Below are 63,145 nucleotides of genomic sequence, written 5' to 3' on the forward strand. Positions count from 1 at the left end.
CGTCGGTGTCATTTATTTTTAATGAAGCACAAGTGTATTTCAACTCAGTAAATATCCACTGATCTTCTACTGTATAACAGAACGAGGAGAATCTTAGATTGGGTGTTTCAGTATCAATCCGCAGCCGAGTAAATAACTTCGCACCATTGATGGTCACATATCTAGAATAACATTATATCAGAATCAGAATCAGAGAGACTTTATTTATCGCCAAGGGGCAATTAACAAACAACCGAGCAGCATACGTTGAAGATAAGGACAATGAGAACAGGCAATAGGAGTGAAATAATAAATACACAGAATATACAGTATATACAGTTCTAAAATTACACAGTTTTAAAATTAAAGTGGCTGAAGGTGAATAAATAACTGCAAGTGACTAAAAGTGAATAAAGTGTCAGTATTGTGGTAAGAGTTTAGTTTATGTTTCTGGTGTGGGAAATGGTCTTATCAGCTGGAGTTGAAAAGCTGAGTGGCTTTGGAGACAAAGGTGGGTCTCCTCCTCTCAGTCCTGCAGGAAATGCAAGGGACGCGTTGCCCAGAGGGGAGCCATTGAAATGCGGGGTGAAGAATGTGAGCGGGGTCGCTGATGATTTTGGCTGCCTGTCTAAGGGCCTGTTGGCTGAAAACCTGTGCCAGAATTCTGACAGGCAGGCCAATGATTTTGGCACACGCTGCTGCAGTGTGCTGCAGTCTGTTCCTGTTCCTGAATGTTAAACTTAATTGTTACACCTGGTACACAGTTTTTAACTCTCAGGGATGCCGAAGGTTCGTTTGACTTTGGGACCTGAATGAGTTATCCTCTCTGTAAAACAAATGATGTTAATATCAATTAAAAAGTGGTGTCAGATCGACAGTACTGATTTTCTTGGACTAAAGTCTGTAGCAAAGAAACTTTGCTGCTTTCACTTTCACCTCCAGAAGCGTCCTCCTTTTCAGACCCTGTGTTTTTCCAGAGAGAACAGAAAGTATCTGCAGAATCTTTTTCTTCTCAAAACAAACTCATGATTCAAACTTTAAGAATCAAAAGAATGTCTCACTGCCTGAAGGCAGATTCTGAATGTTAAAAATGTTGATAAGCTTGTTTTTCAATCTATACACCTAAAAACCACAAACCAGGCGAGACATTTGGGTGTAGTGATGGATGCAGACCTAAACTTAGAAACATATTAAGACAATAACAAAGTCAGCTCACTATCACCTCAAGAATATATCAAGGATAAAAGATCTGATGTCTCAACAGGACCTGGAAAAACTAGTCCATGCATTCATCTTTAGTAGGCTTGATTACTGTAACAGCATCTTTACAGGTCTACCTAAAAAATCAGTCAGACAACTACAGCTCATTCAGAACTCTGCTGCTCGAGTCCTCACTAAGACCAAAAAAGTGGACCACATCAGTCCAGCTCTGAGGTCTTTACACTGGCTGCCTGTCCGTCAGAGGATAGACTTTAAAGTCCTGATGCTGGTCTATAAAGCTCTGAATGGTTTAGGACCAAAATACATCAATGACCTCCTGACCCAGTATGAACCTTCCAGATCCCTCAGGTCACCTGGATCCGGCCTTTTATCAGTTCCCAGAGTCAGAACCAGACACGGGAAAGATGCATTCAGCTTTTATGCTTTTTTTTTTCAGGAAGCTAAAGCTGGATCTTATATTTACAGAATACATTTTAACTCACGAATTTATTAAGAAGATTTAAAATTTCAAGTGTGGAGACCAAGCGGTGAACCGGACTCACAGATTTAAATATTCTTGCTTATTTTAGTGGACCACAGCCTCTCTAGGTGAGCTGTTTTCTCAGGAATCTGTCTGAGTGACATCAGAAAAGTTTTCTTTGTTTTTTAATTATTTTCTTTTCACTGCCTTGAATCATCCACAGATCCACACTTATCACACGTCCTTTATTCAAATGTCAGTGTATGGCATGAATTCCATTCCCATTTATTTCTTCCCCTCTGTTCTGTGATTGTTATGTGCATGGTTTTGTGTATTAACAGTTCTACTTTTAAAAACTCCAACTCTCTCTCTCTCTCTCTCTCTCTCTCTCTCTCTCTCTCTCTCTCAAGAGAGCAACATTCACTCAAGTCTGTCGGGTGGAAAGTTTCTAGTCTTCATTCACTGATTATTAAATCTTCCAATGACAAATTCCACTGTGTGTGTCTCAGATGGATTAACAGAAGAAAACATGACGACTGTCAGCCTGGGGTGTGTATTTACAGGAAATCTAAGGAGGAACAAAGAAACATTCATCTCTCTGACAGGCAGTAATAATGTCTTTGTTTCACTGTCATACAGTTCAACACCTTATGGGTGAGTTTGTTTCTCACACGCACCTGAAGATGAAGGCACACAGAGTAATCACTGCAGCACCCTGCTGTCTCTAAAGCTGTACATATGTGTGATAAATGATGTCACTAAAGGCAAAAGCAACTGCTTCTGTGTCACTCTTACACAAAGGTACAGCAGACGCTCCACTTCAGTTTAAAATGTCTTTTAAACTGAAGCTCTTTTATTCGATAATACTAAATAATTCTAAATGGATCTGAATAAAGATATTATAAATGCAAAGAAGAAAATATGAAAATGCATGTGATAGGTTTGTAGCTTGAACCCATCCGCTGGAACGTTAAAGGCAATATAATTACACTGCAAAGCAAGACACAAGTAGGCAAGCTTCTTCATGTTTCTCGTGCACGGGAGAGAACCGGACAGGCACCGTTCCTTCGCTTGACCCCAGTTGCTCTCGTCCGTTCTCCCGTACCACTGTTCTTTTATTGAGGTTACATGAATATGCATAAGTTCATTAACATATGACGTCTACATACACACAAAGAGTACCTTGCCTGTGTGTGTGTGTGTGTGTGTGTGTGTGTGGACTGCTGATCAAAGGGTCAAACATCCTTGGTCAGGAAGAGGGTAGCCTCCCCCTCACCCTAGATGGTTCATCCTAGATAACACGGTGAGGAAGTCCTGCAGTTCATCTAAACAAAGAGCACTTAGACTAGAACAGACGCAACTACGTTAATCCTACCATAAAACAATAAGACACGATATGACCTCTCATGCTCCCAAAGTGCTGTCTAATACACACAAAGTTTGCAGACTATCAAGGATCAAAACCTCTACCAATCTACAACTAATTACAAAACTCTAAGCATATATAAGTAAATATTTCTAAGCATAAATGACAATCAACAATACAAATCTAACAGCATGTATGATCAAATGTAAACATGTATTTCATCACATGGTTTGTGTGAAGTCAGTGCAAGCCAGATTTTGGCTGGTGTGATGGAGAGAGCTCTTCTTATGAGGAAAACCAGAGTATTAGTTTTAACATTTAATAACTTATTTTTCATCATTTTTATTTTTCATCCATATATGTTGAGTTAACATATATTAAGATAAATATGCATGTCTGTGTTTGCTTTTTAAAAAAGATCACTTTTGGGTTTTGTTTTTTTTTTCGCTTTTTAATATTTCAAATGAAAGCTTCAGCTGTGAGGAGTGAGGACACCTCAGCGGAGGAACAAATAGTTCCCATATCAAATATTGCTTAGAATAGATCAGTTTGTCTGTTTTACTTTCTTCTATTTTCATTGTTGGTAATGAAAATAAAGATTCTAATAAGTGATGTTATACACTGATTTTCTAATATTCTGATCAATAAAGTGAAACATGTTGAACAGATGTTTCCGTATCAATCTGCAGTCGAGCATAAATAACCCACGCAGTTGCTCGTCCCCGTGATTTTATTAAGATTTTGACTATTTTCTTTATAAACTTTACAATAATGCTGGACTGTTCTGAAGGAAAGGCGAATCTACTGTTGTGGAAAAATTCTAGTTTATCCTCACATTTAGATTTATGTGTTCAGAATTTCACTGTAGGATTTGGTATAACCTTTGTTTGCTTAGATTAGATGCTTAGATGTGTGAATGTGTCAGTATGACCTTGTAAAGAACTGATTTTCTAGGCCTAACAATGTTTTATTATGTTATCTGCTAACTGTTAGGGCTTAGAAGGATGAAAGTCCCAAGATGACCGGTGCCAGGAGCTTCCTGGGAAAAGATAGTGAGACGTCCCAAGGGCAGAGCTGGTATGACTGTGAACTGTAACGTTTGATGCGTGTGATTGGCTCTCCTGCACGCAGTAATAAATAGCTTGACCACAGCTCCATCCATGTTGCAGACTTTATTTACAAATTTCCACAACATTAATCTGGGTGACATCCAAGTTGGTGTGGCTGCAGTCTCTCTCTAATTTGTTATTTCACCTGTATTCCAGTTTCTTTTCAGTTATCTAGTTATTCGGTCAGGCCTAGTTTGCAGTTTAGTTCATGGTGTATCAGTTTCCCCTTGTGTCATGTCTAGTTTCCTTGTTTCCTGTTTTATTTTGTTAGAGGTCTTGTGTTCTGTGTTTAGTTGTACTCTCCCCTGTCCTGTCATTAGGTTCATGTATGTCAGCTGTTTGCCCTCGTGTGTGTCCTCTTCCCCTAATCACCTCCTGTGTATTTAAGTGCTGTTTTCAGTGTGTCATTGTCAGGTCGTCTGTTTTCCTTGCCATAGTCACGGTCACTGTCATAGGTTTCTGTTTAGTTATTGCTCTTGTGCTGCCCTCGTTCTTGTTTGTTTTATTGGTGTTCATCAGCCACGATAAAAGGCTTGCTTTTTGTTTAAGTTCACTCCCGTCTCCTCACTTGTGTTTGCACCTGGGTCCACCACACACTCCTCCGCACGGTCTGTCTCCACAAACTGTGACACACTTATATATTGCCTATTTAAAAGAGTTTATTTTTGCATGCAGAGAGCAAAGTAAACTGGAGCTTGATGGCAAATTTTGTGGAATTTGTGGACTAAAATGATTGGATGAAAAAATATTTCCATTATTTAGCTTATGACGTTAGCTAATTGATTTAAGAACTGCTTAAGAGGTCAAGAGAAAAACCAACACTTGTGAACACTTGCCTACATGTTTACTGAGCAGTAACACTTCTGTTTAGATTATTTTGAAGAATGGGGTTGGGGGGGAGGGGGAATTGACAATTTTGCTATTACTGAATTCTTGCACTGTTTCTTCTCTGACTCTAGATTAGCAGTGTTGAGAGGGCTTTCTATGTATCTGAGAAGTTGCACTTTGTTTTTTAACCTCTCTACTTTGGGTACATTATGTCAGACCACAAAAACATCACAGCTGAATCTGGACAGAACATCACTCTGAAATGCTGAGCTTCAAACACCTCCGTACTAAATTTAAAGTGAATAGGATCTGACCTGATGCCTGATGAATACATTTTTTTAAGACGTGACAGGCACATTGACCATCACGACCAGCATGATACCTAAATCTAAATATCACAACCCAATATTACACCTCACTTACTTACATTTATGGCTCATCAAGATGACCTCTGCTGTAGAAGAGGTGTGTGTCCAACTTCATGGTGGAGGGGTTTGTGAGCTCAGACGATCCTGGGAGCTGAGTTGTCTGGAGCGTTCAGCTCCTGATTAGGGTCTCCCATGACAAACAGGTCCCAGGTGATGAGCCAGACTAAGAGCAATTCATGTGCACTGCAGCACTGATCAGTATGTAAATACTTCATTTGTTGCTTTTTTGATCAGATCAGCAAACTTGGTTGTTTGTAAGAACAAGTTTCACTGATATGGAGTTTTTTTTTATGTTTTACATAAATACTTAGGACTGCTAGTTTCCTATTGGGATTTTCTCATTTAAACCTTGGTGACTTAAAAGTTTAGCAGCAAGACACTTGTTTCCTTTTTTCCATTAAACATTTCTTTCTGTCATCTGTGTTTATCAGAGCGATATGTGACTAATTATTTATTCAATAACCAGGAAGTACACAAATACAAGATTAGATACTTTATTTATCAAAGATACATAATTACACATTGATACAATGAAGAAGGTGTCTATAAAAATTACACACATGGTGTAAGAAAAACATTATAACATACAAATAAGTGTTTTGATATGATAATCTGACATACTTTAAAAGCATAAATGGTAAATGGCCTGCATTTGTATAGCGCTTTACTCAGTCCCTAAGGACCCCAAAGTGCTTTACACTACATTCAGTCATTCATCCATAGGCAATGGTAAGCTACGTTGTAGCCACAGCTGCCTTGGGGCGCACTGACAGAGGCGAGGCTGCCGGACACTGGCGCCTCCACCAGTAGGCAAACACGGGGTTAGTATCTTGCCCAAGGATATTTGGCATGCAGCCAGGAGGCAGCCTGGGATCAAACCACCGACCTGCTGATTAGTGGCTGACCTGCTCTGCCACCTGAGCTACAGCCATAAGAATAAAAGTTTCAAAAAGTCATGTTCTTTGATGATCACATTACATGCATCACATTTTTAAAGCATAACGTAGGGAGCAAAGTGTTCACAAAGACAGTTTTAGAGGACTTACACACGATTACTTTTTCCACAGTGCTCGTATGCCTCTTGCAAAACTGTACTTTTCACCATCAACTCACGATTATCTAAGACCAGCCATGAAATGTCCGTTGCTTCTTCACAATCATTTGTACCCGCTGCTGCCGTCAGATCCAGATGCAGTCTTCTGTACTGGGGGGTAAAATGGCTCTTTTGGTGGTTCATAAAAAATATCTCAAAAAGCGATGTTAGTGAGGGGACCATAAACACTGGGTTGCAGAGCAGTTGGTAAGGACTTGTATATTTCTGGAGAGTCTGCAAAAAGCTGTCTTCCTCGTGCTCCTGATTGGATATGTGGAGCCTGGCTCTAATATCTCACTGGTGGCAGCTAAAGGTAGGCACGCCGTGGAGGCGGAGTTGGTCTTGGGCGCGATCTTTCAAACGAGCCTCACGGCATTTCAGGCAAACTCAGGCCAGAAACAACATCCGGTCACTCGCGGTCAAAATCCACGCAGAGCTGGTGTTTCGCAGGGATCAGGTTAACACATCTGGCTTAAATCAGAGTCTAAAAATATAAAGAAAAACAAAAAGAGTTTTAAAATACGCAAACTAGTAAAATATCAAAGGAGCATAACATAACAATAACAAGATAATCTGAGATGCCTGATGAGGCCATCATAGGTGATGTAGACATGTAATGTATAAACCTTGACGGGAGTTAAAATCAAGCTTTTATATACATTTTTTAAAAAAGTGTATTGTAGGTGTTACAAACCATTGTGGGTTTTTTTTTAAACAACTCACAAAGGTATAGTAATCATCCACAACTATTTTCATTTGCGGATGATAAAGGATTCAGAAAGTTTATTCATGTAGGTCCATATGACAGAGAATATGCATGTTCTTTTTGTTTTCACATTATAATTTACATTTAATTGTGTTGTGGTTTGCAGTGTTTTGTGTTCTTTCACTTTAAATTTGTTTAAAAGGAAAAAGCTGAAAATTTAAATAGTTAAAAGTTGAAATGTGAATAGTTGGTTTTTGAATTATATGATTTATTTATTACATTTTATGTGGAGTGAATAAATAAAAGTATATTTACGGTGGCCCCTACAGACAAAGACGTACAAACTCTGAAGCACATAAAAACTCAAAACGTTTACAAAACACAACAGAAGTGTTGTACGTGTTTTGTCTCTAGGGGCCATATATTTATATATAAACATATATAAATAAAACCATTTTTTTTCTTTTTAGTCAGTTTCGGAATTATAAATCCCTGGAGGCGCACATCCAATTCACAAACGGTTGGGTACAAGATTTGGCCGTTTTTAAGCCTCCACATTGTGAGTAGCTTGTCGTTCAGACATAGGTAAGTCAGATTAAGATTATACATTCAAAAATGAACTGTGTGTCACTTAAAGTCTAACATTATGCCCCATGTGCCCAGTCTGGATGTGTTTCATCCATTTCATAGGTTGATTTGCCTGCAATAATGCTAAATAATAAACTACTCCATAAACAGAATGTAGTTCTGCAGAATCACACTTTAGGATGTTTGTTCTATTTTTCTATGACCTCAGCATTGAAAATAAAACTAAAATCCTATAAAGAGCAATATGAATTTGTTTAGAACTTACCGTAACAAAAAAGTCGGGAGCACACCAACAGAAATTTGCGGATGGTAGAGAACTCTGTATCAGTTCGTCTCACCTCTGCTATCCAGGCCTGACATCTTCATTTGTTAATATCAGATACATGAGATCCCTGACATTGCTTTCAGGAGGGGAAACGATAAAAAGAGAGCCCATTCTCCAGCTTATTCCCTTCCCAATCATGCAATCTAACATTACAACCAACAACAAAGCAAATACCAACCATGGCTGCTATTATCCGTGTGTTTTTGCCCTTTGTTTGGCCTCGACCTAAAATCCTGGCCACGACGTCACACTCCAAAGCCCTACTGATGTGGTGAACAGCACTAGAGGTTAACCCATAGAACAAGTCACCATCAAGTGCAGAATTTACCAAGGAGATGCTCTGTTCCTACTGCTGTTCTGCATAGGCCTGAACCCCCTCAGTGAGATCATTGACAACACTGGCTACGGATATCGACTACAGAATGGAACAGTTGTCAGCCACCTCCTGTACATGGATGACATCAAGCTGTATGCTAAGAGTGAACAAGACATCGATTCACTGATGAATCTCTCAACTTCTTGTGTTTAACTGAGACGTGCCAACAAAACATGGATATACAGCAATGACATCGGAATATCATTCAGACTGGAGAAGTGTAGTTGGAAGATAACAAAGAGAGGGAAGGTAGTCAGAACTGAGGGGATCGAACTACCAGAAAGCAACATTGCAGATACAGAGTATCTGGGATCCCACAGGTGAATGGGAATCAGCTGGAAAAAAAAATAAGATCCAGGCTATCAACACCTACGCCCTGCCCATGATCAGGTACCCTGCTGTGTTTACTAGGAGGAGTTCTCCTGGGGCAAACCCAGGACTTCCTGAAGAGATTCATCTTTCAGCTGGCTTGCAGACATCTTGAGGTGCCTCTGAATAAGAAAGAATAAGAAAGAGCTGGCAAGTGTACGAGAAGTCTGGAGCAACTACAAGAAAAGGGTCAAACTAATAACACATCGCAGAAAAAGAAACTAACCTGATCACACTTTTAACATTCAGAGAACTCATTCAGGCATTAAACGTTTTGTTGATTGATTGATGAGCTGTCTGGGATCTTTAAATAGACAAACTAAAGGAAAAGAAAAGGGTCAATCTGACAAAACATCACTGAAAAACAAACCAATCTAATCACATTTTTAACAATGAAGAAAAAGCTTCATGGCTGTATCCTGACTCCTGAAACACATCACACTGAGACACATGTTTATGCTCACTGTGTGTGACTGCAACTGTGTGATGTGACCACTGCCGAGGCTACAATGGCAGCTTAACACTTCTTTGTCTCTGTGGTGAAAACTGCACTGCTGACCAAGTGGTTAAGTTCACAGATACACCACCCAATCTCATGACACTTTCATACTGAAAGAGAAACTGAATAAATGTGAAACTAAATGTTTCTTATGTAATATGAAAACTAGGCTGATACTGTTTATTCAGCTTTATCTCAGAGGGGAACTCTGGTTTTTTACAGAACCCCATCTACAGAAACAAAGACACTGACATGCAGCAAAGTCAAGCAGAGTGACACAGTTACATGAGCCATTCCCATTTTAGCTACAGAAACTTAGTACACGACACTGTAGAGGTGACAACAAATAAGTACAGTATAACAAAAGAAGAGGAGGGGATAGCAGGTCCAAGTGCTTAACATTTAACACACAACAACAAAACAACTGTGTGATATGTCCTAATTCGAATGCTGCAGATGTTAACTGCCAATCAGATATGGATCATACCATCAAAACTCAGTGTCTTCCATCTCAACTCCTCACAATCAGCTGGTTTAATTTGTAGAGTATCTTTAGCAAATTTAATTAAGTCATACAAAACTCCACCTTCATTCTATAAATACTTTCAGATTCACAGGTCTGAACAGAGTCTGTACTGAAACACAGTTACAGCTGAGTTATGTGTCAGTTTACATCTACATTTACATTACATTTACAGTTTACAATATATCAAAACCTGATATAATGCAGAAAACATTGTTCAGCACATTCAGTTTATTTTGTTAGCATGTTAATAGCAGATTGACTTGCTCATCTTTACTTCACTATTATTTGAAGTTGCTTGTACTCAAAAGAATTCGATTTTCATAACAGGCTGTTCAGGACATGGGTTAGTTTTCCACTATCTTGTAGATAGGAAGAGAAAACAGTCCATATACATGTGAATGATTTATTGATAATAAACAAAAAAAAATGCACAAAGAAGTGCTTACAGAAAATGTATAAACTATAAATTATAGTATATATAGGCATTTTGGTGAGAGTACCCATTTCTGCTCATTTATAACACAGACTTACTGTTTAACTATATTTGTATTGCCACCACCAAAGGCCCATTATTATCCACAGTGCTCATTTCTGTCTGTCCTCAGAACATCAGTTTATCCTGTGGTTCATTCTTCTATAGCATATGTAAAAGATAAACAAGCCAACAACAAAAACAGCTGCAATATAAACCCCCTGACCAATTATCACTCCATCAGAAACAGCCTCTCTGCGTCTTCTTGTTTGACCTGCAGGTGAGAAACAGGTGAGAGTTATCAGTTGGGAAAATCTAATGTGATGTGGATGTACAGAAAACTCTTAGAAATTATCCACCAAAATGTAAAACCATAAAGGAAACATAAAGCACATAAATTAGTTTCAGGTTTAGATAAGCTGCACATGCAGGTACACACTTTGATACATCTGTATGAGTTTCTTCCTCTCATTTTAAGCCACTGTGAAACTTAAATGCTTCTTTATCTAATTAGATAATTTTCTTTTTTATCTAACAGCTCTATGATACAGCAGATGGGTAGTGTAATTCATTTTTTTTTTTAAACATGGCTTCTTGCTAAGAAATTGTTTGTCTTATTAAAAATTAATCATCACTGAGCACCATGCTGCTTCCTGAGTGTGTTTAATACAAAGAAACATATCACAGAGACACAAAAACGTTTCCTAGTACTTCCTTGAAATTCTCTTTACCCCTCAAATTTTATCCTCATCTCTCTGGTTAAAACGATTTTGAATAAGATATTAAAATATTGAAATTATCTTATTTTGCATGATACCGGATTTTAGATTTTAGAGTGAATATAGAGAACATAGAGTGACGTTTAGTCTAGAACCTGCTTAATTTTGTTCATGATTGAGATGCTTTTGGAAAGTTTGTTTTGTACATCTCTAATATTTGGTTTCCAAGATCTCAGATGTTGTTCCTGGGATCTGCCCGAGCCACTCGCCTAGCTTGGGAGTCACTGCATGTAGTGCTCCGATTACTCAATACACTAAACAAGGGATTATGGGATTATGCATAAAGGATTATGCCATAAAACTGTAGTTTGCTTAGTAGTATTAGTATTAGTAGTAGAGTAATTAACAGTATGAAATTCTTTTTCAAATCCATAAATATTCCAGCTGCATATTGTTTTAGGTCCAGTGTATTTGTTATTGCTTCCGTTGTTTCAATCGTTGCCAGCAAAGTTAATGCAAAAAGTTAGCTGTAATGAATTACTGCCCATCTCTGTGCAGAAATCAGCAATTGACAAATGTCTGAGTGCAGAGGAACTTCCTGACACAATTAGAGTTGCTTTACTGTCCACAGAGTTAGATTAAAATAGAGATTGTATTGTGAGCTGAAGATGAAACCAGCTTGCCCAGAAATTTCTGTTATGTTAAGTTATTACTGTAATGTTTGTTAAGGTTTAAACTTCTGCAGATTTAGCAGATAACAGATCTGCATGTATGGGGAAATGAAGCAAATGAAGCTGAAGGAGAGGACAAACCCGGGCTATCGGACTGTCATGTTTCAACTGAGTTCTACTTAGTGCTCTTTAAACAGTTTCATCTCAGGGTTAACAAAATCACAGTTTTCTCTCAGTCTGCTCTCTGTATCAGGACTCAGATAAGTTCCAATTCAGGCTTAACTCTTAAACTGTTGTCACACAGCCTACCAAAACACACTTTTTAATAATGATTACAAAACAGAATTCTTGATGAGGTATTATTTCATAAATCAGAAAAATCCTGTTGCACTTAAAACACGTTCAGTCTCACCTGCAGAGACACAGAGGAGGTAAGCAAAAAGTAAAGTCCAGCAGAGAGATGCAGATGTTACAGAGGACATTTCCACTTTAAAAGTGTGAGAAATATCCATAAGATGGTTGTTTTTTCAAGAGTAAAAATCCTCAGTATCTAAATGTGAATGTGTGTTTTCAGCAGCTTGTTCTGACCTGTGGTTTCTCTTTGACCAAAGAATCACAAACAAAAGCATGACAACAAACAAGGTGGAGCCATGAAAACAAATATTTCAAACACTCAGTTTTTCAAAGGTGACTAATGACACCCACACCTCAAAGAAATGTCTGTGTGTCTATTCGTGTTGTTCAGTGAGTTATAATTGCATTGATTCTCCATATCACTCCTTTATGAAGGCAAACTTTTTTATGTGGAATTGTTTTTATTAGCATGGAGTATCACACAATAACACACAATCAGGTCTATTTTTGATGCAATGTTTCCTGACAGCAGAGTTTACAGGTGTGAGTCCAGAGAGGGTCTCGTCACTAACATGTCTTGATGCATGCTCAGTCATCCAGGTAACTAAACACTAACATGGTTAACGTCACAGTCATTGGTAAGCTGAGTGTGTGGAGGCCTTTGGACAGTGGTCGTGTAAAAGTTGTGTGATTTGTGTTTGATAAATGTCAAACTCATGAACATGTGACTCAGACTGGACTTCTGAAGCACTTCTTCTTTTCCACTTCAGGAGTCAGCACAAACCCAACAGTCTGAAAACAGTTCAATCTTCAAATGACCTTGATCCAGATTTAAAGTCTGCTGGTAGCCTCCGGTATTACATTTATTACATTACATTTCTTCATAAAGTGTCTTATGACAGTCATATAGGTGCTTGAAATAAAAACATAACAGTAGGATTAAAATGACACCAAAACACTGGAGATTTAAAAACACAACAACAGTAAATTGGTACTCAAATGTTATTATTACAAAAATAAGCATTTCAACTCTTTTTTGAATGAGTCCACAGAACTAAATCTAAATTTAATGGGGATCCAGCACAGTGAGTTTAGCAGGGTTTGAGTGCTTGGAGGTTCTGGTAGGGAACTTTGCAGCACCGCTGTGCACAAGCTGCAGCTGTCATGTGTGCAGGCAGGCAGGGAGGAAGGACCCAAAATGCAGAACTCTGTGGCAGACGTAAACTCAAAACACTCAGCTTTATTGCTGGGCAGTAACAGAACATAAACTTAACTAAACTGAGAATACAAAACTAACTAAGCAGACAGGCAGGCTAGCAGACGGATCACACAGTTAACGTGAGGATACGACGTGACAACGAGTAAAGGAAGACGCAGACACTAAATACAAGAGGTGAACAGAGTGAGGGGAAACAGCTGGGAGACACAGCTGACGCTGATTACACTGACGAGCCAGGGAGAGCACAAAGCTGAACGCACTGACATAAGACAGAGACCTACAAAATAAAACAGGAAGCACACGACAGACACAGAGATCCAGACGAGACCCAGAACTTAACAGACGCAGACTCATAAGCAGACATAATGACATCATGGGCAGACAGGGGGAACCCGGAAGGTGGGACCAGGGCAGGCATATAACAGAAACCTAACCAATGGCAAATAATAATGGAATACATAATCCGAATAAACAAAAGCATAAGGAAACACAAAACACTGAGTCGACAGACTCAGGACCATGACAGCAGCCAAAGCAGGGAGGGTTTACTGAGGCAGTAGACAAGTAGTCAAGGATAGATTCAAGATACAAGATTGTTTATTGTCATGTGTCAGGCATTTCTTTGTGCAATGAAATTTATTCCTTGCTGTCCACCCACAGATGCCGATTAATATTTACAATACAAATAGAAAAACATATAAATACAAATAGTACAAATAAATAGCTGAAGACTGTGTGTAAAAGAGCTATAGCTTAAAATGCTGGCTTAATATGTTAAGATGACCAGACGTGCAAAAAAATAATTAGTACTGTTCAAAATGGGTCAGCTGTTCAAGAGTCTGACAGCAGTGGGGAAGAAGGAGTTAGTGAGTCTGGATGTTCTGGATTTCACACTTCTAAACCTTCGTCTTGAGGGCAGAAAGTGAACAGTCCATGATGGGGGTGTGTGGGGTCTTTGAGGATGGAGGCAGCTCTCCTCTGGACTCTGTGATAGTAGATGCTCTGGAGAGAGGGCAGTGGAGTTCTGATGATCTTCTCCGCAGTTGTTATCCCTCTCTGCAGGCGTTTGCGGTCCATAGCAGTAGTGCTGCCGTGCCATGCAGTGATGCAGCTGGTCGGTGTGCTCTCCACAGTGCAGCTGGAGAACCTGCTGAGGATCTTGGCCGACATACCAAATTTCCTCAGCCTCCTCAGGAAATACAGCCGCTGCCGAGCCTTCTTGACCAGCTGTGTGGTGTTCAGTGTCCAGGTGAGGTCCTCAGAGATGTAGACATCCAGGTATCTGAAGCTGCTCACCCTCTCCACTTCAAGGCCCCGGATAAACAGCGGCTGGTGAGGCCTCCTGTTCTTGTGTCCACTATCATCTCCTTTGTCTTGTCAGTGTTGAGGGTGAGGTTGGTGTCCTCACACCATGACACCAGACCAGCCACCTCTCTCCTATAAGCCGTCCCTATAGGCTATTTGAAATCTCCTTTTCGGCTCAGGGCCAGGCTGTTTACCGCTATTAAGAATAATAACGGTTCTCCTATATTTATATTCTTCTTGTGTATGAAGAAGGTGTATGCTTGTGTATTAAACTGTCTATTTAAAAGTTGCATTTGCTTTTTTTATGCAGAGCACAACATTGACTATAGAGGCAAATTCCTTGTCTGTGTGCAAAAACTTGGCCTAATACGATGATTCTGATTCTATTCTTGCTGTATGGCGCTTTGCTTTTAACAGACATCTCATGAATTTGGACTAAAATTAGTTTGGGGCTGGTGGTGAAGCTAATTAGCTTATGAGGTTCTGACTTGTGAAGCTCAGCAAGATGAATTTGTGTCCTATTCCACTGAAGTCTGACACATGGTGCTGCTCACATTTTTTCCTGGTTTCTTTGCTGTCACTTTACACTAAAAGTGGTGAAGCAACAACTTGCATCACAAATTTGTTCAGCCTCAAAGTGGCATGTCGGTCCAAAGATTAGTTGCACATGTCTCAGGCTGTATAATGGCAGGGTGTAAAACTATTCAAGGCTTTTAGGTTAAAGCTGAGCTAAAAAATATTGCAAATATATAAAGAGTTGTCATGATCCGGAGTCTGCGATTCCGTGTTTATGTTATTATTATTCTGTGGTTTTGGTTATTTTCGGGTTCTTGTACATTCCCTGTTCACGTTTCATGTTCCTATGTTCTGTGTTCTCCAGTCTATGTGAAGTCTGTTGTCATTCCGTGTATGTGTTCCCTGTTTTATTGTGAAGGTCTGCGTCTTATGTGAGTGTTTTCAGTTTGCCTCCCTTGTCTCGTCACATTAATCACTCCCAGCTGTGTTCCCCACCTGTGTGTAATCTCCCTGTGTTCTCTGAGTGTATTTTAGTCATGTCTTCTGTCTTAGTAGTTGTTGGTTCGTTTGTGTTATTCTGTGTTTGTACCTCGGTCTTCCTGGTGATTCGCCCTGCAGGGTACCCTCATTTGTGTTCTGGCTTTGTGTTAAATTTTAGTTTTCCCAGTTTAGAGTATTTTCTGTTCTGTTCCTCGCCCCCCTTCCTGTTGTGCTGTATTTCACCTTTTGTTAATAAAGCTCTCTCACTACTTAGCAGTCCGCGTCTTGGGTCCTTATCTCCATTCCACACGTCTGCTACGCCAGGCATGACAGTACGAACCAGCCACCGTGGAACCAGTGGCTTGCAACCCGTCTGAGGAGCTCAAGGATGACATCATTTACAATGTGGAGAATTATGTATGTATGTATGTATGTATGTATGCTGACAGAATTAACTCACCTGCTCATGAGCTCAGTTATAGCTGCATTACATAATTAATTTAATTAAGCAGTTTATTAGTGAGTTTGTTTCCCTAAAACTGTACAATGTGTAAAAAAAAAAAAAAAAGAGCCACATCTGGCCCAGACAGCACTGCTGTGACTTCATGTTAGACCCTCCTCATCACTCACTGAGATGAAGCAGAGACAGAAGACTTTATGATCAGTTTATTTGAACTGGACCTCAGTCATAAGTGTACTTGTGCAAACCTGTGATGGTATATTCTTACTCTTTTGCACAAAAGACTGACTAAATACTTTTTTGCCCCACTGTATATTCTTACTCTTTTCTCATCAATGCTATGTTGTGTACGTGCTTGGCTCTCTCTCTGTGGATCATAAATAAGTATGTCTGTGTTTCTTTGTGTGTTTTTTTTTTCTAATGAGGATATATATTTAGTTTCTTTTCTGTGAAAATGTGATAAAGATCAGCATTACCCATGATCACAGTAAGTTCACTGGAATCCTGCTCATCCAGTTCCAGAGAAAAACAAACCAGCTCATAGCTGATCATTAGTTATTTGAAATCAAATACCGAGCACACATTTCTGATGTGTTTCTTTATATGTGAAATAAAATTGACCTTAAATCAGACTTTATGCCAGTTACCAGTTCAGTAAAGTTCTGCAGATCACAATTTTTTCCAAAAACTGCTGACATTAAAACTGAATAGACTATCTGCATCTACACAACATATTTAAATGAAACTGCACGGCTGCATTGGTACTCCAACTTCCTCCCACAGTCCACAGACATGCAGTTAGTGGGGTTATGTTAATTGGAAACTCTAAATTTGAATGTGTGAATGGTTGTCTGTCTCTGTCTGTGACAGACTGGTGATCTGTCCAGGGTGTAACCCTGACAAAGATAAATAGAAGAGAGTGGATGTAAGCGTCACATGGTTGGACTGTTGGAGTAGATGAAAAGTAGATGACCTCTGGCTCAGAAGTGAAATCAGTTGACCTCTGAGGTGTTCCTGCTTGAATAAATGCTGCACTGTAAACCCGAATGTTCAAAGTAATTAAATAGATTAAATAGTGTATACTCAAAGTCTTTAAAAAGTTCTGTTAACTTAAATATGTCAAGTTCGTGTAACATGTTCTTCTTTTTGAGTAAATGAAACTAATAATATTTGATTGAATTGAACTATTTCTATATTAAGTAAGCATCACTTAAAATCACAACTTAAGCACAACGTAACACAGATAAGTTAGGACATATAAGAATGGTAAAGTCCTGTTATTTTTTGTTGTTTCAAGTAGGTAGGATTTAATAATAAACTTAATTTATGTAGCACATGCTAAAATACAATAAAATCTCAAAGTGTTTCACCAAATAAGTAAAATCAAATTGTCTTAAATGCATTAGTGGAAGACAAAATGTATTTATTTTAATATTCATTGTTTTATCAATGTATCCTACATATATATTTTTAATTTTAATTAATTAATTAATTTTTTAATCTCTGATTCACCCTCCAAAGAGGAAGGCGGCGCTAATGAGCATTAATACGAAACACAGAAGAAGTAAAGGTATATGGGCGGGAACAGCACCAAAGAGGCAACAGGGATGACTGGAGAAAGTTGGACCTAATGGCAGCAACCCTGACAAGGATAAATAGAAGAGAATGGATGTAAGCGTCACATGGTTGGACTGTTGGAGTAGATGAGAAGTAGATGACCTCTGGCTCAGAAGTGAAATCAGTTGACCTCTGAGGTGTTCCTGCTTGAATAAATGCTGGTCAGTAGTTTCTTCAATTTCTCTCAAAACATAACTCGGAATATTTTTATAATTTTAAAAAGACAAGCCTAAAGTCACAGTTGCTGCTTGACTAAGAAATAAGAATTTCAAGTTACAATTTCACAGTTATTTTGTAAGTATCACAAGACCAAAGTGACTGTTGGTATTTCTCCATAAAGTCCATCAGAAAAAGATTTTTAAAGATTGACGAGAAAATTCATAAATGAATCTGCATTTCACTGAGACATGAAAGGCTCTAGGGGGCAGTGTATTAAAAAAAGTTGAATAATATTCATCGTTTAATGTTTAAAATCCTGCTGTATAGGCATTTTTATATAAACCATCAGCCGCTTAAGTAAATTTATTTATTATTTTATTTATTTATTATTTATGAATTTTATTTTAATATTTCAAATGAAAGCCCCAGTTGATCCCTGGGACACGCACATAAGCGGAAGGAGAAATAGTTCCCATATCAAATATTGCTTAGACTTGATCTTTTTTGGTAGTTTTACTTGCTTCTGTTTTCTTTCTTAGTAATGAAAGACAGATTTACTTCAAATCATTGAGGAAACACAACGATCTTCTAATATCCTGATCCATAAGGTGAAACACGACGATCGGATGTTTCGGTATCAATACGCAGACAACTATAAAAACACCTTTAAGTTACTTGTATTTTGTTACATCATCCTGCATTTCGGGATTGCTGACAGTAAGTTAAGAGGTTAATACAATTAACTTGATATATTTCATCTCATTCTCAAAATGCTAATCTTAGGTTACCTTATATATTCATTTAATATACAATATCCTGCTACAATCAGCCGACGTGAGTTCGTTTGCAGGGAGAAGGAAAATGGTGGTGAGGTCTGCAACTTTTAATGAGTGGAGATAATACTGAGAGGCTGAGAGTGTGTTGGTAAAGTGTAAACTGCATCAAGGATAGAAAACAAATCGCCATCGTGAATTCAACTCTGTGTAAAAATCTACAAAAAGAGCACGCTAACACCAAGTTAACCAGAAAGAAAATTCTTACAGATTTGATTTCCTTGAATTAAAACTCTTCAAACAAACACACTTTGTTCTTTTTAGCCGCTGAATGATGTTCGTGCTGTTTTTAGTCTGTTATCAAGGTTAAGCTGTTTGTCTGTTCATTGTTATCTGCTGAGTAGAGGTGTGAATCAGTTAGAGACAAATTTTCCATCAGCGCTTTTTCTCAAACCCACAGAACCACACGACAGGAACGACATGTGACAAGTTTACTGATGCTGCAGAGGAAGCAGACGACAGCACGGTGCCACGCTTATAAATGAAATGAAGAAAAAGCAAAGTTACTGAGGACATTTAAAGTAACGCATTACATTTATATTTTTAATTACTTTTAGTTAAACTATATACAGACAGACTTATACAACCACAGAGAGTGTACATTATAATGAGAAGACACAACACAATATAACAAATAAGTATTACAAGTCAAATTCCTCAGGTCTGATGCGCTGTGTGGACCAGTTAGAGACCAGCAGCTGGATGTCAGTGGTTGGACTGGTGGACGACTTCAGTGAAGAGTAGACGATGTCTGGCTCTGGTTTAAAGTCTGAACACAAACACACACAGGTCAACATGAGAAGAATAAGCAGCTCTGAAACTCTGTTATGTTTATGTGAAGTAAACTGACAGAATGGGGAGAGGATTTAAAACACTTTTAAAATTTAAATTTACATTTGTTGTTGAGTGTTCAGACGGTGAGGGAGACATTGTTTCTGAAGTATTAAACTGGTTACAGGAGAAACCAGTGTTGGGTGCAACGCGTTACTTAGTAAAACTATCGGCTGCTGTTAATAGCACGAGTAATCTACTGAAGCACCTGACACGAGAGCATAGACGAACACTGAGTGATCCTTGTTCATCATCCATGGATATCACCGCAGCAAAACCTGATTTTACTTCAGCAGCACAGAAAGCATCTGAAGGTGAGCTTAAAAAAATGATTGCAGGCTACATTGTGGAAGAGATGCTACCGCTGCCCACTGTAGAGTCTCCGTCTTTAAAAAATGTATTTACTATTTAAAGAGTTTAATTTCTATTGTTTGCCCACTCAAGGTTTATATGGATTTTAAGAAGTATTTAGTTAAATTACTTATTGAGTAATTAAGTTACTTTTCAGACACAATAATTAGATAAGTATTTTAAATACAATATTGATTAAGTAATTAGTAATTTATTACTTTTTTAAAGTAAAGCTTCATTTATGTGAGTTCAATTTAAATTAAACTGAAACTTTTGGGGAATTTGAATAAGTTTCAGTATTAAGTATTATAAAAATGTTTTTTTTCTACACAGTAAACATGAAGCCTTATTGCCAAAATCTTTAAATCAGTAAAGCATTACTGTAGTTATAATTCAGAATATAATATCAATGATATGACTTGTTATATTTGTGCACAGATTTTCAACCATATGAGAAGGAAAAACATATTTTATCACAAGGTACAGACTCACACTTTGTCACACTGTGCATTATGGTCAGCACTGTGATGAGAGTTTGCTGTTTGTCTCCATTTATCAGCTCAGTGGAAACAGCAGGGGAGCTGCTGTGGTTTTAGGACAGTTTGAGGTGCTGAGGTGTGGTTCATTTACATTTTACTTAAAGTCTTATTTTCATGCAGAGTTCTAATGTCATCTTGTCTTTTACTTGATAAAAAGTAGAATAAAGAGTTCTGTTTTTATGTTTTATACAAATGTTCATCATCCAGTGATGACAAATTTACTGCATTGAGGTTGGTTCATGACATCTGCCGTGCATAAATACATCCTGATGACAGGCATAACAACAACTCAAAGTGAGATGCTGTGGCCTATCATAAGCTCTGATGATCTTCTTCAGCTGTTCTATCACAAGCATAAAACAGATTTAGTCATAAATGCAAATATAATGTTTGTATGTGTGGAACAAAGAACAGCTCATTAACCAGCGTCCTCACACACTGACCGGAACAGGATGTTATGCAAACTATAAAATGATTCAAATCATACCAGTGAAATACAAAATTGTGATATATATGTGAGCAGAACTGATCTAAGTTTGATTCTGTTTGTACACTAACAGTCCTGCATGACAACCTGAGCTGATGAAGTATTTTTATCTGACAGAGGAAACATGACGACCACAGAGCTGTTAGTTTCTGTTTACAGACTAACCACAGGCTGAAAAACCCATGCAAAGAACAGCATTCATTAACATCACCTACAAACTCAGAACATACAACTCTGTTATGTCAGCCAAAAGTGGCCTGAGCATAACACGGCTCTTCTCTCTCCTGTATCACACCCTTTACTTTCTCAGGCTCTCTGCTCTCTGTTGGCCTCTTCATCTCTTCTGGCTTTAGGTGGACCAAAAACACTGGTGAGAACAAGTCCTAGAAGACAAGACTACCAGGTCAATGTTTACCAGGTTTAAAGATATTTCAGACTTTAATGTTGAAATGAAATCGATAAAAAGTCTGTCCCGTTACAGAAGAAGAGTGATTATTATGAACAATCACTGATTGTGAACTGGGAAAAAGTTTTGAATGTTATTTTGTCAAAGACAGAAACAGTGCTGCTAGGACAGCTACATATTGCAAAGTAAAAAATGCATGAATTATGTCAAAGTTGCCAAATTCCAGATTGTAAGAGATGCAGCTAATCTATCAGTACCAGAAGTCTATATGATATCTTCCTGAGTAAATACAACTATGGCATGGGGTTTTTTTTGTCTCCTAAAGTGTGGACAGACTGTTGTGGACATGAATACAAGGAACAGTAATGTAATAAAGTCAGATAAAAAGATATAAGTCATAAGCTCTAGTTTTACTTTCATTCTTGGGGCAAATTCTGCTGATCCTATACTTTTGTACTTCGACTTATGTAACATTTTAAAATCAGACCTGACATACCAGTGAAAGGGTTTGGACACATTTCCCATGAGATCATTTCAATAAATATTATGATGACACAAATGTACAAAATACATCTCTTTTCTTCTTTTCTTTTCTTCTGTCCTGCACAGTAAACATTTAGTCAGATCGCAAAACTCTCGATGACAGTAAAGCATTACTGTAGAATGTAACAGTTACAATTCATAACATGATACCAGTGATATTCTGAAAGTGACTAAAGAGCAGCTGTACCTGTTTGTCCATAAATGATGTCTTCAGTTCTCAGGGCTGAGTGGACGGGAACAGGATCACTCTCTGTACAATGAAACACACACAGAGGAAATCATTGCAAATGCTACAAGTTATAAAAGTGTTTTAAAAAAAGACAACAACTTATCACTGCTTCTTATACAATGAAAATATTTCCTAAACATTTCATCAGTTCTTTTTTGTGTGGATAAGACCACACTCGTTATATTTGTTCATTGATTTTAAACAATATGAGAAGAAAAAACACATTTTATCAGAAGGTACAAAACAGACCCACACTTTGTCACACTGTATATACTGTACATCATGTTTAACACAGTGAGGAGAGATCCTTGTTTGTCATCATTTTTCAGCTCAGTGGAAACAGCAGGAGGAGCTGCTGTGATCTTAGGATAGTTTGAGATGCTTCGGTGCAGTTCATTTAAATGTTACTTCAAATACGATTTTCATGCAGAGTTCTAATGTTAGTTGTTAGTTGTTAATGTTGTCTTTTAATTGATCAAAAATAGAATAAAGAGTTCTGTTTTCATGTTTTATACAAATATTCATCATCCAGTCATGACGAAGTTTTTGCATTCAGCTTGGTACATGATGCACTGTTTTCCTGTTAAGCAATTCATCATGTTTTTCCTGTACAAATACATCCTGATCACACGCATAACAACTCTAAGTGAGATGCTGTGCTCTATCATAAACTCGCTCCATCTTCTTCAGCTGTTCTATCACAAGCATAAAACAGATTTAGTCATAAATAGATATATAATGTTTTACATGTGGAACAAAGAACAGCTCATTAACCAGGGATCCTCACACTGGGGCAGGACGATAAGTAAACTATAAAATGATTCAAACCATATCAGCATGTGAGCAGAACTGATCTAAGTTTGATTCTGTTTGCACATTAACAGTCCTGCATGACAACCTGAGCAGATGAAGTATTTTTATCTGACAGAGGAAACATGACGACCACAGAGCTGTTAGTTTCTGTTTACAGACTAACCACAGGCTGAAAAACACACAGCCCAACATGCAGAGAAAAACACTCATTAACGTCAGCTACAAACTCACAACATACAACTCTGTTCTGCCGGCTAAAAACAAATCAGCATAAAACTCCTTTTCTGTCTCCTGTCTCACAACTTCCAGCTTTCTCAGGCTCTCTGCTCTCTGTTGGCCTCTTCATCTCTTCTGGCTTTAGGTGGACCAAAAACACTGGTGAGCACAAGTCCTAGAAGACAAGACTACCAGGTCAATGTTTACCAGGTTTAAAGATATTTAAGACTTTAATGTTGAAATGAAAATGAATGAAAACTTTGTCAAAGACTGAAACAGTGGTGCTAGTGTAGCTACATATTATAATGCAACACTCAGAAACGTTTATAATAAAATATGTATGAATTGTGTTGAAGTTGCCAAATTCCAGAGTGTCTGTGATTATCAGTCGATGCATCTAATCTATCAGTATGAGAGGCCTATGTGATTTCCTTCCTGAGTAAATACAGCTATGGCATTAAGAAATCCTACATGACCTCTTTGAGTTTTTGCATTAAAAAGCTTTTCAGAAAGCTTTGCATCTGAATCAGAGATCAAAGTCACCAATGTTTGAACTTGTATGAGATTTTTTGTACATAAGTTATTGTATTCGTAAAGTTGTGTGACTCATGCACAGCAACGTGACTAGAAGACCCCAAACAAGAGGTTGAAAAATAAAAATAAAAAACTGACGTCACTTTAAAATCGAGACGAAGAAATTGGAAATGTACATATAAATGTAGAAAATACATATAATACAAGGAATATTTAAGGAATTTTAATTGTGTTTAACACATTAGTTTAAGCTCAGTGAGTTCACAGAGTTTTATCTTTTCTTTCAATATAAACATGAACACACAGCATATTAAACACTACCTCTGCTTCTTCTGATTGGCTTTTGTTGATGACTTGAGATTTTCTGTCACCGTACGTGATGTCATCTCCAACGTCTCCCCCATCAGCTGAAATGAGCCAGAATGAAAAGTGAAATGATTTATTGTGTCATACTGTGAGAAACATATTAGTGAATATCATTTCAGAATAATTTACTGTGAAAAACAAAGTCTGAGTCTCACCTTCAGTTTTCCTGTGAACACATGGTCTCCCTAACAGAACCAGTAACACCAGTAAGAACCCACAGATCGATTTAAGAAATGACAGCACAGAGAGAGCAGTGGAGGACAGTGATGGAGGAGAAGTGCATGTAGGAGGAGGTGTGGTGGTGTGTTTGTCTAAAACAAAGCAAACACAGTCATTAAGTTGTCGTCACATTGTGAATGTTGAACCTGCAGAAACACAGACAGGTGAGTGTGTCACCTGTCACAGTGATCCAGCTGGATGGAGACTCTCCATGACCGCTGATGTCACACTTGTAGAGGCCTTCATCAGACCTGGAAACATGCTGGATGGTCATGTGACCTGTAGGCTCTTTTCCGATGAAGACGCCATCTTTGAAGAAAGCAGCTGTGAGGTTGGAGGGAGTGGTCTTTGTTTTACAGAGCAGAGTGACGTCATCTCCCTCCATCACAGGGAGGACAGGACTCTGCAGGATCACTGATCCACCTCAACACAGAGACAAACTACAGCATTTCATCCATTTACACACAGCTTCATCAACACTAACTCCACACACTCAGCTTACCAGTGACTGTCAGGTTAACCATGTTACTGATGGGACCCTCTCTGGACTCACACCAGTAAACTCCACTGTCAACTGTAAAAATGTAGCTGATGCTGCATGAAGAACCAGCTGGTTTTCCCCACCCATCTCCACACTGAGTCCTCTGTTGTTTGCTTGTGTTTCTCCTCAGAGTCCATCCAGCAGAGCTGTCGTCCTCCTCACAGCTCAGAGACACAAAGTCATCTTCAAAGAACTGAGAGCTGCTGGGACTCACAGTCAGACGAGCTGTGAGGGTTACAATGAAAAACTGATGATCTGTTGTGAAACATGAACCCAATCAGGTCATATCAATGAACATTTTTTCAGGTTTAAACTGTGACAGAAGAAGGTTACTGACCTTGGTTTGTTGTGCAGCTCAGCAGTGAGATCAGAACTAAAGAGGAAAGGTTGGTTTGAGTTTTCACAAACACATCAATTCTTCATCAATCAGTCAATCAATCAAGTGATAAGTAATATTATCTCCTGTACTGCTGTGTCCAATAAAGAGAAGAGATTCTGTGCTATTGGGTTTATGCTTCATGTCAAAATGTGAAACTTTTGTATCTTAATCTGGGGAGAGAGGAATTTTTGGTTTATTATTAAGCAGGAAAGATTTTCAGTTTTTGCATTGTTCTACTTTGTTTTCATGCTGTAGCCTTTTTGTATGCACTAAAAGACAGCATGTATATTATTAAATGTGTGTTCACTGTGCAGTTTTTTAAAAAAAAACACTAAATTGCTAAATTCAGTTTTTCCACAAATTGTTCATTTGTGTTAAGACGGCTAAACGTGCTCTTCACAGCTTAAATGCTGCTTTCACTTTCTTGTTTATGTCATTTTTTTTCACCCGTTATAAAAAATTTCAAGATCCAATATTCAAAGCGTTAATTGCCATTTCGACAGATCATTTCTCTGTGCAATGAAATTCTTTCTTTGCTGTCCATATACAAATACAAAGTTAGGCAAGGGTTAAAAGAGCAAGATGAAATAAAAAAAAAGGTAAAGGATAAAAATAATGAAAGATAAAGAAACAAGTACAATTTAAATAATTTAAACAAAAATTAAACAATTTAACAATTTAAAGACGTCTTTTACTTACTGAGCAAACAGCACAGAGAAGTTTCTTTCATTGTTCCTCTCAGTGATGTGATGTGTTTTTCATTTACAGTCTGAAGACACGAGAAAAATAATCCCTTCCCTCTTGCTCTGTGTGCCCCCCACCGACCTCCCACCTTTTTTTTTTTACCTTTTCTGATGTAGGTGGGTGGAAAAAACGAAAACAGAAAATATTTTTTAATCATATAACAAGACAGTGAAAATACTTTATAAAACCAGACTGTCCTCCTTAAAAGAAAAAAGAAGAAGAAAAACCTCTCAGCCAGCTGCTCCAGCACGTTTTCATGACCGAACCATACGTTTTGAAATTAAGCGACCTCTAGCGGTCACAGAGGAAAGGACATGTAAATTACATATTCATGTTTCGTCTGTAAATGTCAAAGAAATATTGAAATGTGGATTTTCTCTTTTTTTTGGTATTATTATTTTTCTTTGTTTGTCAGCTGTGTTGTGCTGTTTATCCCTCTGCATTTCTATCTCACCTTCCTAGTAATCTACACTCGTACAAAAATATACTGGAAGCTGCTCAGAGACAGCTTTGACTGCACATCAGCTCCTGCGTCTCTGCCTCATCTGACTCTATGGAAAATTTACTGTGACTCTAGACCAGAGAGCAACTGGAAGGTTGGGAATATAGACTGGATATTTATATTTTATTGTTTTCATATAATATCTCAGCGACCAGTCCAGCACGCAGCCATGTGTAAAGAATAATGTCATGCCAAGCAACTTTTCACTAGTGGGCACTTAAGCACAAACAGATGTGACTCACAGAGTGAGGAGACAGTTTCAGCAATTTTACACATGAGTAAATCCCTCAGACTGTACATGAAGGCAGCAAACTGATTTAAATTTAATCTAGTGTTGAGGTTTTGATTTGATTAACATTCATTAGAAACCCCAAATAGAAAAGCTGTGAACAGAAAAAGTGCCTGTTTAGGGTTAAAACTAATTCAACATTAGTCTTGGTGAAGTAAAATCTTACCAATTTGACTAACTTTACACAAATTGATACTCAACTCTTCAGACAAACAATTTGTTCGGAGTTATTTCAGCCACTGAAAGATGTTCCTGCTGTTTTTAATCTGTGGTTGAGGTTAAATTGTGTGTCTGTTCTTTCTTATCTGCTCTGAATAAAGGTGTGTATCAGTTAGAAACACAACTCACATTTTGCCATCAGCAATACTTCTGAAACCCACAGAACCACACGACAGGAACAACATGTGACAGCAAAGTTTATTGATGCTGCAGAGAAGGCAGGACAACGCTGTACAGATGACATTCATATTTTAGTTATACTATATACACTCATACAAACACTTAGAGTGTATATTTTAATGAGAAGGCACTAGAGAATATATGCAAATCAACATTGTGTGGCTGTGTGGACCAGTTAGAGACCAGCAGCTGGACATCGGTGGTTGGACTGGTGGACGACTTCAGTGAGGAGTAGACGACGTCTGGCTCTGGTTTAATGTCTGAACACAAACACACACAGTTCAACATGAGAAGAATAAACAGCTCTGTAAACTCATGTTTATGTAAAGTAAATGAACACAACAGGAGAATGTTAGTGAAAGTATCAGAGCATCACAGTTAAAGTCTGAAGAAGAATAAAATCAAATCTTTATGTTAAAGAGAAGTTTATGTATCTGACATCTTACAGACACAAACTCAGTTTCATTAAAACACACACAGAGGACATCACTGCAAATACCACAACTTCTAAATGCACTGTTAGTGTACAGGATGTATGTTAAAAGAACAGAGTTATTGTTCCTCATGTAGCACAAAGATGATGTGATCATCTTTTTTCTACTTTGGAAAATCACCCTCTGGTTGTATTTGGTCACTGGTTATTAACAGTAGGAGAAGAAAAAACCCCACTAATTTTACCACAAGCTACAAAACAGCCCCACACTTTGAAACACACTATCATCAGCACTGTGATGAGAGATCCCAGTTTAGCTTCATGTGTCAGCTCATAGAAAACAACAGGAGGAAGTAGCTGATGTTGGTGAGGATGCAGATAAATGAAATGTTTACAGACAACATCAGCACCCTTCATTATTAATACATAAAATTCAAAATCAAAATAATAATCTGTACCAAACTGCCCTTAAGTTGTGGTTGATATTTCAGCATCTGGCTGAAGTGACTGAAGAGGTGTGAGCATAAAGGGAGTAGGATTTTTTAAATGACAAGTTCTTTCAAATGTAACGTTTCAACAAACGTTCAACGCTCAAAGATCATCAAACACACAAACAGTTTGTCTCACAGTGTGTTGTAGCTAAAGGTTTTGACAAGGAGAGAAATGAAAGTGTTATGACCGTGTGCAGGGAGGCAGGAAAAGGACCCAACATGCAGACTCCTGGAAGCAGAACTTAAACGCAAGGACCACTGCTTTACTGCAGGCATCACTCAAAAACAGAACAAAATAGGAGGGCTAGAAACTGAGCAAGAACCAAAACACACAGGCAGGTCTGAGGGCATGAATGTTAACGATGCGGCAAAGCACAGAGGCAGGCACAGACAATAAATACAGAAGGTCAACAGGGCAAAGAGGGAGAAGCAGGGAGACACAGCTGAGGATAATAACACATGGTAAGAAAGGAGGATGCAAAACTGAGCACACTGACTATTAAGACTAGTGCACAGAGGAGCTGGGGGCAGATAAACATAACGGCACGAGGGTAAACACGGCACAAGAACTCACACAACAATGTACACACATGGAACCAAAACCTAAGAACTAGAACTCAGTAAAAACTAAGGAGCTAGGAATACTTAAGACAGAAACCAAAACCAAGAGACTCACAATGACCAGTGTTGGGAAGGTTACCTTTAAAATGTATTCCATTACAGAATACAGAATACATGCCCCAAAATGTATTCTGTAACGTATTCCGTTACGTTACTCAATGACAGTAACGTATTCTGAATACTTTGGATTACTTAATATATTATCATGCTTTTTACAACAACGTGAATGTACTATTGCTGTGTGATTTATTACTATTACTGAAGGTCCGCGACTCCGAACTGTAGTAAAGGGACCTCTGACTAATACGGCGGGGTCCCTGTCGGCTCGTAGCCGAAAAATAGCTTTACTTTGTTGTCTGGGTCAACTTTTCTTGCGAGAGACAGAGAGAGGCGTTGAAAGGCTGCTCCAACGGAACTTATTGTTTTCGGAGGAAAACACGAACACAGTGTACAGTCGAGTCTTAATAGCTTACTTACAGCTGGGCTCGTCAGGCACTCTTCTTGGCTGCAGTGGTTATTATTATATTTACATGCTTCCAGCTCCCGTTTTTCCTCGATGACAACTCGTACCTTTCCACTCCCCTTTTTCTCCCTCCTCGCGCTCACAGACCCATAACGTGTATGGCAGTCCATTCTCCCTGCAACACGGACTACACTGCCCATGATGCTACATTCTTTAGAGCTATGCTTGTAGCATTCTGCCTGTTAGCTTAGCACAACAACAACAACAACGGAAAGGCGCTCTCTCACCCAGGAAACACACAGTCGCAGAGAGCGAGAGAGCGTCGCCCTGTAACCATGGCAACCGTAACGCTGCCGCCTGGAATAACAGAACGTAGCTGTCAAACAAAACCCAAACAGTCATGACCCGCGACAATATGAAACAGGAAAGTACCGCAGTGTAATCCATTTATTTCAACAAAGTAACTGTATTCTGAATACCACCTTTTTAAACGGTAACTGTAACGGAATACAGTTACTCATATTTTGTTTTTTAAATACGTAACGGAGGTACATGTATTCCGTTACTCCCCAACACTGACAATGACACATGAAATCAAGGAATAACAATACAAACAGAAAACACTGGGTCCCTGACCTAGGACTGTTTCTTCACTCAGAAAAACCAGAACAGGAGATGAAGAGAGGTTGGATTTAAAAGGAAGAAACTGAGGGTGGACAAACTCAAATAATCTTCATCGTGTAAAGAATAAAAAATAAACCAGTGAAACTGGAAGTAAGATGATCTGTGTGTGTGTATTTTCATGGTAAAAAGCTCTTAAAGTGGGAATTCGGCATCCGATTTATGTTGCGCTGGATCATAAACTGTCAAAATGAATTAATTAGTGAGTTCACAGAGTTCATTTAACCATTTTTTATATTTCCTTTGAATATCAACATGAACCCTCAACACACAGCACATTAAATACTACCTCTGCTTCCTCTGATTGGCTGTTGTTGATGACTTGAGCCTTTGCTGTACGTGATGTCATCATCTCCAACTCCTCCCCTGTCAGATAAAAGAAACCAGAATGAACAGCAAAGTAATTTCACTGTTTCATAATCACAGCAGGAAACTGTTTAAATAATTTGTGAATATGACGTTAAAATAATTTACAAAACTTTACTCTGAGAAACTAAACCTGAAAGAGAAACGGCTCAGACTCACTTTCAGATTTCCTTTGAACTTGTTGTCTCACCAGCAGAACCAGTAACACCAGAAGAACCAGAACACAGACTGAACTAATAACTGACACAGTGAGGACAAGAGAAAAGAGTGATAGAGGGACACAGGAGAAATCAGGAGGAGAGGTGGATGTAGGTGGAGGTGTGGATGTAGGTGGAGGTGTGGTGGTGTGTTCCCCTAAAATAAAGCAAACACAGTCATTAAGTTGTCGTCACATTGTGAATGTTGAAAGCTGCAGAAACACAGACAGGTGAGTGTGTCACCTGTGACAGTGATCCAGCTGGATGGAGACTCTCCATGACCGCTGATGTCACACTTGTAGAGGCCTTCATCAGACCTGGAAACATGCTGGATGGTCATGTGACCTGTAGGCTGCTTCCTGATGAGGGAGCCATCTTTATAGAAAGCAGCTGGGAGGTTGGAGGGAGTGGTCTTTGTTTTACAGAGCAGAGTGACGTCATCTCCCTCCATCACAGGGAGGACAGGACTCTGCAGGATCACTGATCCACCTCAACACAGAGACAAACTACAGCATTTCATCCATTTACACACAGCTTCATCAACACTAACTCCACACACTCAGCTTACCAGTGACTGTCAGGTTAACCATGTTGCTGATGGGACCCTCTCTGGACTCACACCAGTAAACTCCACTTTCCAATGAGATGATGAAGCTGATGGTACAAGAAGAACCAGACCATCTTCCCCACCCATCTCCACACTGAGTCCTCTGCCGTCTGCTTGTGTTTCTCTTCAGAGTCCATCCAGCAGAGCTGTCGTCCTCCTCACAGCTCAGAGACACAAAGTCATCTTCAAAGAACTGAGAGCTGCTGGGACTCACAGTCAGACGAGCTGTGAGGGTTAAAATGAAAAACTGATGATCTGTTAGAATTTACATTGTGAAACATGAACCCAATCAGGTCATATCAATGAACATTTATCAGGTTTAAACTGTGACAGAAGAAGGTTACTGACCTTGGTTTGTTGTGCAGCTCAGCAGTGAGATCAGAACTAAAGAGGAAAGGTTGGTTTGAGTTTTCACAAACACATAAATTCTTCATCAATCAGTCAATCAATCAAGTGATAAGTAATATTATCTCCTGTACTGCTGTGTCCAATAAAGAGAAGAGATTCTGTTGTGTTGATTAAAATGCTCCTTTAAAGTCTGATTTATGCTTCATGTCAAAATGTGAAACTTGTCAAATGTCATGACTGCAGTCAGACAAGAATCACATCCATAGACCTAAAAAACAGAACACTGATAAAAATTAACTCAACATAAAAGTCTTTAAATTAAAGTACTTCTATAACAATGTGTCAGAGATCAGTCTAGTCATTGTAGTCTAACATCTACCTTTGTGGTACAGATTATTATTTAGATTTTTATGTTTTGTTAATGAATGCTGCTTATGTTGAATGTAGACATTTTAATGTTTCTGCTCCTGAGCAGAAACAAGCAGTCTTGATCTTCATCTGAGGATGTAGGAATTTTTTTATTATTGTTAAATGAATATAATTCATTTTTTGTTAATATCGTTCTACTTTGTTTTCATGCTTTAGACCTTTTGTATGCATTGAGTAAAAGACAGCCGAGTATCAGTAAAATGTATATCCACAGTACAGTTCTGTTTTTAAAATCACTAAACTGCTAAATTCAGTTTTTCACATCCTATTTTTCTGTAAGATGCTCAAACTTCCTCTTCACAGCTGAAATGTGTCTTCTTTGTGTTTTAAACTTTCTTGAAATACTGTTTCACTTGTTGCTTATGTCATTTTCTTTCATCTGTCATCAATCAACATTCAAAAATTCTGTAAAATAAACTTTAGGTAACCTTAAGAGGTTTTTACTTACTGAGCAGACATTGCAGAGATGTTTCCTCCATCGTTCCTCTCAGTGATGTGACGTGTTTTACATTTATAGAAAATGAATCCCCGCCCTCTTTCTCTGTGCACTCCTGCTATTTCTTTTGGGCTTTTTTTTTGTTTAAAAAAAATCTTGAAACTACCTGTGCAAACACGTTTTCATAACAAAACCAACATTTTAAAATCAAATGATCTCTAGCAGTCATGCACCAAAAGAGATGTGAATAACGTGTTCTTCAGGATGTATGGAAATCTGGATTTTCTTCACTGTGTTTTAGTCACTTTGTGTCAAATGAAGCATGAAACAACATGTGCAGCTTTCTTCAGGACATGTTAACGAAAATCTCTTGGTGACACTCAGTGGCGTGTCTAGAAATTTTTTGTTGGGGGGCCAGGTAGGGGCACAGATTTGGAGAAGGGTGGCAGATGTAATTGGCAGATAATGTTTAAAAAAAATTCTACCAACTGTTAACCATAATTCAATAATCCTATAAACCTAATAACCGAATGCGCTTTTAACTCTTATTAGAATGAGATTTTAACCACTACGGTGCAAAGTTTTTAGATACTGCGTTGATAAAGTACAAGAGATGCAATCAGTGTCAGTGTTTACTCAGCATTCAAGGACAGCAATATTTGCATAGTATTTTTACTGACATATAGTGCACATATGTTTTGGGCAAAAACATTTTTTAATATTAAAATACGAACATTTGTAACAAACAATTGACAAATTAGCCAGTTCCAATGTAAAACTTTATCTGCCTATTAAAAAAAGAAGATAATCTTCTCACAAACTGGTGTTTGATTTTGAAACAGGAAAAAAAGTGGGGAAACAACTGAAAAGACTAACATTTGAATAAAACCTGAAAGCAAGTAAATACTTTCTATGCTGCCTTATGGTAAACTTTGTGTCACGGTCTGACTGGCAGACCGTGAGGGGATGTTGGAGAAAGGACCCAAACGCTGGACTTAGTGGAATGAGCAGTGGGTTTATTTACAGTGAGGTAAATGTACACCACACAATAAATCTCCAAAGTGCTCCCTCGACTCCCGTGACGTGTCTTCTCCTAAGTGCTGGTATCTCTTGCTCTCTGCCCTGTGCCTTCGCACACCCCGTGTGTCTTGCAGTCCTGTGTTCCGCTGTCCTCCTGAGGAAAAACGACAGACACAGCCATTATGGCACCAACTCCAGCAGGCATACACTGACCAGGACTATAAACACTGACATGAAGTCTAACTCAACAATCCTGCGCCAGAGGAAGCTCTGTTAAGTAGCTCCCCCGACGAGCCTGATCAGAAGCAGGTGTGTGAGAACCTAGGCATGACCGGCAGGGCCACGCCCATCAGGCCTGCAGGTGACTGTCCTTCATCCTTCAGCCACACCCGCAGACACACACCAGCATGGAACACAAGAGCACAGTGCAGCAAAAATACATCCAATACAATAACACCAATAACAATAACAATAACAGCAATAGTAACACTAAAGGTCCACACTTCTCACGGACCCCAAGTCCCCGGAACCGGGTCCGTGACACTTTGGTAATATTGATAAAGAACAACACTGGCTGATGATGAAATACAGTCAGCTGGCATGGTGACACTGCCAGTATTAACCTGCAGGGCTGGACTGGGACAGAAAATCGGGCATTTTGACTACAGACCGGCCCACCAGGTATTAAAGTCATAAAGACTTTGAATGAAAACAAATGCTGTTGTGACAGTGATGTACAGTCTTGTTGGTATATGTATGATTTCTATACATTTTACGTCAGATAAAAACTTTGGTTGTAAGATTCAGATAATTATTTAATAAAAGCTAATATTTCTTTCTGCCTTTCTTTCCCTGTTAATGCCCCCTGGCAAAACTTTGCTAGATCCGCCCCTGCACAGTTACCAGCTGTCAGCTACAAAAAAAAAGGATCCTGGTGTTATTTGTCTCTCAGAAACCGTTCATAACTTCCCTTCAACTCATCCATGTCACCTAAAAGGTAAACCTGTTTCTCCATCACCTGTTCAGCTCTGATGATTCAGTAAGGACATCTCCTGGTTTCATCTTCATGTTTCCCTCTCATCACATATCCAAACCGACATCATGACCAGCAGCTTTACAGCTGTGGCTCCAGCAAACATCAGCTGATACTAGAAATTAATATTAAATAAATTCTAACAACAGCTGATCAAGCTTAAACGTGCTGCTGTTGTTTATCTGCTAGTTTATAAAAAATACTTATTTTCCACCCTGATTTACGAATAAATTCTTTACAAATCCTACCATGTGGATTCATGGATTTTTTTTTCACATTCTGTCTCTCACAGTTGAAGTGTATCTCTGGTGCAAATTACTGACCTCTGTCATCATTTTAAGTGGGGGAACTTGCACAATCGGTGGCTGACTGTGCGCACAGCTGAACGCACTATGGGAACATCTCTACCAGCACTGCAGGACATCTATGCTGAAAGGTGCAGATCCAGGGCCATCAGGATCATTAGGGATTCTAGCCATCCCGCCCACAAACTGTTCAGGCCACTGAGGTCAGGGAAGCGCCTCTGTAGCCTGAAAACAAGAACAGAAAGGTTCAGGAGGAGTTTTTACCCACAAACTGTGAGACTCCTCAACCAAAACACAAACCGGACAACATGATGGACAATCTCACACACAGTACATAATTTGCACTTTATCTTTCTTCTCTGAACCTTATCCGTACCTTATTATATACATCTGTACTATGTAAATATGTATATTTTTATAGTCTTCTCATTCAAATCATTACAGTGCAATATCTTGCACGTCATGGATATATATTTATAAGCACAAACATATGGACTTTTACATTGTTTTTTTATATATTTTTTTTACTTTTAACTTTTGTTTCTTTTCCTTTTTTTCTTAGCTTATGTAAAATCCTTTTTAGCATGTTTGCACAGTCGGGGGGAGTACTTTTTTAGCCAGAAAAAACATTTCACTGTATGTTGTACCAGCTATAACTACATGTGACAAATAAATAAAGAATTGAATTGAATTGACTAAATACTTTTTTGCCCCACTGTATATCTTATAACTCATAACTCTTATGTTAGCTCCCCTCAGCATACTGTCTGAAATATTCGACGGCTGCAATAATTCTTCAAGTGTTATTTTTTCCTTGGTATTCTAATTTCACCGAAGTTTACTAAACTCAACAAACTTAATATTACTTACCGGGACATTTAAGTAATATTGGCCTGGGGGTGGCCTGTGCCCCCCCACCCCGCTGGACACGCCACTGGTGACACTCTACGATTGGAGGGGGGACTCCCAGCAGCTGGAAACCACCAGAAAGCATGAAGCAGCAATTCTAAGTGACCATATCTAGAGGCTCCTCACTGAATCTGAGTGTGGTACTTTCACAGTTTACCCAAGTCCATGATTAACTGCAAAGTGGAAGTGGAGGAGCCACAGCAACAAAGACCACATAAAGTTTCACAGCAGGGTTGCGAAACGCTGATGCACATAGTGTGTGAAAGTTGCCAACGCTCAAGAACGGTTCCAGACTTCCTCTAGCATAAACATTGTTGGAGCCATGACATAAAAATAACATTTTCTTTAGATGTAATACAGTGTTGGCTTGGTCACTCTGGCGCAGCTGGCTGCCGGCAGAGCTCACGGGCACGTCACTGCAACTCCCCCTGGCTTCTGCTCCGCAGCTGCTGAGTGAGCCCTCATCTGGGACTCTCCTCAGCTCTTTCTGGGACAGTGGCGCAGCTGCCCCTCTGTTGGTCTTCCTTGGTCTCTTGTGTTCTGAGGGCCTCTGGATGTCTGGAGTCTTGATCTCCTCCATACCTGCTTCATGCCCTGGAGGACGGGGCAGTGCCCCCCCCACACCCTCTAGCAGATCATTACATGAAGGAACCTTTTAAAAACAAGCGCACTCATGCTCACAGGTGTACACACGGGTGCTCACACACACAAACTACACCCTTTTTGGCTCCTACCTCAAAGCACACTGTGCGCTGTCGATCTTACGTGCTGCACAATAATGTTTAATATTTAGTATTTTACTGTTATATTCCCATATATCATTGTGATGTTGTTTATTGTATTGCTCTCGTTTTCTTCTGCTTGTTTTATTTTTCTTTCTCAACAGGTGATCCAGGTGATTGATATATGTATTTATTTGGGGTTTTTTTTGTTTTTTTTGTTTTTTTGTCTGCTTATTTAGTTGGTTTTTGGGTTTTTTTGCCCTTTATCCCCGTCCCTCTTTTCCACTGTTTTTCCCCCCTCTTCCTTTCTCCCTTTTCTTTTCCTCATTCAAGTCTGTCCCGTATCTAACAAGTGAAAATAAAATAAATTAAAGCTGCAAGCAGCGTTATGAGGGCCCTCGCACCCCCGGCACGTTGAGCCACTGCCAACACCTCAAACCAGCACCTCCGATCTGATGTCACATTGATGGATTTCATGCTTTTAATCACCAGCTAACATTTCATCTTATTCAACCAGGATTATAGTCATGCCACTAGGTGGCGCTCTAACCATTATTGACAAATAGCATAACAAACATTTCCAAGCTCGAGTCTCATCACACCTGCGACCTTTGGGAGAGATTGGACATTGTGTTTTTTAGTGACAGCCGATTACTGCTTTTTGCGAGTGATTGAAACTCTACGTGCCGCCATGACCACCCCGTTTCCCTGAACGGAAAAAGCTTCGCAATTTAACATCACAAAGGTCTTTAGATTCTACACACTGAAGAATGCTTCAATATGATGAAATCCCTTGGAGGAGTTCGTCAAAGTATGAGGCCTGAAAAGGGGGGAAAATGTCATCAAAATTACACATTAATTTTAAAATGGCTGACTTCCTGTTGGATTTGGGATATTGCTCCAAGAGACTTTTTTGTACATCTTGATATCTCCTATAAGCCTACCAGGTTTCAGATTCATACATAAAACACAGAGCTGGGGCTGTGGTTTTGAAATTTTGTAGGGGGCGCTGTGGAGCCATTTTGGGATATTCAATGAAAATGATCACATGACAACAAAGCCTTCATCCATTTGGAGGTGTGTGCCAAATTTCAAGCCTCTATAAACTTGCCAAGACCCTCAAAAGCCACTTCATCTTTCATGGTGAACAGCGTTGCCACCAGGGTGCGCCGTTCAGTTTAAAGTCACAATCTTTGCACTGAAGCATCACGAGGGACTGATGGTGATATTCACCGCTTTTGAGGTGGCCACGATGAACCTGTGAAAATCAGTACAACAAAATTAAAGCCATGACATTTCCTGTTGCCACTAGGTGGCGCTGTCCGTATTTCCGACAATGGGCACATCAATCTGTTCAGGGCGGGTCTGACATCATGACTGTAAAGTCTGGTACTGATCAGACTGGATTTCATTGAGTTATACTAATTTGTTTCTTCATGGCGTGACATCAAAGTTCGCCATGCTGCTGGGGTCACACCCTTTTGCGAAAACTCACAGTTTTCATTGTAACCCAAGACCAACTCCTTAAGGGTTTTCTGGAGAAATTTGAGGCTGCAGATGTCACCCATCACTATACTGTACCCCAAAGTGTAAAACATGACATTTCCTGTTCCCACTAGGTGGCGCTGTCCTTGATGTCAAATATGGCAGTTGAAATATGTTCAGGGCTGGAGCCTTATCATATGTGTTCACTTTGGTCAAGGTCAGAAAATGTATGACAAAATGAGAGGCAATAAGATTTTCATGGCGAGTCATCGAAATTCGCCATGGCGCCACGGCCTCATAGTATTGTGAAAACTCAAAAGCTCCGCAATTTAACATGGCACAAGGGTGTAGTTGGCACTGACCAAATATGAAGCTTATACGACCAAATCCCAAGGAGGAGTTCGTTAAAGTTCGAGGCATGGAAATGGCAAAATTAGAGCCAAAATGTCAGCTTCACTTCCAAATGGCGGACTTCCTGTTGGGTTTGCGTCAATGGGCCCACTGACTTTTTTGTTCGTCTTGGCATGATACACATGTGTGCCAAATTTCATACATGTAGCTCAAACGATGTGGTCGTAGGGCTGCATTTAACAAGGCATAGGTGGCGCTGTAGAGCCATTTCCCAGTGCTCATATGTAAAACCATTAAAATACAAAATTTTTCACCAGACCTGGCATGTGTGCAAAATTTCATGAGTTTTTGAGCATGTTTAGGCCCTCAAAAAGGCCCTTGTTTGGGGTGAATAATAATAATAATAATAATAATAATAATAATAATTAAAGCTGCAAGCAGCGTTATGAGGGCCCTCGCACCCCCGGCACGTCGAGCCACGCCCAACACCTAAAACCAGCACCTCCGATCTGATGTCACATTGATGGAATTCATGCATTTAACCACCAGCTAACATTTCAACTCATTCATTCATGATTAGTTAGTCGTTCCACTAGGTGGCGCTCTAACCATTATGTACAAATGGCATAACAAACATTTCCGAGCTCGAGTCTCATCACGCCTGCGACCTTTGGGAGAGATTGGATATTGTGTTTTTGAGTGACAGCAGATTACTGCTTTTTGGCGAGTGATTCAAACTCTAAGTGCCGCCATAACCACCCCTTTTCCCTGAACGTAAAAAGCTTCGCAATTTAACATCACAAAGGTCTTTAGATTCCACAAACTTCAGATCGGTCCAATCTGATGAAATCCCTTGGAGGAGTTCGTCAAAGTACGGTGCCTGAAAAGAGGGGAAAATGTCGCCAAAATTACACATTAATTTTAAAATGGCTGACTTCCTGTTGGATTTGGGATATTGCTCCAAGAGACTTTTTTGTACATCTTAATATCTTCCATAAGCTTACCAGGTTTCAGACTCATAGAGAAAACACAGAGCAAGGGCTGATGTTTTGAAATATTGTAGGGGGCGCTGTGGAGCCATTTCGCGCTATTCAATGAAAATGATCACATGACAACAAAGCCTTCATCACATTGGAGGTGTGTGCCAAATTTCAAGCCTCTATAGACTTTCCAAGCCCCTCAAAAGCCACTTCATCTTTCATGGTGGACCGCGTTGCCACCAGGGTGCGCCGTTCAGTTTAAAGTCACAATTTTTGCACTGAAGCATCACGAGGGACTGATGGTGATATTCACCGCTTTTGAGGTGGCCAAGATGAACCTGTGAAAATCAGTACAACAAAATTAAAGCCATGACATTTCCTGTTGCCACTAGGTGGCGCTGTCCGTATTTCCGACAATGGGCACATCAATCTGTTCGGGGCGGGTCTGACATCATGCCTGTAAAGTCTGGTACTGATCAGACTGGATTTCATTGAGTTATACTAATTTGTTTCTTCATGGCGTGACATCAAAGTTCGCCATGCTGCTGGGGTCACACCCTTTCGCGAAAACTCACAGTTTTCACTGTAACCCAAGACCAACTCCTTAAGGCTTTCCTGGAGAAATTTGAGGCTGCAGATGTCACCCATCACTATACTGTACCCCAAAGTGTAAAACATGACATTTCCTGTTCCCACTAGGTGGCGCTGTCCTTGATGTCAAATATGGCAGTTGAAATATGTTCAGGGGTGGAGCCTTATCATATGTGTGCTCTTTGGTCCAGATCGGAACATGTATGACAGAATGAGAGGCAATAAGATTTTCATGGCGAGTCATCGAAATTCGCCATGGCGCCACGGCCTCATAGTATTGTGAAAACTCAAAAGCTCCGCAATTTAACATGGCACAAGGGTGTAGTTGACACTGTCCAAATTTGAAGTTTATAGGACCAAATCCCAAGGAGGAGTTCGTTAAAGTACAAGGCATGGAAACGGTAAAATCAGACCCAAAATGTCACCTTCAATCCAAAATGGCGGACTTCCTGTTGGGTTTAGGACATTGCCATAATAGACTTTTTTGTTCGACTCTGAACGTTATATAGGTGTACCGACTTTCAAACGTGTAGGTCATACCCATACCGGGGGCTCGCGTTTTTCATTTTTCTAGGTGGCGCTACTGAGCTAATTTTCCCTGGCCATGTCTGGGAACATTAAAATACGTAAATTTTCACCAGACCTGACGCGTGTGCAAAATTTCATGAGTTTTCGAGCATGTTTAGGCCCTCAAACGGCCAATTCATTTGCCGGAATAATAATAATAATAATAATTAAAGCTGCAAGCAGCGTTATGAGGGCCCTCGCACCCTGGCGTGTCGAGCCACGCCCAACACCTAAAACCAGCACGTCCAATGTGATGTCACATTGATGGAATTCATGCATTTAACCACCAGCTAACATTTCATCTCATTGAACCATGATTATAGTCGTCCCACTAGGTGGCGCTCTAACTATTACTGACAAATGGCATAACAAACATTTCCGAGCTCGAGTCTCATCACACCTGCGACGTTTGGGAGAGATTGGATATTGTGTTTTTGAGTGACAGCAGATTACTGCTTTTTGGCGAGTGATTGAAACTCTAAGTGCCGCCATGACCACCCCGTTTCCCTGAACGTAAAAAGCTTCGCAATTTAACATCACAAAGGTCTTTAGATTCCACAAACTTCAGATCGGTCCAATCTGATGAAATCCCTTGGAGGAGTTCGTCAAAGTATGAAGCCTGAAAAGAGGGGAAAATGTCGCCAAAATTACACATTAATTTTAAAATGGCTGACTTCCTGTTGGATTTGGGATATTGCTCCAAGAGACTTTTTTGTACATCTTAATATCTTCCATGAGCTTACCAAGTTTCAGACTCATAGATAAAACACAGAGCAGGGGCTGATATTTTGAATCTTTGTAGGGGGCGCTGTGGAGCAATTTCGCGCTATTCAATGAAAATGATCACATGACAACAAAGCCTTCATACATTTGGGGGTGTGTGCCAAATTTAAAGCCTCTATAAACTTTCCAAGCCCCTCAAAAGCCACTTCATCTTTCATGTTGAACCGCGTTGCCACCAGGGTGCGCCGTTCAGTGTAAAGTCACAATTTTTGCACTGAAGCATCACGAGGGACTGATGGTGATATTCACCGCTTTTGAGGTGGCCACGATGAACCTGTGAAAATCAGTACAACAAAATTAAAGCCATGACATTTCCTGTGGCCACTAGGTGGCGCTGTCCGTATTTCCGACAATGGGCACGTCAATCTGTTCAGGGCGGGTCTGACATCATGCCTGTAAAGTCTGGTACTGATCAGACTGGATTTCATTGAGTTATACTAATTTGTTTCTTCATGGCGTGACATCAAAGTTCGCCATGCTGCTGGGGTCACACCCTTTTGCGAAAAGTCACAGTTTTCACGGTAACCCAAGACCAACTCCTTAAGGCTTTCCTGGAGAAATTTGAGGCTGCAGGTGTCACCCATCACTATACTGTACCCCAAAGTGTAAAACATGACATTTCCTGTTCCCACTAGGTGGCGCTGTCCCTGGTGTCAAATATGGCAGTTGAAATATGTTCAGGGGTGGAGCCTTATCATATGTGTTCACTTTGGTCAAGGTCAGAAAATGTATGACAAAATGAGAGGCAATAAGATTTTCATGGCGAGTCATCGAAATTCGCCATGGCGCCACGGCCTCATAGTATTGTGAAAACTCAAAAGCTCCGCAATTTAACATGGCACAAGGGTGTAGTTGACACTGTCCAAATTTGAAGGTTATGAAATGAAACCCCAAGGAGGAGTTCGCAAAAGTTCGAGGCATGGAAATGGCAAAATTAGAGCCAAAATGTCACCTTCTCTTCCAAATGGCGGACTTCCTGTTGGGTTTGCGTCAATGGGCCCCCAGACTTTTTTGTTCGTCTTGGCATGATACACATGTGTGCCAAATTTCATACATGTAGCTCAAACGATGTGGTCGTAGGGCTGCATTTAACAAGGCATAGGTGGCGCTGTAGAGCCATTTCCCAGTGCTCATATGTAAAACCATTAAAATACAAAATTTTTCACCAGACCTGGCATGTGTGCAAAATTTCATGAGTTTTTGAGCATGTTTAGGCCCTCAAAAAGGCCCTTGTTTCGCCTGAATAATAATAATAATAATAATAATAATAAGAAACGGAGCAGATACAATAGGGCCTTCGCACTGTCAGTGCTCGGGCCCTAATAATAATAATAATAATAATTAAAGCTGCAAGCAGCGTTATGAGGGCCCTCGCACCCTGGCGTGTCGAGCCACACCCAACACCTAAAACCAGCACGTCCGATCTGATGTCACATTGATGGAATTCATGCATTTAACCAACAGCTAACATTTCATCTCATTCAATCATGATTATAGTCATCCCACTAGGTGGCGCTCTAACCATTAATGACAAATGGCATAACAAACATTTCCGAGCTTGAGTCTCATCATGCCTGCGACCTTTGGGAGAGATTGGACATTGTGTTTTTGAGTGACAGCAGATTACTGCTTTTTGGCGAGTGATTCAAACTCCACGTGGCGCCATGACCATCCCGTTTCCCTGAACGTAAAAAGCTTCGCAATTTAACATCACAAAGGTCTTTAGATTCCACACACTGGAGAATGGTTCAATATGATGAAATCCCTTGGAGGAGTTCGTCAAAGTATGAAGCCTGAAAAGAGGGGAAAATGTCGCCAAAATTACACATTAATTTTAAAATGGCTGACTTCCTGTTGGATTTGGGATATTGCTCCAAGAGACTTTTTTGTACATCTTAATATCTTCCATAAGCTTACCAGGTTTCAGACTCATAGATAAAACACAGAGCAAGGGCTGATGTTTTGAAATATTGTAGGGGGCGCTGTGGAGCCATTTCGCGCTATTCAATGAAAATGATCACATAACAACAAAGCCTTCATCACATTGGAGGTGTGTGCCAAATTTCAAGCCTCTATAAACTTTCCAAGTCCCTCAAAAGCCACTTCATCTTTCATGGTGGACCGCGTTGCCACCAGGGTGCACCGTTCAGTATAAAGTCACAATTTTCGCACTGCAGCATCATGAAGGACTGACGGTGACATTCACCGCTTTTGAGGTATCCACAATGAACCTGTGAAAATCAGTACAACAAAGTGTAAGACATGACATTTCCTGTTGCCACTAGGTGGCGCTCTTCATATTCCTGACAATGGGCACATCAATTTGTTCAGGGCGGGTCTGACATCATGCCTGTAAAGTCTGGTACTAATCAGACTGGATTTCATGGAGTTATACTAATTTGTTTCTTCATGGCGAGATATCAAAGTTCGCCATGCTGCTGAGGTCAAACCCTTTCGTGAAAAGTCACAGTTTTCACTGTACCCCAAGACCAACTCCTTACGCCTTTCCTGGAGAAATTTGAGGCTGCAGATGTCACCCATCACAATACTGTACCCCAAAGTGTAAAACATGACATTTCCTGTTCCCACTAGGAGGTGCTGTTGCTGACGTCAAATATGGCAGTTGAAATATGTTCAGGGCTGGAGCCTTATCATATGTGTGCTCTTTGGTCCAGATCGGACAATGTATGACAGAATGAGATGCAATAAGATTTTCATTGCGAGTCATCGAAATTCGCCGTGGCGCCACGGCCTCATGGTATTGTGAAAACTCAAAAGCTCCGCAATTTAACATGGCACAAGGGTGTAGTTGGCACTGACCAAATATGAAGCTTATACGACCAATTTCCAAGGAGGAGTTCGTTAAAGTTCGAGGCATGGAAATGGCAAAATTAGAGCCAAAATGTCACCTTCTCTTCCAAATGGCGGACTTCCTGTTGGGTTTGCGTCAATGGGCCCAAAGACTTTTTTGTTCGTCTTGGCATGATACACATGTGTGCCAAATTTCATACATGTAGCTCAAACGATGTGGTCGTAGGGCTGCATTTAACAAGGCATAGGTGGCGCTGTAGAGCCATTTCCCAGTGCTCATATGTAAAACCATTAAAATACAAAATTTTTCACCAGACCTGGCATGTGTGCAAAATTTCATGAGTTTTTGAGCATGTTTAGGCCCTCAAAAAGGCCCTTGTTTTGCCTGAATAATAATAATAATAATAATTAAAGCTGCAAGCAGCGTTATGAGGGCCCTCGCACCCCCGGCACGTCGAGCCACTGCCAACACCTCAAACCGGCACGTCCGATGTGATGTCACATTGATGGATTTCATGCTTTTAATCACCAGCTAACATTTCATCTTATTCAACCAGGATTATAGTCATGCCACTAGGTGGCGCTCTAACCATTATTGACAAATAGCATAACAAACATTTCCAAGCTCGAGTCTCATCACACCTGCGACCTTTGGGAGAGATTGGACATTGTGTTTTTTAGTGACAGCAGATTACTGCTTTTTGCGAGTGATTGAAACTCTACGTGCCGCCATGACCACCCCGTTTCCCTGAACGGAAAAAGCTTCGCAATTTAACATCACAAAGGTCTTTAGATTCTACACCCTGAAGAATGCTTCAATATGATGAAATCCCTTGGAGGAGTTCGTCAAAGTATGAGGCCTGAAAAGGGGGGAAAATGTCATCAAAATTACACATTAATTTTAAAATGGCTGACTTCCTGTTGGATTTGGGATATTGCTCCAAGAGACTTTTTTGTACATCTTGATATCTTACACAAGCTTACCAAGTGTCAGACTCATAGATGAAACACAGAGCAGGGGCTGATGTTTTGAAATATTGTAGGGGGCGCTGTGGAGCCATTTCGCGCTATTCAATGAAAATGATCACATGACAACAAAGCCTTCATCCATTTGGAGGTGTGTGCCAAATTTCAAGCCTCTATAAACTTTCCAAGCCCCTCAAAAGCCACTTCATCTTTCATGGTGAACCGCGTTACCACCAGGGTGCGCCGTTCAGTTTAAAGTCACAATTTTTGCACTGAAGCATCACGAGGGACTGATGTTGATATTCACCGCTTTTGAGGTGGCCACGATGAACCTGTGAAAATCAGTACAACAAAATTAAAGCCATGACATTTCCTGTTGCCACTAGGTGGCGCTGTCCGTATTTCCGACAATGGGCACATCAATCTGTTCAGGGCGGGTCTGACATCATGCCTGTAAAGTCTGGTACTGATCAGACTGGATTTCATTGAGTTATACTAATTTGTTTCTTCATGGCGTGACATCAAAGTTCGCCATGCTGCTGGGGTCACACCCTTTCGTGAAAAGTCACAGTTTTCACTGTAACCCAAGACCAACTCCTTAAGGCTTTCCTGGAGAAATTTGAGGCTGCAGATGTCACCCATCACAATACTGTACCCCAAAGTGTAAAACATGACATTTCCTGTTCCCACTAGGTGGCGCTGTACCTGGTGTCAAATATGGCAGTTGAAATATGTTCAGGGGTGGAGCCTTATCATATGTGTTCACTTTGGTCAAGGTCAGAAAATGTATGACAAAATGAGAGGCAATAAGATTTTCATGGCGAGTCATCGAAATTCGCCATGGCGCCACGGCCTCATAGTATTGTGAAAACTCAAAAGCTCCGCAATTTAACATGGCACAAGGGTGTAGTTGACACTGACCAAATATGAAGGTTATGAAATCAAACCCCAAGGAGGAGTTCGCAAAAGTTCGAGGCATGGAAATGGCAAAATTTGAGCCAAAATGTCACCTTCTCTTCCAAATGGCGGACTTCCTGTTGGGTTTGCGTCAATGGGCCCACAGACTTTTTTGTTCGTCTTATCATGATACATATGTGTGCCAAATTTCATACATGTAGCTCAAACGATGTGGTCGTAGGGCTGCATTTAACAAGGCATAGGTGGCGCTCTAGAGCCATTTCCCAGTGCTCATATGTAAAACCATTAAAATACAAAATTTTTCACCAGACCTGGCATGTGTGCAAAATTTCATGAGTTTTTGAGCATGTTTAGGCCCTCAAAAAGGCCCTTGTTTCGCCTGAATAATAATAATAATAATAATAATAATAATAATAATAATAATAATAATAATTAAAGCTGCAAGCAGCGTTATGAGGGCCCTCGCACCCCCGGCACGTCGAGCCACGCCCAACACCTCAAACCGGCACGTCCGATGTGATGTCACATTGATGGATTTCATGCTTTTAATCACCAGCTAACATTTCATCTTATTCAACCAGGATTATAGTCATGCCACTAGGTGGCGCTCTAACCATTATTGACAAATAGCATAACAAACATTTCCAAGCTCGAGTCTCATCACACCTGTGACCTTTGGGAGAGATTGGACATTGTGTTTTTTAGTGACAGCAGATTACTGCTTTTTGCGAGTGATTGAAACTCTACGTGCCGCCATGACCACCCCGTTTCCCTGAACGGAAAAAGCTTCGCAATTTAACATCACAAAGGTCTTTAGATTCTACACACTGAAGAATGCTTCAACATGATGAAATCCCTTGGAGGAGTTCGTCAAAGTATGAGGCCTGAAAAGGGGGGAAAATGTCATCAAAATTACACATTAATTTTAAAATGGCTGACTTCCTGTTGGATTTGGGATATTGCTCCAAGAGACTTTTTTGTACATCTTGATATCTTACACAAGCTTACCAAGTGTCAGACTCATAGATGAAACACAGAGCAGGGGCTGATGTTTTGAAATATTGTAGGGGGCGCTGTGGAGCCATTTCGCGCTATTCAATGAAAATGATCACATGCCAACAAAGCGTTCATCCATTTGGAGGTGTGTGCCAAATTTCAAGCCTCTATAAACTTTCCAAGCCCCTCAAAAGCCACTTCATCTTTCATGGTGAACCGCGTTACCACCAGGGTGCGCCGTTCAGTTTAAAGTCACAATTTTTGCACTGAAGCATTACGAGGGACTGATGTTGATATTCACCGCTTTTGAGGTGGCCACGATGAACCTGTGAAAATCAGTACAACAAAATTAAAGCCATGACATTTCCTGTTGCCACTAGGTGGCGCTGTCCGTATTTCCGACAATGGGCACATCAATCTGTTCAGGGCGGGTCTGACATCATGCCTGTAAAGTCTGGTACTGATCAGACTGGATTTCATTGAGTTATACTAATTTGTTTCTTCATGGCGTGACATCAAAGTTCGCCATGCTGCTGGGGTCACACCCTTTCGTGAAAACTCACAGTTTTCACTGTAACCCAAGACCAACTCCTTAAGGCTTTCCTGGAGAAATTTGAGGCTGCAGATGTCACCCATCACAATACTGTACCCCAAAGTGTAAAACATGACATTTCCTGTTCCCACTAGGTGGCGCTGTACCTGGTGTCAAATATGGCAGTTGAAATATGTTCAGGGGTGGAGCCTTATCATATGTGTTCACTTTGGTCAAGGTCAGAAAATGTATGACAAAATGAGAGGCAATAAGATTTTCATGGCGAGTCATCGAAATTCGCCATGGCGCCACGGCCTCATAGTATTGTGAAAACTCAAAAGCTCCGCAATTTAACATGGCACAAGGGTGTAGTTGACACTGACCAAATATGAAGGTTATGAAATCAAACCCCAAGGAGGAGTTCGCAAAAGTTCGAGGCATGGAAATGGCAAAATTAGAGCCAAAATGTCACCTTCTCTTCCAAATGGCGGACTTCCTGTTGGGTTTGCGTCAATGGGCCCACAGACTTTTTTGTTCGTCTTGGCATGATACATATGTGTGCCAAATTTCATACATGTAGCTCAAACGATGTGGTCGTAGGGCTGCATTTAACAAGGCATAGGTGGCGCTCTAGAGCCATTTCCCAGTGCTCATATGTAAAACCATTAAAATACAAAATTTTTCACCAGACCTGGCATGTGTGCAAAATTTCATGAGTTTTTGAGCATGTTTAGGCCCTCAAAAAGGCCCTTGTTTCGCCTGAATAATAATAATAATAATAATAATAATAATAATAATTAAAGCTGCAAGCAGCGTTATGAGGGCCCTCGCACCCCCGGTGTGTCGAGCTACGCCCAACACCTGAAACCAGCACGTCCGATCTGATATCACATTGATGGAATTCATGCATTTAACCACCAGTTAACATTTCATTTGGTTCAACCATGAGTATAGTCGTCCCACTAGGTGGCGCTCTAACCATTATACACAAAGGGCATAACAAACATTTCCGAGCTCGAGTCTCATCACGCCTGCAACTTTTGGGAGACCTTTGGGAGAGTTTGGACATTTTGATTTTGAGTGACAGCAGATTACTGCTTTTTGGCGAGTGATTGAAACTCCACGTGCCGCCAAGACAACCCCGTTTCCCTGAACGTAAAAAGCTTCGCAATTTAACATCACAAAGGTCTTTAGATTCCACACACTGGAGATTGGTTCAATATGATGAAATCCCTTGGAGGAGTTCGTCAAAGAACGATGCCTGAAAAGAGGGGAAAATGTTGCCAAAATTGCACATTAATTTTAAAATGGCTGACTTCCTGTTGTATTTGGGATATTGCTCCAAGAGACTTTTTTGTACATCTTGATATCTCCTATAAGCTTACCAGGTTTCAGACTCATACATAAAACACAGAGCTGGGGCTGTGGTTTTGAAATTTTGTAGGGGGCGCTGTGGAGCCATTTTGGGATATTCAATGAAAATGATCACATAACAACAAAGCCTTAAGCACATTGGAGGTGTGGGCCAAATTTCAAGACTTTTTAAACTTTCCAAGCCCCTCAAAAACCACTTCATTTTTCATGGTGAACAGCGTTGCCACCAGGGTGCACCGTTCAGTATAAAGTCACAATTTTCGCACTGCAGCATCATGAAGGACTGACGGTGACATTCACCGCTTTTGAGGTATCCACAATGAACCTGTGGAAATCAGTACAACAAAGTGTAAGACATGACATTTCCTGTTCCCACTAGGTGGCGCTCTTCATATTCCTGACAATGGGCACATCAATCTGTTCAGGGCGGGTCTGACATCATGCCTGTAAAGTCTGGTACTAATCAGACTGGATTTCATGGAGTTATACTAATTTGTTTCTTCATGGCGAGATATCAAAGTTCGCCATGCTGCTGAGGTCACACCCTTTCGTGAAAAGTCACAGTTTTCACTGTACCCCAAGACCAACTCCTTAAGGCTTTCCTGGAGAAATTTGAGGCTGCAGATGTCACCCATCACAATACTGTACCCCAAAGTGTAAAACATGACATTTCCTGTTCCCACTAGGTGGCGCTGTCGCTGACGTCAAATATGGCAGTTGAAATATGTTCAGGGCTGGAGCCTTATCATATGTGTTCACTTTGGTCAAGGTCAGAAAATGTATGACAAAATGAGAGGCAATAAGATTTTCATGGCGAGTCATCGAAATTCGCCATGGCGCCACGGCCTCATAGTATTGTGAAAACTCAAAAGCTCCGCAATTTAACATGGCACAAGGGTGTAGTTGACACTGTCCAAATTTGAAGTTTATAGGACCAAATCCCAAGGAGGAGTTCGTTAAAGTTCGAGGCATGGAAATGGCAAAATTAGAGCCAAAATGTCACCTTCTCTTCCAAATGGCGGACTTCCTGTTGGGTTTGCGTCAATGGGCCCACAGACTTTTTTGTTCGTCTTGGCATGATACACATGTGTGCCAAATTTCATACATGTAGCTCAAACGATGTGGTCGTAGGGCTGCATTTAACAAGGCATAGGTGGCGCTGTAGAGCCATTTCCCAGTGCTCATATGTAAAACCATTAAAATACAAAATTTTTCACCAGACCTGGCATGTGTGCAAAATTTCATGAGTTTTTGAGCATGTTTAGGCCCTCAAAAAGGCCCTTGTTTTGCCTGAATAATAATAATAATAATAATAATAATAATAATAATAATAATAATAAGAAACGGAGCAGATACAATAGGGCCTTCGCACTCTCGGTGCTCGGGCCCTAATAAGAAACGGAGCAGATACAATAGGGCCTTCGCACTCTCGGTGCTCGGGCCCTAATTAAAGCTGCAAGCAGCGTTATGAGGGCCCTCGCACCCCCGGCGTGTCGAGCCATGCCCAACACCTGAAACCAGCACGTCCGATCTGATGTCACATTGATGGAATTCATGCATTTAACCACCAGCTAACATTTCAACTCATTCATTCATGATTAGTTAGTCGTTCCACTAGGTGGCGCTCTAACCATTATGTACAAATGGCATAACAAACATTTCCGAGCTCCAGTCTCATCACGCCTATGAGCTTTGGGAGAGATTGGACATTGTGTTTTTGAGTGACAGCAGATTACTGCTTTTTGGCGAGTGATTCAAACTCTAAGTGCCGCCATAACCACCCCGTTTCACTGAACGTAAAAAGCTTCGCAATTTAACATCACAAAGGTCTTTAGATTCCACAAACTTCAGATCGGTCCAATCTGATGAAATCCCTTGGAGGAGTTCGTCAAAGTATGAAGCCTGAAAAGAGGGGAAAATGTCGCCAAAATTACACATTAATTTTAAAATGGCTGACTTCCTGTTGGATTTGGGATATTGCTCCAAGAGACTTTTTTGTACATCTTGATATCTCCTATAAGCCTACCAGGTTTCAGATTCATACATAAAACACAGAGCTGGGGCTGTGGTTTTGAAATTTTGTAGGGGGCGCTGTGGAGCCATTTTGGGATATTCAATGAAAATTATCACATGACAACAAAGCCTTCGTCACATTGGAGGTGTGTGCCAAATTTCAAGCCTCTATACACTTGCCAAGACCCTCAAAAGCCACTTCATCTTTCATGGTGAACAGCGTTGCCACCAGGGTGCGCCGTTCAGTTTAAAGTCACAATTTTTGCACTGAAGCATCACGAGGGACTGATGGGGTTATTCACCGCTTTTGAGGTGGCCACGATGAACCTGTGAAAATCAGTACAACAAAATGAAAGCCATGACATTTCCTGTTCCCACTAGGTGGCGCTGCCCGTATTTCCGACAATGGGCACATCAATCTGTTCAGGGCGGGTCTGACATCATGCCTGTAAAGTCTGGTACTGATCAGACTGGATTTCATTGAGTTATACTAATTTGTTTCTTCATGGCGTGACATCAAAGTTCGCCATGCTGCTGGGGTCACACCCTTTCGCGAAAACTCACAGTTTTCACTGTAACCCAAGACCAACTCCTTAAGGCTTTCCTGGAGAAATTTGAGGCTGCAGATGTCACCCATCACTATACTGTACCCCAAAGTGTAAAACATGACATTTCCTGTTCCCACTAGGTGGCGCTGTCCCTGGTGTTAAATATGGCAGTTGAAATATGTTCAGGGGTGGAGCCTTATCATATGTGTTCACTTTGGTCAAGGTCAGAAAATGTATGACAAAATGAGAGGCAATAAGATTTTCATGGCGAGTCATCGAAATTCGCCATGGCGCCACGGCCTCATAGTATTGTGAAAACTCAAAAGCTCCGCAATTTAACATGGCACAAGGGTGTAGTTGACACTGACCAAATATGAAGGTTATGAAATCAAACCCCAAGGAGGAGTTCGCAAAAGTTCGAGGCATGGAAACGGCAAAATTAGAGCCAAAATGTCACCTTCTCTTCCAAATGGCGGACTTCCTGTTGGGTTTGCGTCAATGGGCCCCCAGACTTTTTTGTTCGTCTTGGCATGATACACATGTGTGCCAAATTTCATACATGTAGCTCAAACGATGTGGTCGTAGGGCTGCATTTAACAAGGCATAGGTGGCGCTCTAGAGCCATTTCCCAGTGCTCATATGTAAAACCATTAAAATACAAAATTTTTCACCAGACCTGGCATGTGTGCAAAATTTCATGAGTTTTTGAGCATGTTTAGGACCTCAAAAAGGCCCTTGTTTCGCCTGAATAATAATAATAATAATAATAATAATAATAATTAAAGCTGCAAGCAGCGTTATGAGGGCCCTCGCACCCCATCGCGTCGAGCTACGCCCAACACCTACAACCAGCACCTCCGATCTGATGTCACATTAATGACATTCATGCATTCAACCACCAGCTAACATTTCATCTCATTCAATCATGATTATAGTTGTCCCACTAGGTGGCGCTCTAACCATTACTGACAAATGGCATAACAAACATTTCCGAGCTCGAGTCTCATCACGCCTGCGACCTTTGGGACATATTGGACATTTTGATTTTGAGTGACAGCAGATTACTGCTTTTTGGCGAGTGACTGAAACTCCACATGCCGCCATGACCACCCCGTTTCCCTGAACGTAAAAACCTTCGCAATTTAACATCACAAAGGTCTTTAGATTCCACACACTGGAGATTGGTTCAATATGATGAAATCCCTTGGAGGAGTTCGTCAAAGAACGGTGCCTGGAAAGAGGGGAAAATGTCACAAAAATTACACATTAATTTTAAAATGGCTGACTTCCTGTTGGATTTGGGATATTGCTCCAAGAGACTTTTTTGTACATCTTGATATCTCCTATAAGCTTACCAGGTTTCAGACTCATACATAAAACACAGAGCTGGGGCTGATGTTTTGAAATTTTGTAGGGGGCGCTGTGGAGCCATTTTGCGCTATTCAATGAAAATGATCACATAACAACAAAGCCTTAAGCACAATGGAGGTGTGCGCCAAATTTGAAGCCTTTATAAACTTTCCAAGCCCCTCAAAAGCCACTTCATTTTTCATGGTGAACAGCGTTGCCACCAGGGTGCGCCGTTCAGTATAAAGTCACAATATTCGCACTGCAGCATCATGAAGGACTGACGGTGATATTCACCGCTTTTGAGGTGTCCACAATGAACCTGTGAAAATCAGTACAACAAAGTGTAAGACATGACATTTCCTGTTCCCACTAGGTGGCGCTCTTCATATTCCTGACAATGGGCACATCAATCTGTTCAGGGCGGGTCTGACATCATGTCTGTAAAGTCTGGTACTGATCAGACTGGATTTCATTGAGTTATACTAATTTGTTTCTTCATGGCGTGACATCAAAGTTCGCCATGCTGCTGGGGTCACACCCTTTCGTGAAAAGTCACAGTTTTCACTGTAACCCAAGACCAACTCCTTAAGGCTTTCCTGGAGAAATTTGAGGCTGCAGATGTCACCCATCACAATACTGTACCCCAAAGTGTAAAACATGACATTTCCTGTTCCCACTAGGTGGCGCTGTCCCTGGTGTCAAATATGGCAGTTGAAATATGTTCAGGGGTGGAGCCTTATCATATGTGTTCACTTTGGTCAAGGTCAGAAAATGTATGACAAAATGAGAGGCAATAAGATTTTCATGGCGAGTCATCGAAATTCGCCATGGCGCCACGGCCTCATAGTATTGTGAAAACTCAAAAGCTCCGCAATTTAACATGGCACAAGGGTGTAGTTGACACTGACCAAATATGAAGGTTATGAAATCAAACCCCAAGGAGGAGTTCGCAAAAGTTCGAGGCATGGAAATGGCAAAATTAGAGCCAAAATGTCACCTTCTCTTCCAAATGGCGGACTTCCTGTTGGGTTTGCGTCAATGGGCCCACTGACTTTTTTGTTCGTCTTGGCATGATACACATGTGTGCCAAATTTCATACATGTAGCTCAAACGATGTGGTCGTAGGGCTGCATTTAACAAGGCATAGGTGGCGCTGTAGAGCCATTTCCCAGTGCTCATATGTAAAACCATTAAAATACAAAATTTTTCACCAGACCTGGCATGTGTGCAAAATTTCATGAGTTTTTGAGCATGTTTAGGCCCTCAAAACGGCCCTTGTTTCGCCTGAATAATAATAATAATAATAATAATAATAATAATAATAATAATAAGAAACGGAGCAGATACAATAGGGCCTTCGCACTCTCGGTGCTCGGGCCCTAATTAAAGCTGCAAGCAGCGTTATGAGGGCCCTCGCACCCTGGCGTGTCGGGCCACGCCCAACACCTAAAACCAGCACGTCCGATGTGATGTCACATTGATGGAATTCATGCATTTAACCACCAGCTAACATTTCATTTGGTTCAACCATGAGTATAGTCGTCCCACTAGGTGGCGCTCTAACCATTATAGACAAAGGGCATAACAAACATTTCCGAGCTCGAGTCTCATCACGCCTGCGACCTTTGGGAGAGATTGGACTTTGTGTCTTTGAGTGACAGCATATTACTGCTTTTTGGCCAGTGATTGAAACTCTACGTGCCGCCATGACCACCCCGTTTCCTTGAACGTAAAAAGCTTCGCAATTTAACATCACAAAGGTCTTTAGATTCCACACACTGGAGAATGGTTCAATATGATGAAATCCCTTGGAGGAGTTCGTCAAAGTATGAAGCCTGAAAAGAGGGGAAAATGTCGCCAAAATTGCACATTCATTTTAAAATGGCTGACTTCCTGTTGGATTTGGGATATTGCTCCAAGAGACTTTTTTGTACATCTTGATATTTTCCATAAGCTTACCAGGTTTCAGACTCATAGATGAAACACAGAGCAGGGGCTGTGGTTTTGAAATTTCGTAGGGGGCGCTGTGGAGCCATTTTGCGCTATTCAATGAAAATGATCACATAACAACAAAGCCTTATGCACATTGGAGGTGTGCGCCAAATGTCAAGACTTTTTAAACTTTCCAAGCCCCTCAAAAGCCACTTCATTTTTCATGGTGAACAGCGTTGCCACCAGGGTGCGCCGTTCAGTATAAAGTCACAATATTCGCACTGCAGCATCATGAAGGACTGATGGTGATATTCACCGCTTTTGAGGTGTCCACAATGAACCTGTGAAAATCAGTACAACAAAGTGTAAGACATGACATTTCCTGTTCCCACTAGGTGGCGCTCTTCATATTCCTGACAATGGGCACATCAATCTGTTCAGGGCGGGTCTGACATCACGCCTGTAAAGTCTGGTACTGATCAGACTGGATTTCATTGAGTTATACTAATTTGTTTCTTCATGGCGAGATATCAAAGTTCGCCATGCTGCTGAGGTCACACCCTTTCGTGAAAAGTCACAGTTTTCACTGTAACCCAAGACCAACTCCTTACGCCTTTCCTGGAGAAATTTGAGGCTGCAGATGTCACCCATCACTATACTGTACCCCAAAGTGTAAAACATGACATTTCCTGTTCCCACTGGGTGGCGCTGTCGCTGATGTCAAATATGGCAGTTGAAATATGTTCAGGGGTGGAGCCTTATCATATGTGTTCACTTTGGTCAAGGTCAAAAAATGTATGACAAAATGAGAGGCAATAAGATTTTCATGGCGAGTCATCGAAATTCGCCATGGCGCCACGGCCTCATAGTATTGTGAAAACTCAAAAGCTCCGCAATTTAACATGGCACAAGGGTGTAGTTGACACTGACCAAATATGAAGGTTATGAAATCAAACCCCAAGGAGGAGTTCGCAAAAGTTCGAGGCATGGAAATGGCAAAATTAGAGCCAAAATGTCACCTTCTCTTCCAAATGGCGGACTTCCTGTTGGGTTTGCGTCAATGGGCCCACAGACTTTTTTGTTCGTCTTGGCATGATACACATGTGTGCCAAATTTCATACATGTAGCTCAAACGATGTGGTCGTAGGGCTGCATTTAACAAGGCATAGGTGGCGCTCTAGAGCCATTTCCCAGTGCTCATATGTAAAACCATTAAAATACAAAATTTTTCACCAGACCTGGCATGTGTGCAAAATTTCATGAGTTTTTGAGCATGTTTAGGCCCTCAAAAAGGCCCTTGTTTCGCCTGAATAATAATAATAATAATAATAATAATAATAAGAAACGGAGCAGATACAATAGGGCCTTCGCACTCTCGGTGCTCGGGCCCTAATAATAATAATAAGAAACGGAGCAGATACAATAGGGCCTTCGCACTCTCGGTGCTCGGGCCCTAATTAAAGCTGCAAGCAGCGTTATGAGGGCCCTCGCACCCCCGGCGCGTCGAGCCACGCCCAACACCTAAAACCAGCACGTCCGATCTGATGTCACATTGATGGATTTCATGCTTTTAATCACCAGCTAACATTTCATCTTATTCAACCAGGATTATAGTCATGCCACTAGGTGGCGCTCTAACCATTATTGACAAATAGCATAACAAACATTTCCAAGCTCGAGTCTCATCACACCTACGACCTTTGGGAGAGATTGGACATTGTGTTTTTTAGTGACAGCAGATTACTGCTTTTTGCGAGTGATTGAAACTCTACGTGCCGCCATGACCACCCCGTTTCCCTGAACGGAAAAAGCTTCGCAATTTAACATCACAAAGGTCTTTAGATTCTACACCCTGAAGAATGCTTCAATATGATGAAATCCCTTGGAGGAGTTCGTCAAAGTATGAGGCCTGAAAAGGGGGGAAAATGTCATCAAAATTACACATTAATTTTAAAATGGCTGACTTCCTGTTGGATTTGGGATATTGCTCCAAGAGACTTTTTTGTACATCTTGATATCTTACACAAGCTTACCAAGTGTCAGACTCATAGATGAAACACAGAGCAGGGGCTGATGTTTTGAAATATTGTAGGGGGCGCTGTGGAGCCATTTCGCGCTATTCAATGAAAATGATCACATGACAACAAAGCCTTCATCCATTTGGAGGTGTGTGCCAAATTTCAAGCCTCTATAAACTTTCCAAGCCCCTCAAAAGCCACTTCATCTTTCATGGTGAACCGCGTTACCACCAGGGTGCGCCGTTCAGTTTAAAGTCACAATTTTTGCACTGAAGCATCACGAGGGACTGATGTTGATATTCACCGCTTTTGAGGTGGCCACGATGAACCTGTGAAAATCAGTACAACAAAATTAAAGCCATGACATTTCCTGTTGCCACTAGGTGGCGCTGTCCGTATTTCCGACAATGGGCACATCAATCTGTTCAGGGCGGGTCTGACATCATGCCTGTAAAGTCTGGTACTGATCAGACTGGATTTCATTGAGTTATACTAATTTGTTTCTTCATGGCGTGACATCAAAGTTCGCCATGCTGCTGGGGTCACACCCTTTCGTGAAAAGTCACAGTTTTCACTGTAACCCAAGACCAACTCCTTAAGGCTTTCCTGGAGAAATTTGAGGCTGCAGATGTCACCCATCACAATACTGTACCCCAAAGTGTAAAACATGACATTTCCTGTTCCCACTAGGTGGCGCTGTACCTGGTGTCAAATATGGCAGTTGAAATATGTTCAGGGGTGGAGCCTTATCATATGTGTTCACTTTGGTCAAGGTCAGAAAATGTATGACAAAATGAGAGGCAATAAGATTTTCATGGCGAGTCATCGAAATTCGCCATGGCGCCACGGCCTCATAGTATTGTGAAAACTCAAAAGCTCCGCAATTTAACATGGCACAAGGGTGTAGTTGACACTGACCAAATATGAAGGTTATGAAATCAAACCCCAAGGAGGAGTTCGCAAAAGTTCGAGGCATGGAAATGGCAAAATTTGAGCCAAAATGTCACCTTCTCTTCCAAATGGCGGACTTCCTGTTGGGTTTGCGTCAATGGGCCCACAGACTTTTTTGTTCGTCTTATCATGATACATATGTGTGCCAAATTTCATACATGTAGCTCAAACGATGTGGTCGTAGGGCTGCATTTAACAAGGCATAGGTGGCGCTCTAGAGCCATTTCCCAGTGCTCATATGTAAAACCATTAAAATACAAAATTTTTCACCAGACCTGGCATGTGTGCAAAATTTCATGAGTTTTTGAGCATGTTTAGGCCCTCAAAAAGGCCCTTGTTTCGCCTGAATAATAATAATAATAATAATAATAATAATAATAATAATAATAATAATAATAAGAAACGGAGCAGATACAATAGGGCCTTCGCACTCTCGGTGCTCGGGCCCTAATAATAATAATAATAATAATAATAATAATAATAATAATAAGAAACGGAGCAGATACAATAGGGCCTTCGCACTCTCGGTGCTCGGGCCCTAATAATAATAATAATAATAATAATAAGAAGAAACGGAGCAGATACAATAGGGCCTTCGCACTCTCGGTGCTCGGGCCCTAATAAGAAACGGAGCAGATACAATAGGGCCTTCGCACTCTCAGTGCTCGGGCCCTAATAAATAAAACAAACAATAAAAGATGAATTAAATAGACCATTACGGCAAGGCTGGGATGGTCAATTTGGTAAAGTAAATCCGTTGGGCATCTTTCTTTGCCTTTAGACAATAATTCTGATGGCAAAAGAACCAAACGGGACAGGCAAAAAAAAAACAAAAAAAAAAGGAAGTGTAGGAGCCACAGCAACAAAGACCACATAAAGTTTCACAGCAGGGTTGCGAAACGCTGATGCACATAGTGTGTGAAAGTTACCAACGCTCAAGAACGGTTCCAGACTTCCTCTAGCATAAACATTGTTAGGAAAAATTGGGGCCATGACATAAAAATAACATTTTCTTTAGATGTAATACAGTGTTGGACACTAATTTTGCTTGTTCATCAGTCAGTAAATTACTGTCACGATCCAACCTTAAAATATATGAATGAATATATATATATATATATATATATATATATATATATATATATATATATATAATTTTATTTATTTATTTTCTTTTAATGTTGGATCCTTTCTGCAGTGGTTTTGGTTTCGAATGTGATGCATTTTTTTATGTTTTGGTTATGATATTTGTTTTTCTGTTGACTCTTGGTCAACAGGAAACTCTGAGATAGATAGACAATAAAATTGATTCATGTTTGTGGCTGTAATGTGACAAAATGTGGGAAAGTTCAAGGGGAGCGAATACTTTTGCAAGCCACTGTATAGGCTCCCCACTGAATCTGAGTGTGGTACTATCATAGTTTACCCAAGTCCACGATTAACTGCAAAGTGGAAGTGGAGGAGCCACAGCAACAAAGACCACAAGTTTCATAGCAGGGATGCACATAGTGTGTGAAAGTTGCCGGCATGTGACACGAAAAAACTCAGAGATAGATATAACAATAAGGGAACAAGTCAAAACAAAGACTGTGGAATCTTACAAAGCTCAAATGTTTTCCAGAATACGTTCGATAAAAAAAGAAAGTGAAAGAGTTGCATGACTATTATTTGTTGAGAATGAAGTCTGCAGGAGGGGATTTTTATTGCTGAAAGCTCCCCTTTCGTGCAATGTTAAACTCAGAGACAGATGAAGAACAAAGGCGTGAGTTGGAAGATGGACACAAAAATGTCAAAAAAAAAAACTACATGAGCTCTTTTTCCATGTGTTTTATTATTTCCCACCAGTTGAGCATTGCGTGGCACATCCGACATACTGTTTTACTTTTGTCCATGACACACTTACCATCAGGGTCATACTTCACATGAAAACCAAAGTAGTTCAAACGCCAGATCTGAATGAGGGTGGGGGAGGTTCAGTTTCTGGTAGCGTTGAGGCAGTTGTCATGTTGCAACGAGCTTAGCTTCTGTCTTGCTAGCTTGCGCTGCGCTCAGTGGATCTGCGCTTGACAGTGCAGCCTAGGCGGAGTAGTTGAATGCAGATCCACTGAGCGCTCAACACAGACAGCATCGTCAGAAGAAAAGTTGATAAAATAAATAAAAAAAATTGTATTGTTCGATACATATGCGAACCGAACCGAAAGCACTGTATCGAACTGTTCAATATCGATACGAGTATTGTTGCACCCCTAGCTGCTATGGGTCACTTTTTGTGTTTTACAATATGGTGTGTCTATGTGAAGCTTTTTAAGGTACACACAAGTAATTAGCAGCAGGTGCTGTTGTTTGGGAGGAAGCAAACAGTCTGGAATTATTAGCATTGAAAAAGCATACTAATGGAATAAAGATTTTAAACAGACAAGATAAGTACAGGTGAAGTTACTGGACTGTAATGTAATGTGATGAAATGGCAGGTGACGGCTAGGTAAGCCTCTGTGTTAATGGAGGTCCACATATCAGATGTCAAACTAACTGCAGAAACCTTGGCCACAGCCAGTTTTTCTTTTTGTTTGGACTCTTTGTATCTTTGGTCCACCATAGCTTTCAAAGCCTAAACAAAAGAAAGTACAGTACTTAATATGGAAATGAAGGCAAAATGGAAACATGCTTCATATTTTAAGATACACACCTGCCTTGTGGGGAGAACATAGTTAGGGTTCAAAGCTTTAACAAGCTTCCTAAACCCACTGTCCTCCACAATAGTGAAGGGCTGGGAATCCTCTATCACCATGTTGAGCAAGGCCTCATCCACATCATTCCTCTCCCTTGATAAAAAAAAAAAAAAAAGAAATTACAGATATCAGTAATTACAACCCGAATATAAGTGAATGACATGGGGTATATAAATGTATCAAATGACTGTATCCTTAAAACCTACAAAAACTCACCTGAGCTTGGTCCACCTTGGTTAGTCTCCTTGTTCTCATGCAGGGCTCTGCAATGCCTCAGCATAGATGAGGTGTTGTTGCTGTATCCAAGTTCTTTGGAGCACAGCAAACACTTCACCTTTTAATAAACCAAAAGACAGAAATACGATTATAAGATCTGTGGTGTCGTTTATGTATATTATGGTGCTTATCATTTGTGCTATTTATTACAGTGTGTATACCTTATTAGGAGAGATGAGATCGAAATGTTGCCAGACCGGGGAAAATTTTCTTTTCCTTGCTGGTTCCATCGAGAGAGGAAATGCTCAAGTAACTATGTAGCACGTACCTAATCCAATTCCACAACACAATGTGATGGGGGAATCAGCTGTGTTTTGCTGCGATTTTATTTGGAGTCTGACGCAAACCGGCAAACCAGTTCCTGAATCAGTCACGTGGTACGGACTGCCCGCGAGGCCTCAAATGTCACTGCATACGTAATGAAAGCAAGCGTCGATACGCGCTTCACAAAAACGCCCCCGAGATTACCCAACACAGGCCTTTAAGACCTACCATAGAACCAAGTCCGCCAGAGCTTATATTATATTTTTACATGCTGTGGAGCCATTTTTTGGAGCATTTCAAGTTGCTATACATCAATACAACCATTATAGCCCAAATTTTAATAATATGTTTTTTTTTAACATATATTTCTAGTTAGAGAAATTTAAGAGGCTTATCCCTCAAAACTGTAAATACAAAAAAGTTGCACAAACTAGTTTCCCACCAAAGGAAATTTATTTTGAGTGTTTTCATAGTTTTATTTTTGAGATACACCAATTTTCATATACTACAGGAAAAACGAAAAAATATATTATAGTGCAAATTTGCAAAATAACAGCATATGCATCAAAATAAACTATTTCCAGCAGTGCAATATGAGTCCTAAGCATCCCAGAAACGACACAGAAAGTCATAAAGTCAAAGATAACTCTGGGTCAAAGATTCAAGTTGCAGTTATTTATATTTCCTATCACCTTAAATCTTCACTCAAAGACAAGTATCTCTGACAGTGTATATACAGATGTATTATACATAAGAGACAAATATTGTTAAGGACGTACTAACCTCTCTTTTTGTTTTTTGTTTATTTGTTTGTGCCACTCAGTGTTGGGTAAGTTACTTTAAAAAAGTAATTAATTACTAATCATCACTTTGATTAGTTGAGTCTCTGAGGCTGAGACCACAGGACTGTAAAACATGATTGTTGGGCTTCATTTCTGTACTGAACAGTCATTTTAAGATTAGCTAGTAAATAACAATTAGCTAATGTTGTTTATGTGTTTGTGTGTTTGTGTGTTTATGTGTTTAAGTGTTGTTCACTTAGCTCCGTTATGAAGAACTTGCTTAAAGAAACATATTTAACATATTTAAACAATGCCTTCTCTGTTCGGTTAATGAATTATGAAATAAAAGTGCAAAAAAACCCCCCTAAAAACCTCTGGAATTAAAGAATGGTACAGAAATAATGCCTCATCCGCTTAAGAAAAATTACCAGTACTGGGTCCGTATGAGGGCTGACCTGGGACAAAAAATTGGCCCAGGCATTTTGACTAGAGACCGGTCCACCAGGTATAAGATAAGATAAGATACCTATAGTAGTCCCACAAGGGGAAATTTCATGTTAAGGCTGCCGACATATTGCACGCAATGGCGGCGCCATCTTACCCTCCGACCATACATACATTACACAAAAACATCACATGGGGAAGACGGGTCAGAGAGGTATAACAATGGAATATGCACCACATGAGGAAAGATAAGGAGAAAAAAATACCTCCCCCCAGACTGAGCTCCAACAGGGAGATCAGTTTGGGAAAAGAAAAAAAAACACTTCTGTGCACAGCACATGAAAAACTCTTAATACACCATAGAAACACATGACAAGCAACAGGGATGGGTAAAAGGTGAGAGACAGTCAGTGTAGACAGCGCATCTGGGCCTGCAGCAATGCGCTGGCCCCCTTTGACCCACCGTCTGCATCGGGAGGGAATAAGCATCAAAGACGTTTGGAAGGGGAGGGGGGAAGAAACAGTCTATGCACAGTCTGTTTTCAGTTTGTTTTTGAGAACAGACTGTGAGAGAGTGTTCCAAGGAAAGATTAAAAAAAAGTTAAAAAAATAGACAAGACTAGACAAGGACACAAGACGCTAAGCAGGAAAGACAATGGAAGGGAGCGGAGAAAAGTCCGACCGCCTTCGCCAAGAGCAAGAGCAACGTGAAACAACATGCTCAGCTTCGGGACACTTCAAAGAAAATGTCTTGGTAACACTCTACAATTGGAGGGGGGGGGAGACTCCCAGCAGCTGGAAAACATCAGGTAAGGTAAGGTAAGATAAGGTAAGGTAAGGTAACTTTATTTATACCTAAAGGCAAGGTAAATTTGCTTTACAGAAAAATGACAGCATTTGACATCCCTTTAAAAACACACATAGCTAGTAAATATATAAAACTCACTGTGACACATACTTTAATATTTCGAATCAAAAACAGTTCTTATTTAATTCAGTGACAGCAACGGGGACAAAGCTATTTTTATAACGCTTTGTCCTGCATCTCGGAAATAGAAACCTCCGTCCTGAGGGAAGAAGCTGAAATTCACCCCTTAGAGGATGGGAACCATTTTTAAGGATTGATAAAGCCATCCTCTGTACCTGCTTAGAGTACAGGGAGGCTAAACAAGACTGTGGTTCACCTATCAGACGACTGGACCATCTCACTATCTGATTTAGAGAGTTTTTCTCTGTGACAGAGGTCTGACCAAACCATGCCACCAAACAAAAGGATAAAACAGACTCAATAAAAGAACGATAAAACAAAGTTAAAATTTTTTGGTCAATGTGGAAATGAACAAGTTTCCTAAGGCAA

General features: G+C 40.3%; 2 protein-coding genes across 2 annotated transcripts; both read right to left on the reverse strand.

Moving 5' to 3' along the window:
• Nucleotides 1-21,758: 21,758 nt before the first annotated feature.
• LOC147334243 (low affinity immunoglobulin gamma Fc region receptor III-like) lies at nt 21,759-32,181 on the reverse strand. The gene is made up of 9 exons (XM_086286671.1): nt 32,151-32,181; nt 31,274-31,309; nt 30,887-31,150; nt 30,562-30,807; nt 30,404-30,475; nt 24,149-24,304; nt 23,949-24,034; nt 22,023-22,085; nt 21,759-21,893 (listed from the first exon to the last, which is right to left on the reverse strand). Exons 1-8 carry the CDS (start codon nt 32,179-32,181, stop codon nt 22,053-22,055), a joined length of 924 nt encoding a protein of 307 aa, XP_086142797.1. The 3' UTR covers nt 21,759-21,893; nt 22,023-22,052.
• Nucleotides 32,182-33,231: 1,050 nt separating this feature from the next.
• Nucleotides 33,232-60,528, reverse strand: LOC147334244 (E3 SUMO-protein ligase ZBED1-like). The gene is made up of 5 exons (XM_086285899.1): nt 60,460-60,528; nt 60,235-60,356; nt 59,980-60,109; nt 59,734-59,901; nt 33,232-33,312 (listed from the first exon to the last, which is right to left on the reverse strand). The coding sequence occupies exons 1-5, from the start codon at nt 60,526-60,528 to the stop codon at nt 33,232-33,234; spliced, it is 570 nt and encodes a 189-aa protein (XP_086142025.1).
• Nucleotides 60,529-63,145: the final 2,617 nt, after the last annotated feature.

This window comes from Aulonocara sp. 'chitande type north' Nkhata Bay, linkage group LG3 (assembly GCF_057382095.1).
Source record: "Aulonocara sp. 'chitande type north' Nkhata Bay isolate Kocher_YH1m ecotype deep benthic linkage group LG3, A_spYH_male_GT1.1, whole genome shotgun sequence".
Taxonomy (NCBI): Eukaryota; Metazoa; Chordata; class Actinopteri; order Cichliformes; family Cichlidae; genus Aulonocara; species Aulonocara sp. 'chitande type north' Nkhata Bay.

Bases quoted from the DNA above. Each gene is read 5' to 3' on its own strand.
- LOC147334244 (XM_086285899.1), bottom strand. From the start codon at position 60,528: ATGGAACCAGCAAGGAAAAGAAAATTTTCCCCGGTCTGGCAACATTTC. The intron at 60,357-60,459 runs GTATACACACTG...GTTTATTAAAAG, and splicing joins ATCTCATCTCTCCTAATAAG to GTGAAGTGTTTGCTGTGCTC. The intron at 59,902-59,979 runs GTGTGTATCTTA...TCTTTTGTTTAG, and splicing joins ATGTTCTCCCCACAAGGCAG to GCTTTGAAAGCTATGGTGGA.
- LOC147334243 (XM_086286671.1), bottom strand. From the start codon at position 32,181: ATGGAGGAAACATCTCTGCAATGTCTGCTCA. The intron at 31,151-31,273 runs GTCAGTAACCTT...TAACCCTCACAG, and splicing joins GAGCTGCACAACAAACCAAG to CTCGTCTGACTGTGAGTCCC. The intron at 24,035-24,148 runs GTGAGACTCAGA...GGCTCATTTCAG, and splicing joins TGTTCACAGGAAAACTGAAG to CTGATGGGGGAGACGTTGGA.